Source organism: Hyla sarda, chromosome 4 (genome assembly GCF_029499605.1).
Source record: "Hyla sarda isolate aHylSar1 chromosome 4, aHylSar1.hap1, whole genome shotgun sequence".
Lineage (NCBI taxonomy): Eukaryota > Metazoa > Chordata > Amphibia > Anura > Hylidae > Hyla > Hyla sarda.
Window position 1 is genome coordinate 25,462,128 of NC_079192.1, and position 72,089 is coordinate 25,534,216.

Sequence of the window (72,089 nt, forward strand, 5' to 3'; positions counted from 1 at the left end):
CTGTTTGTTGTCTGGGCATGCTGGGAGTTGTAGTTTTGCAACATCTGGAGGTCCACAGTTTGGAGATCACTGTGCAGTGGTCAAAAAACTGTAGCTCTCCAGATGTTGCAAAACTGCAATCCCCAGCATGCCCAGAAAGCAAACAGCTGTCTCGGCATGCTGGGAAATGTAGATGGATACCTCGTGCTGTTGCATAACTACATCTCCCAGCATGCCCTTCGGTGATTAGTACATTCTGGGAATTGTAGTTTTGCAACAGCTGGAGGCACACTGGTTGGAAAATACTGAGTTAGGTAACAGAACCTAACTGAAGGTTTTCCAACCAGTGTGCCTCCAGCTGTTGCAAAAGTACAACTATCAGCATGCACGGTCTGTCAGTACATGCTGGGAGTTGTAGTTTTGAAACAGCTGGAGGTTTGCCCCCCCATGTGAATGTACAGGGTACATTCACACAGACAGGTTTACAGTAAATTTCCTGCTTCAAGTTTGGGGTGCGGCAAATTTTTTGCCGCAGCGCAAGCTCCTAGCGGGAAATTCACCGTAACCCGCCAGTGTGTATGTACCCTAAAAACACTACACTACACTAACACATAATAAAGGGTAAAACACTACATGTACACCCCCTTACACTGTCCCCCCCCCCCCCCCCAATAAAAAATTAAAAACGTCTTGTACGGCAGGGTTTCCAAAACGGAGCCTCCAGCTGTTGCAAAACAACAACTCCCAGCATTTCTGGACAGCCACTAACTGTCCAGGCATGCTGAGAGTTTAGCAACAGCTGGAGGCACCCTGTTTGGTAATCACTGGCGTAGAATACCCCTATGTCCACCCCTGTGCAATCCCTAATTTAGTCCTCAAATGCGCATGGCGCTCTCTCACTTTGGAGCCCTGTAGTATTTCAAGGAAACAGTTTAGGGCCACAAATGGGATATCTCCGTATTCGGGAGAAATTGCACTAAAAATTTTGGGGGTCTTTCTTTCCTTTTACCGCTTGTGAAAAGGAAAAGTTGGGGGCTACACCAGCCTGTTAGTGTAAAAAAATAAAAATAAAAATTACACTAACATGCTGGTGTTGCCCCATACTTTTTATTTCCACAAGCGGTAAAAGGAAAAAAACACCCCCAAAATTTGTAACGCAATTTCTCCTGTGTACAGAAATACCCCAGATGTGAGCAAAAATGCTCTTCGGGCTCACAACAAGGCTCAGGAATGAGAGCGCACCATGTACATTTGAGGCCTAAATTGGTGATTTGCACAGGGGTGGCTGATTGTACAGCGGTTCTGACAAACGCAAAAAAGTAAATACCCACATGTGACCCTTTTTTTGGAAACTACACCCCTCACCGAACATGACAAGGGGTATAATGAGCCTGAACACCCCACAGGTGTTTGACAAATTTTCTTTAAAGTTGGATGGGAAAATGAAAAAATATATATTTTTTCACTAAAATGCTGGTGTTACCCTAAAATTTTCATTTTCACAAGGGAAAATAGGAAAAAAGCCCCCCCAAATTTGTAACCCCATCTCTTCTGAGTAAGAACATACCCTATGTTAATTTAAAGTGCTCTGCGGGTGAACTACAATGCTCAGAAGAGAAGGAGCGCCATTGGGATTTTGTAGAGAAAATTTGTCCGGAATTGAAGGCCACATGTGTTTACAAAGCCCCCCGTGGTGCCAGAACAATTGACCCCCGACACATGTGACCCCATTTTGGAAACTACACCCCTCACGTAATGTAATAAGGGGTACAGTGAGCATTTACGCCCCACAGGTGTCTGACTTTTGGAACAGTGGTCCGTAAAAATGAAAAATTAAATTTTTCATTTGCACAGCCCACTGTTCCAAAGAGCTGTGGGGTGTAAATACTCACTGCACCCCTTATAAAATTCTGTGAGGGGTGTAGTTTCCAAAATGGGGTCACATGTGGGGGGGTCCACTGTTCTGGCACCACGGGGGGGCTTTGTAAACGCACATGGCCCTGACCATTCCAAACTAATTCTCTTTCCAAAAGCTCAATGGCGCTCCTCCTCTTCTGAGCATTGTAGTTCGCCAGAACTTTCACAGAAAGAAAGCCGTTCACTGCGGCATCTTGGTCATTAGATCGGTCAGCCTGGTCCCAACCGGAGTGGTTGTGGTGCAAAACTGTGCAGCTAGGAAAAAAACGCCAGTAAGTGCCGGCTGCATTCACCAGCACAGAAAGCCATATATGCCAGCGGAAAGCCGCCACATAAATGCTGCACGTGCTGTATGCCGCAACTATGCAAATATGTCTAGCACAGCCTGCAGCCTGTTCACACCTATTGTGAAAACATTCATTTCAGCTGGGATTACACTTGGCGTGTTTGTCATAAAAAACACCATGCTCGCTGCGGGCACATGTTAGGTTGGAATCAATAGGGTAATATGAAACACCAGACACTAATGGGGGTTTCTTCATCCTTTTATGGTGTTTTTAGGCTATCAAATCTGTGGGATGCCGAGAGCATGTTTATTTTTTTTTGGGGGGGGGGGTATTTTCTCACTATTTTTTTTTATAGAAATCCTTCAGTCAAATGATGAAAGAAACACATGACTTGTAATGAGAAAAGCCAGAGGGAAAAAAAACACCAAAGAAAAAACACTTCCCATAATAATAATAATAATGATGATGATGATGATGATGATGATGATGATGATGATGATGATAATAATAATACACATTGGGACAGATGTATGAAAATCTGTGCAGAGGTCAAGTGGACCAGTTGCCCATAGTAACCAATCAGATCGCTTCTTTCACTTTTCAGAGGCCTTTTTAAAAATGAAAGAAACTACCTGATTGGTTTCTATGGGCAACTGGTCCACTTTCCCTCTTCCCTGGTTTTGATAAATCTCTAAGACCCCCCCCCCCCCCCCCCCAGTGCTTTTAGCAAAAATAACACAAAGATAGCTGAGAAAAGAAATGAGGGGGAAGATTTTGATGTTTGTTTTTTTTTGCAAAAAAAACCCAAAACATCAAACAAGAATTGTGTTTGTTCCTAGGCTTAGGCTGTGATTAAAAACAACATATAAATGGTGTTTTTCAAAGCCCACATTGCTTTATTTTTGGTGCTTTTCCCCCCCTTTCGACAGACGTCTGTCCAGCTATTGCAAAGCTACAACTCCCAGCATGCCCTGACAGCCAAAGGCTGAGAGTTGTAGTTTTGCAACAGGTGGGCAGCCACAGGGGATCGGTGTTGCAGTATGTCAATCTAGGGCCATGGTGTCTGATCTTGAACTGGCAGCAGGAGCCACGACCACTTTAAATCAATGGCTGCTGGGACGTCTGACTAGTGACATCCTTCGCTCCAGACCGCAACGTCAGGGACGTCACTCGTCAGACGTCCCGGCGGCCAGCGCTGCTCATTGAGCCTACCGGAGTAGCATTGATCTATGTAAGAAACCTATGGGCCCAGGCTGTTGGGGCCACCAAATGATATTACATATACAGAATGTCTGGTTAGGAGAAACAAATATAACGCACCCACAGGGAGTGGCGCCATTTTAATAAAAATTGTCAAAAATCTTAGATAACAGTCATACAGAATATATTAGAAAGCTTTTTTTTATTTTCAGCCAATCAGAGAGCAGCACTACTGAAATAGAACTCCCAGGAGGTAACAGCGTGTCACACATGTGATGTCATAACCATTGTCCACCAAAGAGCAGCACTGAGCAGAAATAACACGGCTCCTGTTCATTCTCCATCAGTGAGGGGCCGGTGCTGGACACTGTGTAGGGACGCGGGAATGCAAAGTCATACACATGACTGTGACTGGTAAGTGTTACATTGTTGTGTCCAAAAGATCTTTAGTGCAGTTCCATGTGCATTTCTATGATAAACATGTAAATAATCTATCTTTTTTTTCTTATCTTAGATGCAGTATCTCCAGGACATGGAGTAGCATTTCCGGACCTACAGCAAGACGTTGGATGAAGGCATAGCCCCAGAAATAACACTGGTCCTGTTCATCAGTGAGGGGCCGGTGCTGGACACTGTGTAGGGACGCGGGAATGCAAAGTCATGCACATGACTGTGACTGGTAAGTGTTACATTGTTGTGTCCAAAAGGTCTTTAGTGCAGTTCCATGTGCATTTCTATGATAAACATGTAAATAATCTATCTTTTTTTTCTTATCTTAGATGCAGTATCTCCAGGACATGGAGTAGCATTTCCGGACCTACAGCAAGACGTTGGATGAAGGCACAGGCCTAGGAATCATGCACATACACAGAAACATTTGCCCAAATTCTAGAGGTAACCTCCTTTAGTATGCCCAGAGGAAGGGCCATACAGTAGCCATGGATTCCCTACAGGTTTCCTCCCCTCTGGAGGTTTTTCCTGTCCTGAGTATTAGTTACTGTACGCTCTTTGTGAGTGATGGGAGGTTACAAAAGATCCCCTACACAAACATTTTAATAAATAATAAATAAAGTTCCCCCTTTTTTTAAACTGTTCTTTGACTTGTTCGACTCATTTATTTATTTCTGTGTGTGAAAATAGAGTTAGCAAAACATGGATGACCAAAGCTGCTCTCCTGCACGATCTGCATAATGCGGTGCGGAGAGAGGTAACTGGTGCTGGGTGGTGCAGTTTATGAGGCAAGCGTACAACACCCAGCAAGTTCCATGCACAAGCCTTTTTCTGATGAATGGGACTCATGCAGGGAACTTGCTAGGGGTCATACGGTTGCAAAGGATCAACTTTTGGGTACATGAACTGTCCCTTAAAGGGGTACTCCGCCTCTAGATATCTTATCCCCTATGTAAAGGATAGGGGATAAGATGTCTGATCAAGGGGATCCTGCTGCTGGGACCCCAGCAATCTCCATGCAGCAACCAAAATTCTAAATAGTATGTTTAGATCACTGGTTCCTGTGGTGGGATTCGTGACATCATGCCACACCTTCTTGTGACATCACACCACCTCCCATAGACATAAATGGAAAGGGCGTGGCGTGAGGTCACGACCCGCACCACGAGAACCCAGAGTTCTAAATATATTATTTGGAACGCCGGGTGCTGCATGAAGATCGCGGGGGTCCCAGTGATCAGTCATCTTTTGTCCTATCCTTAAGGTAGGGCATAAGATATCTAGGGGCGGAGTACCACTTTAAGGAATTAGAGAGTGTAGGCATGCCTTACAAGCAGGTAGAAAAAGAACAGCTGGGAGAAATGACAGGACACGAAGCAATGTTTGGCTGGGACCGATTTTGGGTGTTTTCTGGCCAATTAAAGGAGAACTATGGCAAAAATTAACTTATCCCCTATCCATGGGTTATGGGATAAGTAGCTGATCGTGGGGGGTCCCCCTGCAATACCTGGGATGAGACCCGTCGCTCAGTGAGAAGCGCTCGCTGCAGACGTCAAAACTCAATTTCCCTGGACCCCCCCCCTTACTTCATGTCCACCACAGACGCCCCCAGACTGCTGTCTCTTACAGAGTTTTATGCCCAGAAATGGTTGGCTACTCACTTTGTCAGTAGATTCTCATCCTAAATATGAAGACAATCGGGGAAATGTACCTGTGGAGAGGAAATGTTGTCCAGTTGCTCTTAGCAACCAATCAGATTACTTCTTTTATTTTTCAGAGGTCTTCTCAAGAATGAAAGAAGCAATCTGATTGGTTGCTATGGGCAACCTGATGAAAACATTTTTTCAACTACAGTACTACAACTCCCATTGTAGTGTGTCTGTTCAACCTGTGCCTCCTCCAACCCTGACCCTTAGAGGGGCATAGACGGACCACACTGGGGGTTGTAGTACTTTCATTTTTACAGTTCCCCTATAACTCTGCAGCTTCGGTAGAAGTATGAGGCTCAGCCTTAGAGTCAGTGTATCTGGCTGCTCCGGTGTTCTTCTCTTTTACAGCCTGGACCCTGTTCTCCTCCACACTGGTCCCTGTGGTCCGGTCAGATGGTTCTGGACTGGGGCTGAACGGTTGCTTGAGGGATTTAGTGGCAGATATTTTTGGGACTTCAGTTGTTGGATGACCTCTCTCTTCAGTGGCTGCTGATATTCGTAGTACAGAATTTACAGGTGTTACATAAAAGGGGTACTCCGGGGGAAAACATTATTTTTTTTTTTTTTTAATCAACTGGTGCCAGAAAGTTAAACAGATTTGTAAATTACTTCTTAAAAATTTTAATCCTTACAGTACTTATCAGCTGCCGTATGCTACAGAGGAAGTTGTATAGTTCTTTTCGGTCTGACTACAGTGCTCTCTGTGAGTAGTAGCAAATCTCCATAGTAAACTTCTCCTACTCCGGACAGTTCCTGACATGGACAGAGGTGTCAGCAGAGAGCACTTCCTGTGGAACACAGCAGCTGTTGAGTGTGTCTGACTTCTAGAGTTTTCCAGAGAGAGAGGATTGAAGCAGTGTTTCCTACAGCCTTTTCCCCAGGAGGGTGGCAGCTTCCTTGGGAGAGCCTCCTGCTATGGAGCCCCAGACTTCCACCCCTCGAACTAGGCCGGAGGGGGGTGGGAGTGAGAGAGCTACGGCCGATTCCCAGGACAGGGTGAGAAGATCCAGCAGGCTCCGCAGTAATGTGGAGCCCACTCCCATGTCCTTCGCTGGAAAACGCAAGGCGTCCGGTAAGAAGCTTATGGTTATGTCTTCAGGGACTGTGTCTGATACTATGGAACCCCAGCAATGGGGGGTGAAGGGTCCCATGCAGGCAAATCTAGTAGAATATGAGTAGCTGGGAAAAAAGCTGAAAATCATAAGGGAAGACCTGAAGTTTGCTCGCTACCAAACAGATAACTCTGCCAAGGCCATGAAGGCAAGGTTCGCTGCCAGGGTGTGTCAGCTGAAGGCAGAGGAGCAGGAGGTGGTGAGAGCCCGAATGCTGATTGTAGAGGGTGCAGGCATGTTTAAAGAAAAATTAAAGAATGAAGACCGCTATAAAACCATGCGTACCCCTGTGAAGGAGGAAGAGGATAGTCATGGGGAGGAAGAGTGCTTGTGTGTCACGGAGGAGAAGATGGAGGAAGGTGGTGAGGGAGATGGCGGCAGTGAGGGAGATGAGAGTGAGGGGAATGTGTGTGATACCCCGTATACCCCTAAGACCTCTGTCACCCCGAGTGCAGATTACATCAACCCTGCCCAAGTCGCCTTACCAGCCACCTCTGAGGAAAGTGAAAGTAGTGATGGCGGTGACAGTGAACTGGTCTGTGGGGGGCTCCTGCGGGCCATAGTGATGCAGGAGACACCCACCCGTCAGGAAAATTGCAGTTTTGGCCAGGACCTGGGCCCTGAGGGGAGGAAGAGGAAAAAAAAGAAGAAGAAGAAAAAGGCTGAGGAGCAGATAAAGTTTGTTTTCTCTCCAATCCAGCAGTCTGGGCCACCTGAAAAGTTGATTCAGGCTGCTGGGCCTCCCACCCTGCCAGATCCCGCTTCTGCTGTGGAACGGGACCAGCACGGGGGTACAGTGCTGCATCCAACATGGCCGCAGGTGCTACAGTCACGCGTCCTGCTGGTAGGGAAGAGCAGGACGGGCTAATGGTGGGCAATAGTTATGCTGCAGTTTGCAAGGGGAGCGGTTCCCCGAGTATTGTGGGCATTGTTACTATCCCTGCGGGGCACTTCCGTGAGAGGGGGGGGAGTGTCCAGGCGCCTGAGGTGTGTGGTGAGATCTTTTGCTCGGGGGGCGGTCCCCTGGGCGCTGCTAGTAGTGTCGGTGCTGCGGGGCACTCCCCTGAGAGGGGGGGAGCGTCCAGGTGTCAGAACCTGCTGCTGAGCCCGTGCGGTTGGGCACAGTGTGTGGCGCGGACACTGCAGGGATCTCCCCTGTGAGAGAGGGGAGTCCCTGCACATCAGTGGCACGAGGAGGGGTGAAGTTGCGCCCGGAGGGGCGGCCTCAGCTTCGGGAGGTGATATCGGCGGTAACATCTCGAATGGAGGAGGAGTCAGCGTCGCCGACAATGGCAGCCGCCGGTGACCTGAGAATGTACAAAAAGGCCAAGCTAAAGTGGTAGTGGTGTAGATGGGAGCAGTGGCAGTGGTGTAGATGGGAGGAGTGGTAGTGTTGTGGATGGGAGGAGGGGTAGTGGTGTGAATGAGAGTGGTGATAGTGGAGTGAATGAGAGGAGTGGTAGTGGTGCAGATGGAAGGAGTGGTAGTGGAGTGATTGGGAGGAGTGGCAGTGAAGTGAATAAGAGTGGTGATAGTGGAGTGAAGAGGAAGGGTGGTAGTAGTGTAAATGAGAGGAGTGGTAGTGGTGCAGATGGGAGGAGTAGTGGTGTGAATGAGAGTAGTAGTAGTGGTGTGGATGGTAGGAATAAGAGTGGCTTTTGTGGCAGTACAGGTGGCCTAGGCGGGGATGTAGGGACGGTGTCTGGTCCGGCTGCCCCCCCGGTCGTCAGGAGTTATGCAAGTGTGGCGGCTGGGGGTTCAGTAGGATCTTTACCTCCTGCATCTGGTGAAGGTCAGTTGCAACGGCGCCTCCTGGAGGCACTAAAGAGAGTAGAAAGTACGCTCCAGGTAGAGGGAAAGGAGATGGACCTGTCTTTTTGGGTGGAGAGACATGGTCTGGGAGCGTTCCGAGAGACGAATGGGTAGGCCGTATGGTCCCTCCAGACACCCGGGCAGGAGGTAGGTCGCAGGAATGTGGCCCGTTTGGTCTGGAAAGGCGAAGATGCGTGGTGGTGGTGGAGCTTCTTTTCCAGATGGGTTTCAGGGCTGGGGACATCTTTAACCTGATTCACCCCTTCGGCTCCTCCGAGTTTGACGTCATTTTTGTTAGGCCGGAAGGACTAGATCTCTTTTGGTCTAATTATGAGCTGATGAAAAACGAGCCCGGATGGCGAGATTTCGCTGTAAAAGCGGTATCTCGTCAGAGTATGGTAAATAAAGTGACCGTTTTGACCCGTAACGAGTCACTTTCTTGTTATGACATTATGACCTTGCTGGGCAGGTACGGGGAGGTGACGGACATCCCCCGGAAGAACTTTGACGAGCACAATATATGGTCTGGGGCCTGGACGTTTTCCGTTCGTCTCAGGCATTCAGGGAACACGGTCACCCACATCCCTTCGGCCGCCTTTCTGGGACGCGACAGGATTCAGATCTTCTACCAGGGGCAGCCGAGGCTGTGTCACAGATGTGGTGACCTAAATCACTTTAGTGCCAACTGCACTCAGCAGATATGCCCCCTCTGCTGTGGGGTGGGTCCTCTGGCGGCCACCTGTGGGCAGATTCAGTGTAACTTGTGTGGTGACCTAGGTCACCCGTTCAGCCGGTGTCCACGCTCGTTCTCTAACACTGTGACCGCCCCGGCTGGGGAGAGCCTATCGGTTGCCCCAGCGGGGGAGGGGACTAGTGGAGGAGAGGGGGCACCAAAGCCAGTGAAGGAAAAACATAAGACCCCCTCTATGCGGAGGCGAGAGGAGAAGCGCAGGTTGGAGAGGGCCCTTGAGAATGCCCAGGTGCCAGGGGTGGCTCGGGGTCCCACTCCAGACACTGGCTCAGAAGGAGGTCAGAATAACTCTGAGGCTTTGGGTGGGGCCGAACTGGATGAGGAGATAGGGAGACTGCGTAGGGAAGAAGGTCAAGATGCTCCTTCCTCCAGTCATGCCTCTGAATCCGAAACTGTGGATGAGCAGGAGAAGGAGGGGCAGACAGTAAATGGTGGCCAGGAAAAGAAGAAGAGGAGGAAGAAGAAGGATAAGAGTAAGGCAGCACCGTCCTCCTCTTCAGTTGTAGCCTCAGACCATAGAAGGAACAACTCAGTCTCTGACCCTCTGATCGTCCTTTCAAATCGATATGAGGCCCTTGGGGATACCATCTCCCCTCCTCTTCTCGAGGGTCCAGAGGCAGTGCGGCCTCCAGGAGGTGCCGAGCCTCCTTCCTCTGGGGCAGTTTCCTCAGGGGCTGAGGTAACACCAGATGCTGGAGGTAAAGATCCTGGGATGGATATATCCCTGAGTTTAAAAAGAGGCAGAGGGTCTTCCTCCGATTCAGATGGGGGTGGAGGGAAGGAGAGGAAGAAGGTTTAAGGGGTGAGGCCATCTAACTCAATCACCCAGGATGGCGGCACTCACCCCACTGACGTTGGCATCCATTAACTGTGCCAGCATAAAATCAGATACGGCTAGATTCGCAGCCTTTGATTTTCTCGGCCGTGTTGAAGCTGACACTTTCTTTTTGCAAGAGACCAGGTTGTCAGATATAGCCTCCCTGGTAAAAGCCAGAAGAGAGTGGAGGCGCGGTCCCTCCCACTGGTCTCTTGCGGCTGAGCCATATAGTGGGGTGGCGGTCCTTTTTACTGCTCCTGTTGAATGCAGACGGGTTATTGAGTTAGAAATGGGGAGGTGCCTGATCTTAGATGTCTTCATGAAGGGACAAGAGCTCCGGCTCATTAACATCTACGCCCCGCAAACTAAGCGGGGCCGTAAAGATCTCTTTATGAGGATTAAGCCCTTTCTTTTTACGAGTCGGCAAGTGATCTTTGGAGGGGACTTCAATAATGTCACGAGGTCCCAAGATAGGAGAGGCTCCAATGGTCCGCTGACTTGCGATAGTGTGGCACTGATTAGCATAGCTAGAGAAGCTCGCCTAGAGGACGCCCACATCCGGAGCCCCTCAGGCCACACGGGTTTCACCTATCATCAAGGTAGTCGCAGGTCTAGGATAGATAGGTTTTATTTAAAGGAGGAAGCCGTAGCTTCCGCAGTGTCCGTGGTTGAGGTGGAGTTCTCCGACCACTGTATGATTTTGTTTTCCCTGAATGTTTCAGAGACCCCCCGGATGGGAAAAGGTTATTGGAAGCTGAATTCGTCCCTCCTGGAGGAAGCGGAGATAAGACAGTCCTTTGAGGATTTTCTTCAGAGTCAGGTACCTTTACTGGGCCTATGTAGTAGTAAGTCAGAGTGGTGGGAGATATTCAAGAAGCGGGTTGCGGGGTTCTTCCGCCAGCTCTCGAGCCTCAGGTCCCTGAACAGGTATCGCCTGTATCAGGGTCTGAGGAGGAAACTCGAGCTTCTTGTCTCGACTGGAGGTAGCCGTGAGGATATCTCCAGAGTGAAATCCTTGCTGATGGGGTGTCAGTACGATAGGCACGCATCTTTGGTTTTTGAGAGGGATTTCGGGAAGTACCGCTCGCCCGACCCTTACACAAACTGTAAGATGTCAGTGAGTAGTAAAGTCATTTCAGGACTGATTGATAGTACAGGATCTCTGAATCGGTCCAGATCAGGGATCTTGGAGGTCGTCAGATCCTTCTACTCGCACCTCTTGGGAAGGAAGGATCTAGATCAAGACAAGATGTCGGCTTTCCTGCCTGAAACCATTCCTGAGCCAGGGGTAGACCCCTCTCTTGATGTTTTGGCAGAAGAAATCAGGGAAGAGGAAGTGAGACTGGCGATCGAGGGGCTCGCCCCTAAGAAGTCGCCAGGTCCGGATGGCTTAACATCCGAGTGGTACAGGAACTTTAAGGAGTCTTTAGCTCCCCTCTTGACTGAGGTATTCAATGAGTGTCTCTCCTCGGGCACTCTGCCGAATTCAATGAGGAGGTCAGCCCTGATTCTTCTGTCAAAGGGTAAAGATCCCAGCCGTATTGAGAATTGGAGGCCCATAGCTCTTCTCAATACGGACTGGAAGCTTCTGGCTAAGATACTGTTTAATCGGCTGGTGAAGTTTGCACCCTGGCTCCTTTCGGGGGCTCAGCACTGCTCTGTTCCAGGCCGAAGCACCTTAAGTGCGGTCCTTAGTGTCAGGGAGGCAGTGGAGTGGAGTAGTGCGGGTTTCTGGAAGGGGTACTTGCTGTCCTTGGATCAGGCCAAAGCGTTTGATCGGGTGAACCACGAGTACCTCTGGTCCGTCCTCCTGAGATATGGCTTACCGAGTACTTTTGTTAATTGGCTTAAGATCTTGTATGCAGGGGCAGAGAGTTTCCCACTGGTGAACGGTTGGTCTGGCCGCTGTTTTGAGGTGGGGTCCGGAGTCCGTCAGGGTTGTCCTTTGAGCCTGCTTTTATACGTGTTTGCGATCGATTCCTTCGTCCGGAGGGTAGATTATGGGCCGTTGGCGGGAGTCAGGATGAGTGTGGCGGAGCTGGATGTCGCCCAGAGAGTGGTGGCGTACGCTGACGATGTCACTATTTTTGTCTCCTCGCGAGAGGAGGTCGATGTGGTGATGTCGGAAGTGGACCGCTACTCGGAGGCATCTGGGTCTAAGATCAACCGGGATAAGTGTGAGAGTCTCTGGCTGGGAGGGGGAGATCCCACATTTGATCTCCCGGACACTCTTCCTGGGCCCCAAGAGTCAGCAAAAGTTTTGGGCATCATATTCGGCCAGGATGTTTATCCAACCAAAAACTGGGATGGTAAGCTCCAGGATGCCGCTCAGAAGGTGGACCAATGGAAGGGTTGGTCTATGACCCTCAGGGAAAGGGTACACCTGATCAAATCGTACCTGCTCCCCTTGTTTATCTATCTGCAGCGTAGGTATCTTGCCAGAAGCTTACTACATTAGAATCTACAGCCTGTTTTTCCAACTGTTATGGGGAAACAGGATGAACCTAGTCAAGAGGGAGGTTACGTACCGCACGAGGAGACTAGGGGGTTTATCTATGGTAAACCCTGTAGTGTTCTTAACCAACACCTTCTTGAAAGCTAACATCTCAAACCTCTGGTCAGAGAGGGCTTCTCCGTGGGTACTCTCCTGCAGGGAATGGTTTCGGCCTTTCTTCCAGGAATGGGAGACAGGAGGGCAAGTGAAGGACCTCCGTACGCCCCATGGATATCTTCCGGCTTACGCTACCCCGACTCTGAAGGCGATATGTCGGTGGAGTGTGGGCGATCAGGACCCAGTCAAGGCAGTTCCTTGACAAACGGGTTCTGTTGACCCACTTTCAGAAGCCTCTGGCGCTCAGGGACTGCCCAGGTCGGGATCTGAGGGTGGGGTTGTACCTTTTAAACATGAAAAGGATCCCCCAGAAGTTTTGGGACTTGGCCTGGCGCTGCTTTCAGGGGAAGCTATATGTGAGGGACAATTTGAAGTGTAGGAACTCTGATGACCAGGGTGTGGGTGAGGGTACAGTTTTAGTGTAGGGTTTTTCCTCGGGTTTTCTATTGATTTTGTAGGTGTTTTCTGTAGTGCATATATTTTGTTTATATTATATTTTATTTATATAGTAAATTTAGTAATTTTGTACCTATATTGTGTTATATCTATATTGTTTCATATTGTTTCATGTTATAGCGTTATGGTAGCCGGACCAGTTGTTGTGTTGATATGTGGTTTATTTTGTTTATTTCAGTTATTTGGTCTGTTTTATGTTTTCTTTGGTATTTTCATTAGTCCCGGATAGAGGATCCAGTTAATTTGGACGTTTTGTAAGTGAATGTATGTGTGATATGATTATTTTGATTATTTTTATTATTATTATTACAATAAAAAAAAAAAATTGTAATATTTTTTTTAAATTATTTATTTATTTTTTATTTTAATATATGAGAAAAAATAATATATATATATATATATATATATATATATATATATAGATTAAAAAAATATAAAAAATGTAAAAAATAAATAAAAAAATATATAAAAAAAAATAAAATGTGGGGCGTGGCCTGGACGCGCTGGAGATGAGTCGCACCTAATGTGAGCTCCGTACAGGACAGGGATTTAAGGGCTTTATTCACCTGCTATGGGAGGCAATAAGCGGGGAAAGAAGAAGAGAATGACTCCTAACAACTCTGAGACCCTCCAGACGGACATTGCGAATTACTTTCAGCGCCCGTTTGCTCAGGCGGTTCAGCTACGGACTCCGGCCTTGCTCCCGCCAGCGCTGCAAGACGCCGCTCTCACAGTACAGCCGACTCCTCCTCCTCCTGCCTCGCAAGGGATAATGGCTGCTGCTCTGAGCTCCCGGGCTGACGGAGCTGCGCACGACTACACTCAGCCACCCATCCAGTCTAAGACTACTGGAGATATCTCTGAAGGAGATTGCATGCTGCAACCTCGATCACACCATGTCTCGGAAGTAACCGCGACCATGAGCACCGCGGGTATCCAGGGGCGCGTGACCTCCTCTCCGTCGCCGACACCTGTGGCGGGGAGTAGAGGCCCCCCTGATCCTGCTCCTCCATCCTCCACACCGCTGGACCCAGTGTCAGCATATGAAGATTTAGGCCGAGGGAGATCGTCCTCCTCCCTGCATGTTCCACCCATGGTAGGGAGTGGAGGCCCCCCTGACCCTTCATGCAAGCTCCATCTGCAGACAGCGACCGGGACACCACGGTATGTCACAGCACAAGGGACTACAACCCCCTCCCCCCTACCTATCTCACCTATGACAGTGACTGGGAGCCCCTCTGCTACATCTAACTCTATCTCTGCTGTACCTAACTCCCGGATCACGGCCGACCCTTGTGCTCACCCTCCCTCCTCTTCAGGGCCCTGCGCCTATAACACTACCATGCAGGTGGAGCGCCCACCATCCCATCTCATCCATATTGATCAAGGGAACGCCCTGCCTTCTCCTCCTGCCTGTCCAAATCACATAGGCCTCCACCCTGTGTCTGATGAGACCTCCTGTGCACAGGCTGCTATGATGCCTCCCCTGGAGAAAAGACAGAGAGACACTATATGCCGCATTTCTCCCAAAACTACTGCTAAGTTACAGTGCTCTCCTGCTCCCCTGAACCCTCCATCACTTGTCTCTCCGCAGCCGGTCCCAGGTCCACCTCCTCAGGACGTCACAGATTGGTCTGTTGCCATGGACTCGGGTTCTGAAGGCGACCCTGAAAACTCTAATGTGGACAGCGACTCACCGGAATATTGGAGTTCCAGCCCACCGGCGAAAAAGACTCTTTTTCAGAACACCACTTAAACAATCGGCTAGTGCTTCATTTAGGTCTGATCACTCCTCCTCTGATGACACCCTGACAGACTCTAAACGCCCCGTACGGCGTTCTCAAACGGCAGCCTTTGCTTCCTCCCTTACCCCGCCTCAGCCAACGTCTAATCTACCTACACCCGAAGCTGCGGCAACTACATTGCAGAAGTTCCCAGAACTTCAGGCTTTACTCGCCCTGCTACCTACTAAACTGGACTTGCAATCGCTATCCTCTGACCTCAAAGCTGCCTGGAGACAGGACCTTAAACCTGTAAAAGCGGAGGTCGCACAGCTAAATGATCGTGTATAGAACCTTGAAGAATTCCGCACGTCAATTACCTCACAGGTTCACGCCTTGAGAGACTCGATGACTGCCCTACAATCACAACAACTGTGGGATATGGAGCATTTGGATGATTTGGACAACAGGAATCGGAGGAACAATATACGGGTCAAAGGCCTTCCAGAATCAGTCCTGCCTACAGACATCCCTGCTACCTTACAAAGACTTTTTAATGAGATACTCCAGAAACCCCAGGACACCCCGCTAGAACTGGATAGAGCCCATCGTGCATTAAAAGCTAGACATCCTGACCCTAAAAAGCCACGTGATATCATCTGCAGAGTCCACCACTACCTAGGGAAAGATGAAATTATGAGAAAAGCAAGGGATCTCAAAAATATATCCTACAATGGCTCTCCAGTGTTTCTGTACCCAGATCTGTCGTTACGCACACTCAGATTGAGAACTGCCCTGAAGCCTCTTCTTCATCTGTTGCAAAATGCCCGAATTGTCTATAGATGGAGCTTCCCTTTCTGCCTTCACGCCAAGCATGGTGCCACCTCAGCTTCGCTCAGACGTCCTGAGGACCTACAACCCTTTCTTCAGACTTTCAAATTACCCCGGGTGCCGCTCCCTGACTGGGAACAATTGTTTCATCCTCCACGCCCGACTCCCATGATGACACCTGCTCAGCGTCCTCGATCTGGAGATACCGGACTCACCCAGGAACCTGTACCATGTCCTCCTGCTGGCCGCCGCAAGACCTGAGATGACTTAATGTGATCTGTCCTCCCTACCCAGAGAAGCTATCCTGCTCCTTGATCTCCTATCTCATCTTCTGACCTGATACCGCAGTGTTTTGCTGGATCTGGGATTACATCCCACATTGCTAATTACCGGTTGTATGCCTTTTCATAATTTTGCTGTTTGCCATTTACTGTTTATTTCTCTTCTGTGCTTCCGATATCTTCTCCCCATTGTACTTAGTCTACTCAGCTACATTTGCCTCCCTCATTTTTATTATTGGCCAGTCTCTCGACTGCCTCTGACTTGTTTTTGCCCTCACGTATTAATGCTGGGTCCCGATGCCCCATGATTGGGCCTCGGCTTCACATAGCTTTCCATCCCTGCCCTGTACCTACCCTCTCACAAGACTTCTGATCCTTTATTCATGTCTGGCACTCCTACCACGTTTTCCCCCACTAGCTTGATGATTAGGCTGGTCCTAATCCTGATACTGACCCTTATGGTCGACTCTTCTAGTCCCCTTGCAGCCACTCACTTGTGGCGGCTACTCTCTCTTTTCTTCCATCTACTTTACCTATTCTCACTTCCTCCCCTCTTGCTTTTCTTTTACAGGTTTGTCGGCCTCTCCATTCACGCATCGCACGACCTGGGATTCCTTCTCCTCCGTGGCTCCGCTGGTAAGTGGACCATAACACATTCCTTCACTCATGGCGACTACCATTGAACTAGCCTCCCTTAATGTCAAGGGATTTAATACCCCAGAAAAACTAGCTAAAATTCTCTACTCTTTTCACAAACAGAGAGTACAGATCTTGTCCCTTCAGGAGACCCACTTTAAAGCGGGTCATCTACCCTCCATTTCCTTAAAATATTACTCGCACTGGATACATAGTGTCAACCAGGACTCCAGAACCAAAGGTGTCTCTTTAGCTTTCCATAGATCGCTGCCGATCACGGTTACAGCAACACAAATAGATCCTCAGGCCCGCTATGTATTTGCTAATTGTACTGTGGCTGGCCAACCGCTCACAATTGCGTCGCTTTATGCTCCTAACCATAATCAGATTTCTTTCCTTCTCGGGGTCTTAGACGCCTTAGCATCCTTTTCCACTGGCCCGATACTCCTTGGTGGGGACTTTAATCTCACCCTATTCCCAAGGGTAGATACATCCACTGGCTCCTCCCTCCTCTCACATAGCGGGCTCAGGGCCTTGAGAAGGAAACTTCACTCTATGCAACTCAGCGACACGTGGCGTTCTCTACACCCACAGGGCAGAGACTATACGTTTTACTACCACCCACGTCAGATGTACAGTAGACTAGATTACATTTTCTGTCCACACCATCTCCTCCCGTCCATTTCCAATGCTCAGATAGGTACAATTACCCTCTCCGACCATGCACCGGTGTTCTGCTCGCTGACCCTTCCTGCTTTCTCCAAGCCTCATTCTACTTGGAGGTTGAATGATTCTCTCCTCCGTGACTCTCTATGTTTGCAAGATCTTAAATCTGCTATATCTCTTTTTCAACAAGACCATATCTCTGACCCCTCCTCCCCCATGATCAAATGGGAAGCATTAAAATGTGTACTTAGAGGTGTTCTGATGCAGCATGGGGCCCGGTTGAAGAGGGAACGGTCAGCCAAGTTTCAGACCATGCATTCTAGACTTTCCGCGCTTGAATCCCTACATAAACAGTCTCAATTAGACAGCACATTCCGGGAACTAGTCCGCACTCGTGGGGAACTTCTGGAACTTCTCTCTTCTCTCTCCGCTCTGTTTATCCCGACTATCAAGAACCGCGCGGGCTCACTCTGCTCCCTCACCCCTGAAATTTTGGAGGTTTTTAGGCAATACTACCATGACCTTTATAATCTTCCGAAACCTGATAGCGCCCCTCCCCAGACTTCTGAGACTATCTCCTTATCCCAATATCTAAACTCCACAGCTCTACCTCGCTTACCTGACTCAGTAGTTCAAGATCTGGAGGGACTGTTTACAGCGGATGAGCTAGATTCTGTTATCTCCTCTATGTCTTCGGGGAAGAGTCCGGGGCCGGATGGCTACACGGCTACCTTTTATAACGCTCTCCGCTCTGAACTGTCCACTCCCTTGCTTGAAGCTTTCAATAATATCTCCCAAGACTCTCCCCCTCCTCCTGATTTCCTACAGGCCTTTATCACCGTGATACCAAAGGAAAATAAGGATCCCCTCCTCTGTCCCAGTTACCGCCCAATTTCCCTCATCAACACTGACGCCAAACTCTTTACTAAACTGATAGCCAATAGACTGGCGGTGCACATGCCCCTCCTGGTTCACCCGGACCAAGTTGGCTTCATACCTGGTCGCGAGGCCAGAGATAATACTCTTAAGACCTTCTCGGCTATCCACTTTGCCAAGAAACATAACTATCCTCTTATCCTCTTATCACTAGATGCCGAGAAGGCTTTTGACCGGGTGGACTGGGGGTTCATGTTCGCCTCCCTTTCTCAAATTGGGCTAGGGAACAAAATGCTTGCACGTATAATGGCCATGTATGGGAATCCGCGAGCGCGGATCCGCATAAATGGTAACCTTTCTACACCGTTTATCATTAACAATGGCACAAGACAGGGCTGCCCCCTGTCCCCCTTACTGTATGCCCTATGTATGGAACACTTACTAGTAGCAATCCGCAACAACCTGGACATCAAGGGCCTAACTACTTCCACTGCACATTACAAGTGCTCAGCCTATGCAGACGACTTACTGCTCTATATCTCCTCCCCATTCCTTTCCCTCCCCTCACTGATGTCCACTATACGCCAATACTCCTCTTTCAGTAACTATAAACTTAACCTAACTAAGTGCGAGGCTCTAAACATCTCCCTTCCCAAGCTATCTCTTCACCCCCTCCTTGACTCTTACCCATTCAAATGGCAAACACAAGCACTCAAATATCTAGGCATTCAGGTCCCCGTAAACCTTGCAGACACCTTCAAACTCAACTTCCCTCCAATACTCCACTCTCTGAAGGCAGACTTGGATAGATGGGTGACCAAAGACTTTTCCTGGTTAGGGAGGGTTAACATAATGAAAATGAACGCCCTACCAAAACTCTTATACCTATTCTCCAGCATCCCACTGCACCTCCCCCGTACCTTTTTGCAGAGACTCTCCAGACTTCAGTCTGGGTTTGTTTGGCAGCACAAACATCCTAGGTTGGCTAAGCACGTCTTAACCAGACGAAAACTAGAGGGCGGCCTTGCCCTACCAGATTATATGTCTTACTATATAGCGGCTGTTCTTAACAGGGTCTGTGATTGCTGTAACCGTGATACGACTAAACAATGGGTGCTCTTGGAGGAGCATACTATTGGTACACGCCTGGCGGCCTTCCTTTGGACACCCCAAACTTCTCCGCCTGCAATCCCCCCCTCCCAACTTCCACCAGTGCTCCAATCGATATACTTGGCAAGGCGGAGATACATGTCGAACCTACAATTGTTCCCTCCCGGTGGCCCACTGACGCCTCTTTTTGATAATCCGCTCTTCCCCCCGACCTCCTCCGGAGGTCCCTTCCTCTCACACACTAGAGACAGTCATGTGGTTATTGGAGAGCTCTTGTCCCCCACATCACTCAAACCGTTATCTGAAATTGTAACGGGATCTCCTGTAGCACCTATCCATCTCTTTCAATACCATCAGCTAACACATTTTTACAACATCTCTAGGATAGACTTGAACTTACACCGCCAACTCACTGAGTTTGAGCGAATATGCATACTTGACCGACCTCCACCCCGCACGATTAGTCTATTATACTCTCTTCTTTTAGGTAACGTGACCTCCATTCCGTTGCCCTTCCGGAAGGGTTGGGAATTGGACCTTGGCCACCAGATCTCTGACGACGACTGGCGGGCAGCCCTGCGCAATTGCCACAGATCCACTATATCCTGCAAAGCTCAGGAAACTAATTATAAAATCCTTACCAGATGGTATAGAGTGCCGACTCTATTAGCCACCTTTTATCCGGGGCTAGATGACTCGTGCTGGCGTTGCCATGCTTCTGAGGGCTCTATGTTACATATCTGGCTGACCTGCCCGTTGTTGTCGGACTTCTGGTCTAATGTTTTCACCATATCCTCCCACATCTCCTCGACCCCCTTACCTATGTCACCGGAGATAGCGCTATTGTCTATATTCCCACCAGGCTTGTTAAAATCCTGCACCCGATTGGTCTCCTACCTGCTCATTGCGGCTAGGACGGTGATACCTAGACTATGGAAGTGTTCTCAACCGCCCACTATCTCCTCATGGCTCATGGAAGTGACTCGTATTCACAGGATGGAGGAACTCCTGGCAGACTCCCCCTCCACGCTAGCGAAATACAGCTCTACCTGGTCCCCTTGGCTGTCTTTCCTCTCTTCAAAGCAATTTGAAACCATGGGATTATCTCAAACCCTCAATATCTCCTCTACATCCACCATCCAACCCATCCCTCCCCTGCCAGATAATACTATATGAGCCACACTCGCCATGCCTCCTATCACTTGTTCTTTTACTCACAATGGTCCAGCTGGAGTCTACGGGGGTCTGGATCCCAGAGTCGGTTGCGATGTGTGTGCTGAGCGGAGACCAACCTGTACTATACATTTTTTCCTCCTTGTCTTCCCCTCTTTGCCTCCTCCTTACCCTTCCTTTCTTTCTTCCTCTCTTTATACTTTGTACTTTCACTTCCTATATTCACAGTATTGCCCAGCAGACAACTTTCTGTTGTTCTTCTTGTTGTTACTATGTCTCTTTGCATAATACAGGTACCTCGCTCATTGTTTTTTTCCTTTTGCGGAACTAACCTCACTGTTTTGTCCATCAGCAACCTTCCTCTCGTATAAGTAGCAATTATACTCATATCAATAAACTGTTCTATGTATGTTCCCTAACCTACTGAGAAATGCAAAGAATGATATAGCTGTTATTTGAAACTCCCTATGTGGAGCCCATTTTTATGCTCTACCTGTTTTGGGCCCTCCGGGCTTTGTTTGTTTTCTTGTGTTAAAACCTTAATAAAATTTACTTTAAAAAAATAAATAAATAAATAAAATAAAATGTAAAAAAACATACAATAATTATTTTTTATTTTTTTTAATTAATAAATTTTTTTTTTTTTAGGTGTGCTTGCTACTTTTCTGTTTAGTTTTCTTGTTGCGTGTTCCCAAGTATGGATGGTTTTGAGTTATAGACGGGTAATGATAACTTTTATGTTTATATTTTGACAAGCTAAGTTGTGCTATTTTATTTATTTATTTATTTATTTTTCTTATGTTCATTTTCGGTAAGCGTGTGCGTGTGATTTTCCAATTTTTCCCAAAATTTTCAAACTCACTATTTTTCAGGGACCAGTTCAGGTTTGAAGTGGATTTGAAGGGTCTTCATATTAGAAATACCCCACAAAAGACCCCATTATAAAAACTGCACCCCCCAAAGTATTCAAAATGACATTCAGTCATCATTTTAACCCTTTAGGTGTTTCACAGGAATAGAAGCAAAGTGAAGGAGAAAATTCACAATCTTCATTTTTTACACTCGCATGTTCTTGTAGACCCAATTTTTGCATTTTTACAAGGGGTAAAAGGAGAAAATGTATACTTATCTTTGTAGCCCAATTTCTCTTGAGTAAGCACATACCTCATATGTGTATGTAAAGTGTTGGGCGGGCGCAGTAGAGGGCTCAGAAGGGAAAGAGCGACAAGGGGATTTTGGAGAGTATGTTTTTCTGAAATGGTTTTTGGGGGGCATGTTGCATTTAGGAAGCCCCTATGGTGCCAGAACAGCAAAAAACCCTCACATGGCATACCATTTTGGAAACTAGACCCCTTGAGGAACATAACAAGGAATAAAGTGAGCCTTAATACCCCACAGGTGTTTCATGACTTTTGCATATGTAAAAAAAATATATATTTTTTTTCACTAAAATGTGTGTTTCCCCCCAAATTTCACATTTTCCCAAGGGTTAATAGCAGGAAATACTCCCCAATATTTGTAACCCCTTCTCTTCTGAGTATGGAGGTACCACATAAGTTGACCTGAAGTATACTACGGGCGAACTACAATGCTCAGAAGAGAAGGAGTCATATTTGGCTTTTTGAGAGCAAATTTTGCTCGGGGGGCATGTCGCATTTAGGAAGCCCCTATAGTGCCAGAACAGCAAAAAAAAAAAAACACATGGCATACCATTTTGGAAACTAGACCCCTTGAGGAACATAATAAGGAAAAAAGTGAGCCTTAATACCCCACAGGTGTTTCACGACTTTTGCATATGTAAAAAAAAAAAAAAAAATTCCACTAAAATGTGTGTTTCCCCCCAAAATTTCACATTTTTGCAAGGGTTAATATGTGAAAATACCCCCCAAAATTTGTAACCCCATCTATTTTGAGTATGGAGGTACCCCATAAGTTGACCTGAAGTGCACTATGGGCGAACTACAATGCTCAGAAGAGAAGGAGTCATATTTGGCTTTTTGAGAGCAAATTTTGCTCGGGGAGCATGTCGCATTTAGGAAGCCCCTATGGTGCCAGGACAGCAAAAAAAAACACATGTCATACCATTTTGGAAACTAGACCCCTTGAGGAACGTAACAAGGGGTACAGTGAGCATTTGCCCCCCACTGGTGTCTGACAGATCTTTGGAACAGTGGGCTGTACAAGTTTTCATTTTCACGGACCACTGTTCCAAAGATCCGTCAGACACCTGTGGGGGGTAAATTCTCACTGCACCCCTCATTACATTCCCTGAGGGGTGTCGTTTCCGAAATGGGGTCACATGTGGGGTTTTGTTTTTTTTGCGTTTGTCAAAACCGCTGTAACAATCAGCCACCCCTGTGCAAATCACCTCAAATGTACATGGTGCGCTCTCCCTTCTGGGCCTTGTTGTGCGCCCCCAGAGTACTTTGCGCCCACATATGGAGTATCTCCGTAGTCAGGAAAAATTGCGTTACAAATTTTGGGGGCTTTTCTCCCTTTTACCTCTTGTGAAAATGTAAAGTATAGGGCAACATCAGCATGTTAGTGTAAAAAATTTAAATTTTTTACACTAACATTCTGGTGTAGACCCCAACATTTCCTTTTCATGAAGGGTTAAAGAAGAAAATACCCCCAAACCTTGTAACACAATTTCTCCCGAGTACAGCGATACCCCATATGTGACCCTAAACTGTTGCCTTGAAATATGACAGGGCTCCAAAGTGAGAGCGCCATGTGCATTTGAGGCCTAAATTAGGGATTTGCATAGGGGTGGACATAGGGGTATTCTACGCCAGTGATTCCCAAACAGGGTGCCTCCAGCTGTTGCAAAACTCCCAGCATGCGTGGACAGTCAACGACTGTCCGGCAATACTGGGAGTTGTTGTTTTTCAACAGCTGGAGGCTCTGCTTTGGAAACAGTGGTGTACCGGACGTTCTTATTGGGGGAGGGGGGCTGTGTAGGGGTATGTGTATATGTAGTGTTTTTAACTTTTTATTTTATTTTGTGTTGTGTAGTGTAGTGTTTTCAGGGTACAGTCACATGGGCGGGGGATTACAGCGAGTTTCCCAGCGCAAAATTTGCTGCATCTCAAACTTGCAGCGAGAAACCCACTGTAAAAGCCTCGCCCATGTGAAACTACCCTGTACATTCACGGGGGGGGGGTGCACCAGCTGTTGCAAAACCACAACTCCCAGCATGCATGGTCTGTTGCATACTGCATGCTGGGAGTTATAGTTTTGCAACAGCTGGAGGCACACAGGTTAGGAAACACTGAGTTAGAAACAGACAATGTTTCCCAACCAGTGTGTCTCCAGTTGTTGCAAAACTACAACTCCCAGCATGCCCAGACAGCTGAAGGGCATGCTGGGAGTTGTAGTTCGGCAACATCTGAAGGGCCAGATGTTGCTGAACTAAAACTCCCAGCATGCCTGGACAGTCAGTTCATGCTGGGAGTTGTAGTTTTGCAACAGCTGGAAGAGCACAGATTGGAGACCATTATACAATGGTCTCCAAACTGGGGCCCTCCAGATGTTGCAAAACTACAACTCCCAGCATGCCCAGACAGCCAAAGGCTGTCTAGGCATGCTGGGAGTTGTAGTTTTCAGACTCCTAGAAGCAGCAGTGAAGATCTTCACTGCTGCTTCTGAGGACCATGTACTTACCTGCCGGTCCCGTCGCTGCTCGTCCACGTGGCCGGTCCTGCTGCTGCTCCTCGGTCCCACCGCTGGTTCAGGTAAGGCCGCCGGTCCCCGCGTGTTCCCCCACCTATGCCGCGAGCCCCCGCAGCCATCGTCCCCCGTTCTGCCTGACTTCCAGGGGCGGGCAGTGCGGGGGATCTGAACTTTCACCCTAGATCACTGTGATTGGTCCACAGGGACCAATCACAGTGATCGCTGACCAGGACCATCAATGGATGGTCCTGGGGGTGAAGCAGAAGTTGTCCCCTGCTGGAAACAGCGGGACTTCTGCCTGCCAGTTAACCCGTGCGATGCTGCGCATCGCCGGGTTAACTGAATGTCATTTATAAATGTCGGGATGCGCGAACGCACTGCACAACCCGGCGTTTATATATGACATTCTGCGGGAAGGGGTTAATATCTTAGTATTTTAGTATCTTAGTAAAGCTGGGCTGGCCGGTTAGGCAGGGTTTTGTTTATGAGGTTTTGTTTTTGTTCTAGAGTATTTCTTATTTATGTTATAGCTGGTTAAGCTTGCTTTGTGTTTTGTATTTGATAAGTTTTGTATTTTTCTAATAAAAAGAGTGTCAGCAGAGAGCACTGTGGTCAGACTGGAAAGAAATCCAAAAAGAAAATAACTTCCTCTGTAGAATACAGCAGCTGATAAGTATTGGAAGGATTAAGATTTTTAAATAGAAATAATTTACAAATCTGGCAAATTTCCCCAACCTCAAGGTTAGTGTTTAACTACTTAAGGACCTAGGGCGTATGGATACGCTTTGACGTCCTGGTACTTAAGGACCCAGGGCGTATCCATACGGGGACCGGGCCGGGGTGACTGCTGATATCAATCAGCAGGCACCCCGCGCAAATGCCCAGGGGGGTCATCAGACACCCCCCCCCCCATCGGTGATCGGCGCAAATCGCAAGTGAATTCACACTTGCGATTTGCGCCGATTCCGGGTCATACGGGTCTATTGTGATCCGGTGACCCGGAATAGAAGGGGGATTGCGGTTGTTTAAGACACCCACGATCCCCCTGTAGGCATAGGAGTGAGGTGGCAGAGGTGCCACCCCTCCTATCCCTGCTATTGGTCTGCTATTGATCGTCAGAGGCGACGACCAATAGCAGACCGGGGGCGGGGGGGGGTTAACTTTCGTTTTCCCCGTCCTGCCCACCCACAATAGGCGGGGCAGAACGGGGAACCGAAGGGGACCGGGCGCCGACGTCCACTTACCCGTCCGGAGGCTGCGGCGACGTTGATCGGCGGGCGGCGTCATGTGCTTCTGAAGAGGACGGCTCCCGGGATCCTATAGAAGCCGATAAGTTGATCTGGAGGGCTACAGTCTGAGACTGTGGTCTCTAACTGTAGCCCTCCAGATGCTGCAAAACTGCAACTCCCAGCATGCCCAGACAGCTGTTTGGGCATGCTGGAATATGTAGTTTTGCAACAGCTGGAGGGCTGCAGTTTGAGACCACTATACAGTGGTCTCTGACCTATATCCCTCCAGATCTTGCAAAACTACAACTCCTAGCATGCCCACATAGCTGTTTGTTGTCTGGGCATGCTGGGAGTTGTAGTTTTGCAACATCTGGAGGTCCACAGTTTGGAGATCACTGTGCAGTGGTCAAAAAACTGTAGCTCTCCAGATGTTGCAAAACTGCAATCCCCAGCATGCCCAGAAAGCAAACAGCTGTCTCTGCATGCTGGGAATTGTAGTTGGGTACCTCCAGCTGTTGCATAACTACATCTCCCAGCATGCCCTTCGGTGATTAGTACATGCTGGGAATTGTAGTTTTGCAACAGCTGGAGGCACACTGGTTGGAAAATACTGAGTTAGGTAACAGAACCTAACTGAAGGTTTTCCAACCAGTGTGCCTCCAGCTGTTGCAAAAGTACAACTACCAGCATGCACGGTCTGTCAGTACATGCTGGGAGTTGTAGTTTTGAAACAGCTGGAGGTTTGCCCCCCCATGTGAATGTACAGGGTACATTGACACAGACAGGTTTACAGTAAATTTCCTGCTTCAAGTTTGGGTTGCGGCAAATTTTTTGCCGCAGCGCAAACTCCTAGCGGGAAATTCTCCGTAACCCGCCAGTGTGAATGTACCCTAAAAACACTACACTACACTAACACATAATAAAGGGTAAAACACTACATGTACACCCCCTTACACTGCCCCCCCCCCCAATAAAAAATTAAAAACGTCTTGTACGGCAGGGTTTCCAAAACGGAGCCTCCAGCTGTTGCAAAACAACAACTCCCAGCATTTCTGGACAGCCACTAACTGTCCAGGCATGCTGGGAGATTAGCAACAGCTGGAGGCACCCTGTTTGGGAATCACTGGCGTAGAATACCCCTATGTCCACCCCTGTGCAATCCCTAATTTAGTCCTCAAATGCGCATGGCGCTCTCTCACTTTGGAGCCCTGTCGTATTTCAAGGAAACAGTTTAGGGCCACATATGGGGTATCTCCGTACTCGGGAGAAATTGCACTACAAATTTTGGGGGTCTTTCTTTCCTTTTACCGCTTGTGAAAAGGAAAAGTTGGGGGCTACACCAGCCTGTTATTGTAAAAAAAAAAAAAAAAAAAAAATTACACTAACATGCTGGTGTTGACCCATACTTTTTATTTCCACAAGCGGTAAAAGGAAAAAAAAAAACACCCCCAAAATTTGTAACGCAATTTCTCCTGAGTACGGAAATACCCCAGATGTGAGCAAAAAATGCTCTGCGGGCTCACAACAAGGCTCAGGAATGAGAGCGCACCATGTACATTTGAGGCCTAAATTGGTGATTTGCACAGGGGTGGCTGATTGTACAGCGGTTCTGACAAACGCAAAAAAATAAATACCCACATGTGACCATATTTTGGAAACTACACCCCTCACCGAACGTGACAAGGGGTATAATGAGCCTGAACACCCCACAGGTGTTTGACGAATTTTCTTTAAAGTTGGATGGGAAAATGAAAAAATATATTTTTTTTCACTAAAATGCTGGTGTTACCCTAAAATTTTCATTTTCACAAGGGAAAATAGGAAAAAAGCCCCCCCAATTTGTAACCCCATCTCTTCTGAGTAAGAACATACCCCATATGTGAATTTAAAGTGCTCTGCGGGTGAACTACAATGCTCAGAAGAGAAGGAGCGCCATTGGGATTTTTGTAGAGAAAATTTGTCCGGAATTGAAGGCCACATGTGTTTACAAAGCCCCCATAGTGCTAGAACAATGGACCCCCGACACATGTGACCCCATTTTGGAAACTACACCCCTCACGTAATGTAATAAGGGGTACATTGAGAATTTACGCCCCACAGGTGTCTGACAGATTTTTGGAACAGTGGTCCGTAAAAATGAAAAATTAAATTTTTCATTTGCACAGCCCACTGTTCCAAAGAGCTGTGGGGTGTAAATACTCACTGCACCCCTTATTAAATTCTGTGAGGGGTGTAGTTTCCAAAATGGGGTCACATGTGGGGGGGTCCACTGTTCTGGCACCACGGGGGGCTTTGTAAACGCACATGGCCCTGACCATTCCAAACTAATTCTCTTTCCAAAAGCTCAATGGCGCTCCTCCTCTTCTGAGCATTGTAGTTCGCCAGAACTTTCACAGAAAGAAAGCCGTTCACTGCGGCATCTTGGTCATTAGATCGGTCAGCCTGGTCCCAGCCGGAGTGGTTGTGGTGCAAAACTGTGCAGCTAGGAAAAAAACGCCAGTAAGTGCCGGCTGCATTCACCAGCACAGAAAGCCATATATGCCAGCGGAAAGCCGCCACATAAATGCTGCACGTGCTGTATGCCGCAACTATGCAAATATATCTAGCACAGCCTGCAGCCTGTTCACACCTATTGTGAAAACATTCATTTCAGCTGGGATAACACTTGGCGTGTTTGTCATAAAAAACACCATGCTCGCTGCGGGCACATGTTAGGTTGGAATCAATAGGGTAATATGAAACACCAGACACTAATGGGGGTTTCTTCATCCTTTTATGGTGTTTTTAGGCTATCAAATCTGTGGGATGCCGAGAGCAAGTTTATTTTTTATTTTTTGGGGGGGTATTTTCTCACTATTTTTTTTTTTTATAGAAATCCTTCAGTCAAATGATGAAAGAATCACATGACTTGTAATGAGAAAAGCCAGAGGGAAAAAAAACACCAAAGAAAAAACATTTCCTATAATAATAATAATAATGATGATGATGATAATGATGATGATGATGATGATGATGATGATGATGATGATGATAATTATAATACACATTGGGACAGATGTATGAAAACCTGTGCAGAGGTCAAGTGGACCAGTTGCCCATAGCAACCAATCAGATCGCTTCTTTCACTTTTCAGAGGCCTTTTTAAAAATGAAAGAAACTACCTGATTGGTTGCTATGGGCAACTGGTCCACTTTCCCTCTTCCCTGGTTTTGATAAATCTCTAAGACCCCCCCCCCCCCCCCCAGTGCTTTTAGCAAAAATAACACAAAGATAGCTGAGAAAAGAAATGAGGGGGAAGATTTTGATTTTTGCAAAAAAAAACCAAAACATCAAACAAGAATTGTGTTTGTTCCTAGGCTTAGGCTGTGATTAAAAACAACATATAAATGGTGTTTTTCAAAGCCCACATTGCTTTATTTTTGGTGCTTTTTCCCCCCTTTCGACAGACGTCTGTCCAGCTATTGCAAAGCTACAACTCCCAGCATGCCCTGACAGCCGAAGGCTGAGAGTTGTAGTTTTGCAACAGGTGGGCAGCCACAGGAGATCGGTGTTGCAGTATGTCAATCTAGGGCCATGGTGTCTGATCTTGAACTGGCAGCAGGAGCCACGACCACTTTAAATCAATGGCTGCTGGGACGTCTGACTAGTGACATCCTTCGCTCCAGACCACAACGTCAGGGACGTCACTCATCAGACGACCCGGCGGCCAGCGCTGCTCATTGAGCCTACCGGAGTAGCATTGATCTATGTAAGAAACCTATGGGCCCAGGCTGTTGGGGCCACCAAATGATATTACTTATACAGAATGTCTGGTTAGGAGAAACAAATATAACGCACCCACAGGGAGTGGCGCCATTTTAATAAAACAAAAACCTTAGATAACAGTCATACAGAATATATTAGAGAGCTTTTTTTTATTTTCAGCCAATCAGAGAGCAGCACTCCTGAAATAGAACTCCTAGGAGGTAACAGCGTGTCACACATGTGATGTCATAACCATTGTCCACCAAAGAGCAGCACTGAGCAGAAATAACACGGCTCCTGTCCATTCTCCATCAGTGAGGGGCCGGTGCTGGACACTGTGTAGGGACGCGGGAATGCAAAGTCATACACATGACTGTGACTGGTAAGTGTTACATTGTTGTGTCCAAAAGATCTTTAGTGCAGTTCCATGTGTATTTCTATGATAAACATGTAAATAATCTATCTTTTTTTTCTTATCTTAGATGCACTATCTCCAGGACATGGAGTAGCATTTCCGGACCTACAGCAAGACGTTGGATGAAGGCACAGGCCTAGGAATCATGCACATACACAGAAACATTTGGCCAAATTCTAGAGGTAACCTCCTTTAGTATGCCCAGAGGAAGGGCCATACAGTAGCGACGGATTCCCTACAGGTTTCCTCCCCTCTGGAGGTTTTTCCTGTCCTGAGTATTAGTTACTGTCCGCTCTTTGTGAGTGATGGGAGGTTACAAAAAATCCCCTACACAAACATTTTAATAAATTATAAATAAAGTTCCCCTTTTTTTAAACTGTTCTTTGACTTGTTCGACTCATTTATTTATTTCTGTGTGTGAAAATAGAGTTAGCAAAACATGGATGACCAAAGCTGCTCTCCTGCACGATCTGCATAATGCGGTGCGGAGAGAGGTAACTGGTGCTGGGTGGTGCAGTTTATGAGGCAAACGTACAACACCCAGCAAGTTCCATGCACAAGCCTTTTTCTGATGAATGGGACTCATGCAGGGAACTTGCTAGGGGTCATACGGTTGCAAAGGATCAACTTTTGGGTACATGAACTGTCCCTTAAAGGGGTACTCCGCCTCTAGATATCTTATCCCCTATGTAAAGGATAGGGGATAAGATGTCTGATCAATGGGATCCTGCTGCTGGGACCCCAGCAATCTCCATGCAGCAACCAAAATTCTAAATAGTATGTTTAGATCACTGGTTCCTGTGCTGGGATTCGTGACATCATGCCACACCTTCTTGTGACATCACACCACCTCCCACAGACATAAATAGAAAGGGCGTGGCGTGAGGTCACGACCCGCACGGGGAGAACCCAGAGTTCTAAATATATTATTTGGAACGCCGGGTGCTGCATGAAGATCGCGGGGGTCCCAGTGATCAGTCATCTTTTGTCCTATCCTTAAGGTAGGGGATAAGATATCTAGGGGCGGAGTACCACTTTAAGGAATTAGAGAGTGTAGGCATGCCTTACAAGCAGGTAGAAAAAGAACAGCTGGGAGAAATGACAGGACACGAAGTAATATTTGGCTGGGACCGATTTTGGGTGTGTTCTGGCCAATTAAAGGAGAACTATGGCAAAAATTAACTTATCCCCTATCCATGGGCTTTGGGATAAGTAGCTGATAGTGGGGGGTCCCCCTGCAATACCTGGGATGAGACCCATCGCTTAGTGAGAAGCGCTCGATGCAGACGTCAAATCTCAATTTCCCTGGACCCCCCCCCCTTCCTTCATGTCCACCACAGACGCCCCCAGACTGCTGTCTCTTACAGAGTTTTATGCCCAGAAATGGTTGGCTACTCACTTTGTCAGTAGATTCTCATCCTAAATATGAAGACAATCGGGGAAATGTACCTGTGGAGAGGAAATGTTGTCCAGTTGCTCTTAGCAACCAATCAGATTACTTCTTTTATTTTTCAGAGGTCTTCTCAAGAATGAAAGAAGCAATCTGATTGGTTGTATGGGCAACCTGATGAAAAAATTTTTTTTTCTTTAACAACTACAGTACTACAACTCCCATTGTAGTGTGTCTGTTCAACCTGTGCCTCCTCCAACCCTGACCCTTAGGGGGGCATAGACGGACCACACTGGGGGTAGTAGTACTTTCATTTATACAGTTCCCCTATAACTCTGCAGCTTCGGTAGAAGTATGAGGCTCAGCCTTAGAGTCAGTGTATCTGGCTGCTCCGGTGTTCTTCTATTTTACATCCTGGACCCTTGACTAGGGGATATTATAGCTGCTAAAGCCTACCATCCACCAACCCCCAAAAGCCCCCTTTGTAACGAGGAATCCCTTACCTTAAATATGACAGACACAGTGTTGGTGGTAACAAGGCCACAGCAGCCCCTTTATTAAATATCAAACAATAAATAACAATAAAACATTGTAAGGCAACCTTGTATGAACATCATACATAACATTGAATAAAACATTCTTTTTTTTTTTTTTCAAAGTAAAGTTTTATTAAGGTTTTCAACATACAAGGTAAAATGAAAATTACAACATGAGAAGTGTCAACACTGGTCAGGCAACAAAGCCCACATGGCTCAAGTAAACAAGGAGTTTGGGTCACTCAGCGAAGTTAAACATTACAGCAGTCCGATCCTCACATCATAAATGAACTCCAGAGAACAGAGGTTGTGAGTAGCTAACAGGATTCAGAACTACGTATAAATTCGATAACTTTAGCGAAAATTCAAACATCGCCAGTAGTGAAGCAGAGAACCAGGGCAGACAAAGGAAACACAATAGCGGTAGAGGGAACTGGAAGATAGGAGAGGAGGGAGAGAGAGGAAAAGATACAGGGGGGGATAGAGGAAGGAGGGGGGGTGTAGAAGAATCGAAGAGGGGGAGATAGGATGCAGCAGACTTAGTGTAATATGGCAGAGAGTCTTACCTGTTCGGACTGAACCTCTCCACCTGTCTAAGCAGTAAACAGCAATTGTGGGTGAGCTATTGCGGAGTTGGACAGAGGGGGATGAGCGTGCGTGGTGACAGATCCAGGTTATCATCAGTGAACTCCTGAGAGGCAACATAGGATAGCCAAGGCGACCAAACAGCATGGTATTTATCGAACTGTTGGGTAGAGTCTGCCCGGAGTTCTTCCATCCTACAAGTATAGGTAACTTCCCTCAGCCATGAGGAGTAGGTCGGGGGTAGTGGAGATTTCCAAAGGCGAGTGTCACGATGCCGGCTGGCAGGTAGTGGATCCTCTGTGCCAGAGAGGGATTGGCGTGGACCGCGCTAGAGGACCGGTTCTAAGCCACTACTGGTTTTCACCAGAGCCCGCCGCAAAGCGGGATGGTCTTGCTGCGGCGGTAGTGACCAGGTCGTATCCCCTAGCAACGGCTCAACCTCTCTGGCTGCTGAAGATACTGAAGATAGGCGAGGTACAAGGGAGTAGGCAGAAGCAAAGTCGGACGTAGCAGAAGGTCGGGGGCAGGCGGCAAGATTCGTAGTCAGGGGAGATAGCAGGAGATCTGGTACACTGGCTATAAACACACAAAACGCTTTCACTAGGCACAAGGGCAACAAGATCCGGCAAGGGAGTGCAAGGGAGGAGACTAGATATAGCCAGGGAACAGGTGGGAGCCAATTAAGCTAATTGGGCCAGGCACCAATCATTGGTGCACTGGCCCTTTAAATCTCAGGGAGCTGGCGCGCGCGCGCCCTAGAGAGCGGAGCCGCGCGCGCCAGCACATGACAGCAGGAGACGGGAACGGGTAAGTGACCTGGGATGCGATTCGCGAGCGGGCGCGTCCCGCTGTGCGAATCGCATCCCCAACGGCCAGGACAGGGCAGCGCTCCCGGTCAGCGGGACCGACCGGGGCGCTGCGGAGAGAGAGACGCCGTACGCGCTCCGGGGAGGAGCGGGGACCCGGAGCGCTAGGCGTAACAGTACCCCCCCCCTTAGGTCTCCCCTTCCCTTTGTCTGGTAACTGCCTCCCCTGGGATGAGGACACCGGGAAAGGATGGAGGGATTCCTCAACAGCAGGCGGAACAGCAGGAGTAGGGATGGGGAGGGAGGGCAGAGGGCGAGACTTGGCACGGGGCAGTGTGACACCAGGACGAGGGCCAAGAGGGGACCCAGAGGTTTGCCTGATGGGACTGGGAGGGGGGGAGAGGTATTTCTTGTGGCAGGCAGAGTCCTTAATGACCTTAGGGGGACCGGATACAGGAGGAACCACAGGGTCACGGCAGGGAGTACTGGGGACCGGTTGAAGGCAGTCCTTGGAACAAGAGGGGCCCCAACTCTTGATCTCCCCAGTGGACCAATCCAGGGTTGGGGAATGGTGTTGAAGCCAGGGTAGTCCAAGGAGAACTTCAGAAGTGCAATTAGGAAGGACAAAAAATACAATTTCCTCGCGATGAGGTCCGATGCACATTAGGAGGGGCTCCGTGCGATAACGCACGGTGCAGTCCAATCTGGCTCCGTTGACCGCGGAAATGTGGAGTGGTTTGACAAGACGGGTCACCGGAATGCGGAATTTATTCACTAAGGACTCCCGAATAAAATTCCCAGAAGCTCCAGAGTCCAGGCAGGCCACGGCTGAGAGGGGAGAGCTGGCTGACGTAGAAATCCGAACAGGCACCGTGAGACGTGGAGAAGTCGACTTAGCATCAAGAGACGCCACACCCACGAGAACTGGGTGCGAGCGTGCGTTTCCCAGACGTGGAGGACGGATTGGGCACTCCACCAAAAAATGTTCAGTACTGGCACAGTACAGACAAAGATTCTCTTCCTTACGGCGATTCCTCTCTTCCAGGGTCAGGCGAGACCGATCCACTTGCATGGCCTCCTCGGCGGGAGGCCTAGGCGCAGATTGCAGTGGAGACTGTGGGAGAGGTGTCCAGAGATCTAAGTCTTTTTCCTGGCGGAGCTCTTGATGCCTCTCAGAAAAACGCATGTCAATGCGAGTGGCTAGATGAATGAGTTCATGCAGGTTAGCAGGAGTCTCTCGTGCGGCCAGAACATCTTTAATGTTGCTGGATAGGCCTTTTTTAAAGGTCGCGCAGAGAGCCTCATTATTCCAGGAAAGTTCAGAAGCAAGGGTACGGAATTGTATGGCGTACTCGCCAACGGAAGAATTACCCTGGACGAGGTTCAGCAGGGCAGTCTCAGCAGAAGAGGCTCGGGCAGGTTCCTCAAAGACACTTCGAATTTCCGAGAAGAAGGAGTGTACCGAGGCGGTGACGGGGTCATTGCGGTCCCAGAGCGGTGTGGCCCATGACAGGGCTTTTCCAGACAGAAGGCTGACTACGAAAGCCACCTTAGACCTTTCAGTGGGAAACTGGTCCGACATCATCTCCAAGTGTAATGAACATTGCGAAAGAAAGCCACGGCAAAACTTAGAGTCCCCATTAAATTTGTCCGGCAAGGACAGGCGGAGGCTAGGAGTGGCCACTCGCTGCGGAGGAGGTGCAGGAGCTGGCGGAGGAGATGATTGCTGAAGAAGTTGCGAATGTTGGTGCACAATGGTGGACACTTCCGACAGCTGGTGGGTTAGATGGGCGATCTGTCGGGCTTGCTGGGCGACCACCGTGGAGATATCAGAGGCAACTGGCAGGGGAACCTCAGCGGGATCCATGGCCGGATCTACTGTCACGATGCCGGCTGGCAGGTAGTGGATCCTCTGTGCCAGAGAGGGATTGGCGTGGACCGCGCTAGAGGACCGGTTCTAAGCCACTACTGGTTTTCACCAGAGCCCGCCGCAAAGCGGGATGGTCTTGCTGCGGCGGTAGTGACCAGGTCGTATCCCCTAGCAACGGCTCAACCTCTCTGGCTGCTGAAGATACTGAAGATAGGCGAGGTACAAGGGAGTAGGCAGAAGCAAAGTCGGACGTAGCAGAAGGTCGGGGGCAGGCGGCAAGATTCGTAGTCAGGGGAGATAGCAGGAGATCTGGTACACTGGCTATAAACACACAAAACGCTTTCACTAGGCACAAGGGCAACAAGATCCGGCAAGGGAGTGCAAGGGAGGAGACTAGATATAGCCAGGGAACAGGTGGGAGCCAATTAAGCTAATTGGGCCAGGCACCAATCATTGGTGCACTGGCCCTTTAAATCTCAGGGAGCTGGCGCGCGCGCGCCCTAGAGAGCGGAGCCGCGCGCGCCAGCACATGACAGCAGGAGACGGGAACGGGTAAGTGACCTGGGATGCGATTCGCGAGCGGGCGCGTCCCGCTGTGCGAATCGCATCCCCAACGGCCAGGACAGGGCAGCGCTCCCGGTCAGCGGGACCGACCGGGGCGCTGCGGAGAGAGAGACGCCGTACGCGCTCCGGGGAGGAGCGGGGACCCGGAGCGCTAGGCGTAACAGCGAGGGATAACAGCTCTAGCCGAGATAAGTAAATAGTGTGCTAAAATGTCTGACAGACGGGGACATGTGTTAGGGAATATGGACAGGAGGATAGGTCGTGGGTCCTTATCGATGGAAAGGGTCGTCAGCCTATTTAAGGTAGATAAAACTTGTGTCCAAAACTAATTCAATGTCGGGCATGTCACCCAGATATGGGACATTGTCCCTTTTGAGCGTCCGCACCTCCAACATGCATCAGAAGCCTGTGGGAACATCTGCGCCAAAAGAGACGGCACTCTGTACCATCTCGTGATGATTTTATTGTTAGTTTCTTGTGCCTTGCATGAGATACTAGATTTGTGACAATGTAGCAGGGCACGAAACCAGTCATTGTCAGGAATAGAACATTGTAGTTCCCTTTCCCATGCCACTCGATAGGGCAGGGGAATTTCAGAGCGTTCCCCTATGATCAGGGCATAGAGAGTTCCGATTGCATGGGGGACAGGAGCGGAGGCCGCACAAAGGGTTTCAAAGGGGGTCAGTTGTCTATGAAGACGGAGTGCGGCTTTGTTGGTGTTATAGAAGTGTAGAAGTTGTGTTACGCCGAGCGCTCCGGTTCCCCGCTCCTCCCCGGAGCGCTCGCTACACTCTCGTCACTGCAGCGCTCCGGTCAGATCCACTGACCCGGGGCGCTGCGATACCGCCTCCAGCCGGGATGCGATTCGCGATGCGGGTGGCGCCCGCTCGCGATGCGCACCCCGGCTCCCGTACCTGACTCGCTCTCCGTCGGTCCTGTCCCGGCGCGCGCGGCCCCGCTCCCTAGGGCGCGCGCGCGCCGGGTCTTTGCGATTTAAAGGGCCACTGCGCCGCTGATTGGCGCAGTGGTTCTAATTAGTGTGTTCACCTGTGCACTCCTTATTTATACCTCACTTCCCCTGCACTCCCTCGCCGGATCTTGTTGCCATTGTGCCAGTGAAAGCGTTTCCTTGTGTGTTCCTAGCCTGTGTTCCAGACCTCCTGCCGTTGCCCCTGACTACGATCCTTGCTGCCTGCCCCGACCTTCTGCTACGTCCGACCTTGCTTCTGTCTACTCCCTTGTACCGCGCCTATCTTCAGCAGTCAGAGAGGTTGAGCCGTTGCTAGTGGATACGACCTGGTCACTACCGCCGCAGCAAGACCATCCCGCTTTGCGGCGGGCTCTGGTGAAAACCAGTAGTGACTTAGAACCGATCCACTAGCACGGTCCACGCCAATCCCTCTCTGGCACAGAGGATCCACTACCTGCCAGCCGGCATCGTGACAGTAGATCCGGCCATGGATCCCGCTGAAGTTCCTCTGCCAGTTGTCGCCGACCTCACCACGGTGGTCGCCCAGCAGTCACAACAGATAGCGCAACAAGGCCAACAGCTGTCTCAACTGACCGTGATGCTACAGCAGCTACTACCACAGCTTCAGCAATCATCTCCTCCGCCAGCTCCTGCACCTCCTCCGCAGCGAGTGGCCGCTTCTGGTCTACGACTATCCTTGCCGGATAAATTTGATGGGGACTCTAAATTCTGCCGTGGCTTTCTTTCCCAATGTTCCCTGCACTTGGAGATGATGTCGGACCAGTTTCCTACTGAAAGGTCTAAGGTGGCTTTCGTAGTCAGCCTTCTGTCTGGAAAAGCTCTGTCATGGGCCACACCGCTCTGGGACCGCAATGACCCCGTCACTGCCTCTGTACACTCCTTCTTCTCGGAAATTCGAAGTGTCTTTGAGGAACCTGCCCGAGCCTCTTCTGCTGAGACTGCCCTGTTGAACCTGGTCCAGGGTAATTCTTCCGTTGGCGAGTACGCCGTACAATTCCGTACTCTTGCTTCAGAACTATCCTGGAATAATGAGGCCCTCTGCGCGACCTTTAAAAAAGGCCTATCCAGCAACATTAAAGATGTTCTGGCCGCACGAGAAATCCCTGCTAACCTACATGAACTCATTCATCTAGCCACTCGCATTGACATGCGTTTTTCCGAAAGGCGTCAGGAGCTCCGCCAGGATATGGACTTTGTTCGCACGAGGCGTTTTTTCTCCCCGGCTCCTCTCTCCTCTGGTCCCCTGCAATCCGTTCCTGTGCCTCCCGCCGTGGAGGCTATGCAGGTCGACCGGTCTCGCCTGACACCTCAAGAGAGGACACGACGCCGCATGGAGAATCTCTGCCTGTACTGTGCCAGTACCGAACACTTCCTGAAGGATTGTCCTATCCGTCCTCCCCGCCTGGAAAGACGTACGCTGACTCCGCACAAAGGTGAGACAGTCCTTGATGTCTACTCTGCTTCTCCACGTCTTACTGTGCCTGTGCGGATATCTGCCTCTGCCTTCTCCTTCTCTACTATGGCCTTCTTGGATTCCGGATCTGCAGGAAATTTTATTTTGGCCTCTCTCGTCAACAGGTTCAACATCCCGGTGACCAGTCTCGCCAGACCCCTCTACATCAATTGTGTAAACAATGAAAGATTGGACTGTACCATACGTTTCCGCACGGAGCCCCTTCTAATGTGCATCGGACCTCATCACGAGAAGATTGAATTTTTGGTCCTCCCCAATTGCACTTCCGAAATTCTCCTTGGACTACCCTGGCTTCAACTCCATTCCCCAACCCTGGATTGGTCCACTGGGGAGATCAAGAGTTGGGGGCCCTCTTGTTTCAAGGACTGCCTAAAACCGGTTCCCAGTACCCCTTGCCGTGACTCTGTGGTTCCCCCTGTAACCGGTCTCCCTAAGGCCTATATGGACTTTGCGGATGTTTTTTGCAAAAAACAAGCTGAGACTCTACCTCCTCACAGGCCTTATGATTGTCCTATTGACCTCCTCCCGGGCACTACTCCACCCCGGGGCAGAATTTATCCTCTGTCCGCCCCAGAGACTCTTGCTATGTCTGAGTACATCCAGGAAAATTTAAAAAAGGGCTTTATCCGTAAATCCTCCTCTCCTGCCGGAGCCGGATTTTTCTTTGTGTCCAAAAAAGATGGCTCTCTACGTCCTTGCATTGACTACCGCGGTCTTAATAAAATCACGGTAAAGAACCGCTACCCCCTACCTCTCATCTCTGAACTCTTTGATCGCCTCCAAGGTGCCCACATCTTTACCAAACTGGACTTAAGAGGTGCTTATAATCTCATCCGCATCAGAGAGGGGGATGAATGGAAAACGGCATTTAACACTAGAGATGGACACTTTGAGTATCTGGTCATGCCCTTTGGCCTGTGCAACGCCCCTGCCGTCTTCCAAGACTTTGTTAATGAAATTTTTCGTGATCTCTTATACTCCTGTGTTGTTGTATATCTGGACGATATCCTGATTTTTTCTGCCAATCTAGAAGAACACCGCCAGCATGTCCGTATGGTTCTTCAGAGACTTCGTGACAATGAACTTTATGCCAAGATAGAGAAATGTCTGTTTGAATGCCAATCTCTTCCTTTCCTAGGATACTTGGTCTCTGGCCAGGGACTACAAATGGATCCAGACAAACTCTCTGCCGTCTTAGATTGGCCACGCCCCTCCGGACTCCGTGCTATCCAACGTTTTTTGGGGTTCGCCAATTATTACAGGCAATTTATTCCACATTTTTCTACCGTTGTGGCTCCTATCGTGGCTTTAACCAAAAAAAATGCCAATCCCAAGTCTTGGCCTCCTCAAGCGGAAGACACCTTTAAACGGCTCAAGTCTGCCTTTTCTTCGGCTCCCGTGCTCTCCAGACCTGACCCATCTAAACCCTTCCTATTGGAGGTTGATGCCTCCTCTGTAGGAGCTGGAGCGGTCCTTCTACAAAAAAATTCTTCCGGGCATGCTGTTACTTGTGGTTTTTTTTCTAGGACCTTCTCTCCGGCGGAGAGGAACTACTCCATCGGGGATCGAGAGCTTCTAGCCATTAAATTAGCACTTGAGGAATGGAGGCATCTGCTGGAGGGATCAAAATTTCCAGTTATTATTTACACCGATCACAAGAACCTCTCCTATCTTCAGTCTGCCCAACGGCTGAATCCTCGCCAGGCCAGGTGGTCTCTGTTCTTTGCCCGATTTAATTTTGAAATTCACTTTCGGCCTGCCGATAAGAACATTAGGGCCGATGCTCTCTCTCGTTCCTCGGATGCCTCGGAAGTTGAACTCTCTCCGCAACACATCATTCCTCCTGACTGCCTGATTTCCACTTCTCCAGCCTCCATCAGGCAAACTCCTCCAGGAAAGACCTTCGTCTCTCCACGCCAACGCCTCGGAATCCTCAAATGGGGTCACTCCTCCCATCTCGCAAGTCATGCAGGCATCACGAAATCTGTGCAACTCATCTCTCGCTTCTATTGGTGGCCGACTCTGGAGACGGATGTCGTGGACTTTGTGCGAGCCTGCACTGTCTGTGCCCGGGATAAGACTCGTCGCCAGAAGCCCGCTGGTTTTCTTCATCCTCTGCCTGTCCCCGAACAGCCTTGGTCTCTGGTATGGATTTTATTACAGACTTACCCCCATCCCGTGGCAACACTGTTGTTTGGGTGGTCGTTGATCGATTCTCCAAAATGGCACATTTCATCCCTCTTCCTGGTCTTCCTTCAGCGCCTCAGTTGGCTAAACAATTTTTTGTACACATTTTTCGTCTTCACGGGTTGCCCACTCAGATCGTCTCGGATAGAGGCGTCCAATTCGTGTCAAAATTCTGGAGGGCTCTCTGTAAACAACTCAAGATTAAATTAAACTTTTCTTCTGCATATCATCCTCAATCCAATGGACAAGTAGAAAGAATTAACCAGGTCTTGGGTGATTATTTACGACATTTTGTTTCCTCCCGCCAGGATGATTGGGCAGATCTTCTACCATGGGCCGAATTCTCGTATAACTTCAGAGTCTCTGAATCTTCCTCCAAATCCCCATTTTTCGTGGTGTACGGCCGTCACCCTCTTCCTCCCCTCCCTACCCCCTTGCCCTCTGGTCTGCCCGCTGTGGATGAAATTTCTCGTGATCTTTCCACCATATGGAGAGAGACCCAAAATTCTCTCTTACAGGCTTCATCACGCATGAAGAAGTTTGCTGATAAGAAAAGAAGAGCTCCTCCCATTTTTTCTCCTGGAGACAAGGTATGGCTCTCCGCTAAATATGTCCGCTTCCGTGTCCCTAGCTACAAGTTGGGACCACGCTATCTTGGTCCTTTCAAAATTTTGTGCCAGATTAATCCTGTCTCTTACAAACTTCTTCTTCCTCCTTCTCTTCGTATTCCTAATGCCTTTCACGTTTCTCTTCTTAAACCACTTATCATCAACCGTTTCTCTCCCAAACTTGTTTCCCCCACTCCTGTTTCCGGCTCCTCGGACATCTTCTCCGTCAAAGAGATTCTGGCATCCAAGAAGGTCAGAGGGAAAACTTTTTTTTTAGTTGATTGGGAGGGTTGTGGTCCAGAAGAGAGATCCTGGGAACCTGAGGACAATATTCTAGACAAAAGTCTGCTCCTCAGGTTCTCAGGCTCTAAGAAGAGGGGGAGACCCAAGGGGGGGGGTACTGTTACGCCGAGCGCTCCGGGTCCCCGCTCCTCCCCGGAGCGCTCGCTACACTCTCGTCACTGCAGCGCTCCGGTCAGATCCACTGACCCGGGGCGCTGCGATACCGCCTCCAGCCGGGATGCGATTCGCGATGCGGGTGGCGCCCGCTCGCGATGCGCACCCCGGCTCCCGTACCTGACTCGCTCTCCGTCGGTCCTGTCCCGGCGAGCGTGGCCCCGCTCCCTAGGGCGCGCGCGTGCCGGGTCTTTGCGATTTAAAGGGCCACTGCGCCGCTGATTGGCGCAGTGGTTCTAATTAGTGTGTTCACCTGTGCACTCCTTATTTATACCTCACTTCCCCTGCACTCCCTCGCCGGATCTTGTTGCCATTGTGCCAGTGAAAGCGTTTCCTTGTGTGTTCCTAGCCTGTGTTCCAGACCTCCTGCCGTTGCCCCTGACTACGATCCTTGCTGCCTGCCCCGACCTTCTGCTACGTCCGACCTTGCTTCTGTCTACTCCCTTGTACCGCGCCTATCTTCAGCAGTCAGAGAGGTTGAGCCGTTGCTAGTGGATACCACCTGGTCACTACCGCCGGAGCAAGACCATCCCGCTTTGCGGCGGGCTCTGGTGAAAACCAGTAGTGACTTAGAACCGATCCACTAGCACGGTCCACGCCAATCCCTCTCTGGCACAGAGGATCCACTACCTGCCAGCCGGCATCGTGACAAGTTGACTATATTGGAACCTATGTATAGTTGAAGGCTGAGTTCCACCCAAAAGGTCGGAGAGGGATTTCAAGCCTGTGGGTTGCAGTAAGGAAGAGAATAGGACATAATCAGACTTTTTACGCGTTAAGAAAGTGGCAGAAGTCTGCGCTGGAGGGAAGAGCACATTGCCAAACAGGGGCATAAGGGGGCCATCCGGGAAATAGTGAGATGTATTTTTCAGGTAGGACTGATGTGCTCGCAGTATTGAATGTGTTACCGGGGGTAAATGGTCAGGTGGGTGCAAGGGGGCGGGCAGTCTTTTGGTCCACAAGGTGGACCTAGCATCCACACCACAGAGATTTCTTTCAAAAACAACCCATTGCTTAGCAGTCTGACTGTGGTAGCAGTCTAGTATTCTGGCTAATATGATCGCCTTGTAATACGATAGGCAGTCTGGCAGTGCGAGGCCACCTTCCCTCTTGCGTCTATAAAGCACCTTCCCTGCCAAGCGGGGATGTTTCTTACTCCAAACAAAGTGAGACTGCATTGCAGAGAGGTCCTTAAAGAAAGAACGGGGGATATGACAGGGGATACAGGCAAAGAGATAGAGTAAGCGGGGTAGGATGTTCATTTTAAAAATATTTACCCTGCCAATCCATGAGAAGTTTTTATTGTCCCATTTCGACAAGTCAGTTCTCAGGGTGTGGAACAATGGGGGAAAATTTAATTGAAAAGTCCTAGCCAGATCACTAGGGACTAGGATCCCAAGATATTTCAGTGATGACCTCTGCCATTTAAAAGGGTAAGTGGAAGAAATGTGAGTGATCATTTGGGAGGGCAGTGTGATATTCAAAGCTTCGCTTTTGGATGGGTTCAGTTTATAGTTACTATAAGCCGAATATTGTGCTATGGTGGAGAGGAGGGAAGGGAGGGTAGTGAGCGGGGAGGAGAGAAATAGAAGGACATCGTCAGCGAACGCTGAGCATTTGCAACTGAACGAGGGAGAGGAGAGGCCTCTTATATCTAGATTCGAGCGTATTGCATTGAGCAAGTGCTCCATGCATAGGACATAAAGGATAGGTGATAATGGGCATCCTTGCCTCGTACCGTTGCGAATGCTAAAGGGAGCCGACAGCTGTCCATTGATTCTGATTCTAGCCTGGGGTGAGGAATACAGCGCCATGATTCTGGCAAACATATGGGGGCCCAAACCTATTTGTCTCAGAGTCTATCCCAAAAATTCCCAGTCCACCCGGTCAAAGGCCTTCTCCGCGTCCAGAGAGAGCAAGAATAGGGGAGAAGCGTGTAATCGAGCACAATGCACTGCAGAGAATGCTCATAGAGTATTATCTCTTGCCTCCCTTCCGCGGACGAAGCCCACCTGATCCGGGTGGATGAGGGAGCTCATGTAGGGTGCCAATCTATTTGCTATTAATTTCGCGAATAATTTTGTGTCAGTGTTAAGGAGAGATATTGGTCGGTAGTTAGAGCACTGCAGGGGGTCCCTCCAATCTTTTGGAATGACTGTGATATATGCGTCAAGGAAGGCCTGGGGGATTGAGGAAGAAGATGAGATAGCATTAAAAGTCAGCAGGAGTGTGGAGGACAGGTCATCCCTGAGGGTCTTATTGAACTTGGCAGTATAGCCATCTGGTCCCGGACTTTTACCAACAGGTAGGGCCGATATCGCCAGGTGGAGTTCCTCAGGGGTGAACTGAGCCTCCAAGTCCGAGATAGATTCAGCAGTTAGGATGGGCAATGCCGTTTCATGTAAGTAATTCTGTAAGGAGGATTGAGTGTCAGTGTGAGAGGAGAGAGCGGTAGGTTTAGGGAGGTTATATAGGTCTGTATAATATTTCTGAAAAGTTTCCAGTATTTCCGGCGTGAGGGAAGAAGGGGTGCCTGATCGAGTGCGAATGGAGGGGACATAGAGGGTCGAGCGTGTCGCCCTAAGGGCCCTCGCCAGAATCTTCCCCGATTTATTACTCCACTCATAGAACAGTCTACCCGTTATTTGTCTATAGTGGCAGTGTTTTTTGTTGAGCGTCTCTAACAGATCACTCCTGACTCTGATGAGTTCATGGTAAGTTGAGTCCTGTTGGTGTTGTTTGTGCCGTGTCTCTAGGATGTGCAGCTCTCGGTATAATGTCATCAGCTTAGCTGAGGCTTCCCTTTTCAGCCGAGCCCCATGCCTCATCAAAACTCCCCTCAAGACACATTTCAATGTTTCCCACTTGATTAGCGGTGACGACGGATCTGACGAGTGGTCTTGAATAAAATGGGGAATCGTCGATTTCAGTTCCTGAATGCAAAGAGCATCAGAAAGCAACGACTCATTAAGCTTCCAAGAGGCATGTGGCTTGGCCAAGGTCGGAAGCGTAAATGTACCCTGAACTGGGGCATGATCAGACATAGAGACAACACCAATCGTAACAGAAGTAAAAGAGGGGAGGAGGGAGTGTGAACAGAGAATGTAGTCTATTCTACTGTATGTTTGTCTAGGGTGTGAGAAGAAGGTATAATCTCGTCCTTCTGGATGGAAGGCTCTTCAGGTATCAATTAATTGTAGTAGATGTAGCTTATGCCTAAGGGCCCTGAGTTTACTATGAGAGATGTATGAGTGTCCTGATGAGGTGTCCACCTGAGGGAATAGAGGTGTGTTAAAGTCTCCACACAGAGAATCTGACCCGTGGCAAAGGAGGAGAGTCTCTCCAAAGTCGGTTATGGTTCGGAGCGTCTATAGAGGCCACCGTCAGATTACGTCCCGCAAGGAGGCAATTGGCAAAGACAAATCGAGCGTCTGTGTCAACTAGGGAGGTCTGGATCGTAATGGGAAGCGTCCTGTGAAAAACTATGGATACACCCTCAGTCCTGGAATCAGGGTTAACACTATGTATCCATTTATCGTAGTGCCTGGTTGGTATGGTAGGGAGGTGACCTTTTTTAAAATGTGTTTCCTGTAGAGCTATGATATGGGATCTTTGCTTATGAATGGAGAACAACGTCTGGGCACGCTTTTCGGGGGTGTTGAAACCCTTGACATTAAGGGTAGTAATGTGAAGGTCAACCGCCATCAGATGTAATGTGTAAATGCCAATATTCACCACACCGTTGGTAGACAGGTGGAGGGTCCAGCCCATCAGTCAGGCAAGTGTCCGAGTATTCAAGTATGCTTATAGAAGAGAGCACAAGTAAGTGGGGAGGAAGGGAAAAGGGAGGAAAGCAAGGGAAGAGAAGCTTCTGCACAGACACAGAAGCAAAGGGACTAAAGGAGTAGACCATAAGGGTCAGAGGTACCAACGCAACCAGTCCGATGTACATACTAGTGGGGTAACGTGATAGACAAGCCAGAAAGGACAGCATTTAGTGGTCCTGGGTTGGACTTATGAGTAACAGGTCAAAGCTTCATCCCCGCTTAAGGGGATGAGGCGAGTATGAAACGGGCTAAGTGTGACAACAGTAGCAACTAAATTAGGGGAACAATGGTAGTTGGTAGGTTATGGGCATTATGTGTGCAGGTAGTAAATTATATTTAGGAAGAGTGGGTACCATGGGAGCAAAGGAGACATAAAATAAACAAGTAAAGAATATAAGACTAACAGGCCAGGAAACAGTGACCATATGAGGATAAGCTATAAAAGACAAGAAATATCAGTAATCTATCTGCGGTGACATAATGCAACCACATTTGACAGTGTTAAACTACATATGAGGTAATACACTAATATCTCAGATAGGCAGTTCAGGTTTTACGTTTCGATCTTTACTGCAGCTGGACACTTGTGGTGACCTCGGATGGACGGTCTCTCGGAGATCGATCAGGACGGTTTTGCGGTGCAGCAGGAAGGGGAGATAAGAACAAGGCTTCCCACTCAGGCAGACTGACATGGGGGAGACGGAAGGCTTCAAGGAAGGCAGGCAAATCTTCCGGTCTCTTGAGCGTAGAGATATTGGATCCATACTTTGCAATCAGAGAGAAGGGGAAGCCCCATCTGTAAACAATTTTAGCATTTTGTAGCAGAGTCAGCAACGGTTTCAAGGAGGCTCTCAAACGGAGGGTCCGTAGAGAAAGATCTGGGTATATCTGTATAGGGGAACCATTATAGGAAAGGTTTTTAACCTGTCTAGCACCTCTCAGGATTGCCTCTTTCTGGAGAAAATGATGCACTCTGCAGACAACATCACGGGGCTTTTTCGGATCAGGATGTTTCGCTTTGAGAGCCCTGTGAGCACGATACAGTTCTATGTTCGAATACGGCGGTTTCTTTAGTAGTTCATTAAAGAGACGTTGCAATGTTTCTGGCAAGTTCTGAGGTAGAACTCCCCGGAGCGCTCGCAACATCCTCGCAACTGCAGCGCCCCGGTCAGATCTGCTGACCGGGTGCGCTGCGATACCTCTCCCAGCCGGGATGCGATTCGCGATGCGGGTGGCGCCCGCTCGCGATGCGCACCCCGGCTCCCGTACCTGACTCGCTCTCCGTCGGTCCTGTCCCGGCGCGCGCGGCCCCGCTCCTTAGGGCGCGCGCGTGCCGGGTCTCTGCGATTTAAAGGGCCACTGCGCCGTTGATTGGCGCTGTTGGCTTAATCAGTGTGTTCACCTGTGCACTCCCTATTTATACCTCACTTCCCCTGCACTCCCTCGCCGGATCTTGTTGCCATTGTGCCAGTGAAAGCGTTTCCTTGTGTGTTCCTAGCCTGTGTTCCAGACCTCCTGCCGTTGCCCCTGACTATGATCCTTGCTGCCTGCCCCGACCTTCTGCTACGTCCGACCTTGCTCTTGTCTACTCCCTTGTACCGCGCCTATCTTCAGCAGTCAGAGAGGTTGAGCCGTTGCTAGTGGATACGACCTGGTTACTACCGCCGCTGCAAGACCATCCCGCGTTGCGGCGGGCTCTGGTGAATACCAGTAGTAACTTAGAACCGGTCCACTAGCACGGTCCACGCCAATCCCTCTCTGGCACAGAGAATCCACCTCCTGCCAGCCGATTCGTGACAGTAGATCCGGCCCGCCCCTCCGGACTCCGTGCTATCCAACGTTTTTTGGGGTTCGCCAATTATTACAGACAATTTATTCCACATTTTTCCACTATTGTGGCTCCTATCGTGGCTTTAACCAAGAAGAATGCCAATCCTAAGTCCTGGTCTCCCCAAGCGGAAGACGCATTTAAACGGCTCAAGTCTGCCTTTTCTTCTGCTCCCGTGCTCTCCAGACCTGACCCATCTAAACCCTTCCTATTGGAGGTTGATGCCTCCTCAGTGGGAGCTGGAGCGGTCCTTCTACAAAAAAATTCTTCCGGGCATGCTGTTACTTGTGGGTTTTTTTTCTAGGACCTTCTCTCCGGCGGAGAGGAACTACTTCATCGGGGATCGAGAACTACTGGCCATTAAATTGGCACTTGAGGAATGGAGGCATCTGCTGGAGGGATCAAAATTTCCAGTTATCATTTACACCGATCACAAGAATCTCTCCTATATCCAGTCTGCCCAAAGGCTGAATCCTCGCCAGGCCAGGTGGTCGTTGTTCTTTGCCCGTTTTAACTTTGAAATTCATTTTCGCCCTGCCGACAAGAACATTAGGGCCGATGCTCTCTCTCGTTCCTCGGATGCCTCGGAAGTAGAGGTCTCTCCGCAACACATCATTCCTCCTGACTGTCTGGTCTCCACTTCTCCAGCCTCCATCAGGCAAACTCCTCCAGGGAAGACCTTCGTTTCTCCATGCCAACGTCTCGGGATTCTCAAATGGGGTCACTCCTCCCACCTCGCAGGCCATGCGGGCATCAAAAAGTCATTGCAACTCATCTCTCGTTTCTATTGGTGGCCGACTCTGGAGACGGATGTTGTTGATTTTGTGCGGGCCTGTACTGTCTGTGCCCGGGATAAGACTCCTCGCCAGAAGCCTGCTGGTCTCCTTCATCCTCTGCCTGTCCCCGAACAGCCTTGGTCTCTGATTGGTATGGACTTTATTACAGACCTACCCCCATCCCGTGGCAACACTGTTGTTTGGGTGGTCGTTGATCGATTTTCCAAGATGGCACATTTTATTCCTCTTCCTGGTCTTCCTTCAGCGCCTCAGTTGGCAAAACAATTTTTTGTACACATTTTTCGTCTTCACGGTTTGCCCACGCAGATCGTCTCGGATAGAGGCGTCCAATTCGTGTCAAAATTCTGGAGGGCTCTCTGTAAACAACTCAAGATTAAATTAAACTTCTCTTCTGCTTATCACCCTCAATCCAATGGGCAAGTAGAAAGAATTAACCAGGTTCTGGGTGACTATTTACGGCATTTTGTTTCCTCCCGCCAGGATGACTGGGCAGATCTTCTACCATGGGCCGAATTCTCATACAACTTCAGAGTCTCTGAATCTTCTGCTAAATCCCCATTTTTCGTGGTGTACGGCCGTCACCCTCTTCCCCCCCTCCCTACTCCCTTGCCCTCTGGTTTGCCCGCTGTGGATGAAGTGACTCGTGATCTTTCCACCATATGGAAAGAGACCCAAAATTCTCTGTTACAGGCTTCATCTCGCATGAAAAGGTTTGCCGATAAGAAAAGGAGAACTCCCCCCATCTTTGCTCCCAGAGACAAGGTATCGCTCTCCGCTAAATATGTCCGCTTTCGTGTCCCCAGTTACAAACTGGGACCACGCTATCTTGGTCCTTTCAAAGTCTTGTGCCAGATTAATCCTGTCTCTTACAAACTCCTTCTTCCTCCTTCTCTTTGTATTCCCAATGCCTTCCATGTCTCTCTCCTTAAACCTCTCATCATCAACCGTTTCTCTCCCAAACTTGTTTCTCCCACTCCTGTTTCTGGCTCTTCTGACATCTTCTCCGTTAAGGAGATACTGGCCTCCAAGACGGTCAGAGGAAAAAAAAATTTTTGGGTTGATTGGGAGGGCTGTGGTCCAGAAGAGAGATCCTGGGAACCTGAGGACAACATCCTAGACAAAAGTCTGGTCCTCAGGTTCTCAGGCTCCAAGAAGAGGGGGAGACCCAAGGGGGGGGGGGGTACTGTTACGCCGAGCGCTCCGGGTCCCCGCTCCTCCCCGGAGCGCTCGCAACATCCTCGCAACTGCAGCGCCCCGGTCAGATCTGCTGACCGGGTGCGCTGCGATACCTCTCCCAGCCGGGATGCGATTCGCGATGCGGGTGGCGCCCGCTCGCGATGCGCACCCCGGCTCCCGTACCTGACTCGCTCTCCGTCGGTCCTGTCCCGGCGCGCGCGGCCCCGCTCCTTAGGGCGCGCGCGCGCCGGGTCTCTGCGATTTAAAGGGCCACTGCGCCGTTGATTGGCGCAGTTGGCTTAATCAGTGTGTTCACCTGTGCACTCCCTATTTATACCTCACTTCCCCTGCACTCCCTCGCCGGATCTTGTTGCCATTGTGCCAGTGAAAGCTTTTCCTTGTGTGTTCCTAGCCTGTGTTCCAGACCTCCTGCCGTTGCCCCTAACTACGATCCTTGCTGCCTGCCCCGACCTTCTGCTACGTCCGACCTTGCTCTTGTCTACTCCCTTGTACCGCGCCTATCTTCAGCAGTCAGAGAGGTTGAGCCGTTGCTAGTGGATACGACCTGGTTACTACCGCCGCTGCAAGACCATCCCGCTTTGCGGCGGGCTCTGGTGAATACCAGTAGTAACTTAGAACCGGTCCACTAGCACGGTCCACGCCAATCCCTCTCTGGCACCGAGGATCCACCTCCTGCCAGCCGATTCGTGACAGTCCAAGTGATCAATTGTGTGGATTTGCTGTAATGTCAATTTCTCTGTGGCTTCCTGTAGTTTCTGGAGGTGGGTTGTAGTAGTAGAGCAAAAATCCTCCAGTCTCTGGACCTTCTTATGTAAGTTAGACACCTCAGCCTTAACGGGTTCCAGGTCACGGTTCCAAGCAAGTTTGAGATCGGTCGCCAGCGTTGCCAAGTCAGCTTTAGTGGGGATCAGGGTCAAGAGTGCTTGCAATTCAGGGTGTCCCTGCAATGTCGAGAGCGCCATCTCAGGAGTAAGTGGAAAGGTAGGAGGCGGCACATGTGACTGAAGCGTGGCAGCTATGGCTGGCATCTGCTGTCTAGAGGGTGCAGACCTATGAGGGGCATCCTCCGTTGGAGTATGAGAGTCCTCAGAGGATGAATGGTCACGGGAGCGGCGTTTATTATGTTTCACTTTCATCGGGGTCTTGAATAATTTTTTCTTTGCAGGGGGACTTTTACCCCAGTACTCAGGGGCGTCACTATCCACAGATGAGTCTTGAGAGTCTCTATCAGAGTTGGAGCCATCAGAGTACATTTCATTGGCCCAGTCAGTTATGTCGCATGCCGGAGGGCCAGGAACCTTTTCTGGGAGCACAGGTAGCTGGGGTGGCGCAGCCGCTCCGCGTACAGGTGGTGTACGTAAAGTCCCTTGCGATTTATGTCGTTTCTCAACCAGCCTCCAATCGCCATCTTGTGACTGCTGGGCATTCCCCGAGTCCTGGCAGGTAGGTAATAAAGGTGTCATAGATGCAGGATTCGTATACTGGATCTCACGTGAAACGTGTTGGCCAATGGCAGGAGACGGCAAGGATGGCGAGGGGCCAGCAGCCTGTGGATTCATTGCGGCAGGACCGGCAGCCATGGAGGAGGCTATTGTGTCGGGTGATGTATTATTGGGAGTTGGGGACTCAGGCTGCAAGCCCTGGCGAAATTCAGGTGCAGGAAGTACCTGATGTTCAGGTTGTGGCATCAAGCTGTGGTCAGGAGCCGGGGAGGCAGGTATTGCAGACTGCCCTACTGGTTTGTGATCAGTAGACTGTGAGGATCCCATCCCTATCTGTGTCACATAGAGGTTGGTGGATATAGGGTGTATGGCAGGGCCTAGCTTCTTAGTGGGTTGATGCCCGGGCATTGGTGGTCTGACAGAGGCAGATAAGCACTCAGGTAGGGATGTGGAGGTAAGTGGGGAAGGAGTCTCTAAGTTAAGTGCAGTTCCGCACCAGTAGGTGACCGGGTGCTGGACGGCACAGGTCTGTGCCGGACGCTGTGGCGCAGCAGGAGATGGCAGCAGTGGAGGCCGTGAGATAGCCGAGCACTGGTGCTGGAGGGAGGCGGCGGCACTTACTTCCAGTATCGCGCACGGCACGTTGTCAAAGCCCGGAGCAGAGTCCTGTGTATTGTCGCCGGTCTCTCTCTGTCTGCAGGCCGTGTGAGCTGCACTGCCAGCGGGGTCACTTGATGCAGACGCCGCGTGGAGCGCCTGCTCATTCCTTCTCCCCGCCTCGCACTGCTGTTGTTGGGGAATGGCGTCTGAAGGCCGCACCACAGGCTGGTCGGTCCGATCGGATGGCTGAGATGCGAAATAGCGGGCGATACCGCTCAGAGGAGGCACAGTGGGTGCAGGTTTCTTCTTATTCCATTTGGCATGAGATCTACCACCCATAACCTTCAGATTAGCCCGTTTTCAGTCCAGTCCGGCGGGAGCTCTCACACCATGCTTCCTCTCTCTAGCGTGTCCAGCCACGCCCTGAATAAAACATTCTTAACATAAGTTAACCAATTAACATGTCCCTAATACAGGAGGAGGACCTGAAGGCACTGTTACCGAGCCCAATCTAGAATGGGGCCTCACTTGCTCCTAGCCGTTAGCGCCTGCACAGGAGCACCATTTTGTGAGGCCCCCCAACCATCCTGGGAACCCATGTTCCCTTGCAGAATTTTCCATCGGGCTGGGACCGCTCCCAGCCCACCTCCACACTGTATCCCATCACCTCCATGCCATCCACTTGTACCTCCAGGTCTCTCTCCTGCCACTGCCACAATGGCGACAAGTGACTCCTCACTTGTCCCCGTTCCACCACAGACTAAGTGCTCGCTCCACCACCTCGCGAATCTCCAAGATCCACAGATCCATACCAAAAATATTCAGATGAACGCCATCATCATCCAAGAACTCCGAAGAGCTCCCCTCCAATTCTCTATGACGCACCACCAGGCCACCATTACGGGCCACGAATTTGCCCACCACCTATTTGAGTTTAATCCGTGCTCTATTAATGGCAACCACAGACCTGGCCTGCCTCCATTTCCTCCTGGCCACCATTTCAGACCACACGATGATCAGGCCTGGAAAGGACGACCACAATCGCATCAAGTCCAGCTTGATGTCCCGGGTCAGATCCCGGGATCTCCTCACACCCAAATCATTCCCTCCTAGGTGTATGACAAGGTCGTTGGGGGCTCTGTCCAAGTGTACAAAAAACTGAACCCTGGCCAACAATTCCGCATTCCGCTCTTCCCCAACCAGTGGACCTGACCTGCCGAACTCGTCAAGCCCAACTGCCGGCCCGCTGGACGAACACCAGCCCGCACCCCACCCCTCAGCACATAGGAGTGGCCGATAATTCACACAAGTCCCGGGCCGCCACCTGAAAGACAAAAAACAAAAACAAAATACAAACCGCACTCCCCCAACACACAACAATCACAGCAAATGAGGACGAACATACAACTGAAACCTCTCCGACTCCCACCTCCCAATCCGCCTAATGATCTCGGGTCCCAAGCCCCAACGAGACGCCTCGGTAGCCGCCCCAATGTGGAACGCATGCGAGCTATAATCCCGTGCCACACAACCCACCACCGCCAAACACTTCCGAAAACCCCCCACGAATTGAAAACGCAATAAAAAACTCCCGTCTGCGTGTACCAATAAAGGACCCACAACCCCCACCCTCACCTCCAAAAAAGCCGCATAGCAAAAAACCGGACACATAGCCGAGCCCCGTAAGGCCGCCAAACGCACAGTAACCCCACGACCCTCCTGATCCGTTTTGGAACGGCGCAGCAAAGAACGCAAAACCCCACCTTCCAAACTAACATCCGAAATGCCCCAAAAAACGCCAAAACAAACGCCAATCAAAACAAACAACGCTCGTAATCCGAAATACAAATCCCATCCAAGGCCGTCCCCAACCGACACAAAAGCGGAAAAGTCACCGGACGCCTCGAATCCCTGGACACCGCCCCCCTCCGAAACCCCCGCAGTGCCTAACGCACCAAAAACGACTTAGAGACGTCCGGCAAACCACGAACTTTGAACCAGAACGCAAAAGCCGACATCCGACGGCCAATCCCCGCCGGAGACACGTCCTCGCAAAACGGCCTACCAACATAATACAATAAACGACAACTGTCCCAGTAGCGTCTCCCAGTCCGACCACCAGCGTCGATAAGAAGCCCAAGTAGCCTGGCTTACTGACCGACAGACTAAAGCGAGCGCCACCTCTAAACCAGATGCCACAGCCATTCCGGACACGGAAGGCCGGTCACCTCGGCCTCCGGCGCCAGTTCCCGGAAACGGTCCCACTGTAAGCGAGAGAGAGCGTCAGCCACCGAATTATCCACCCCCAGCACATGCAACGCCATCACCTGAGAATTAAGCTCTAGCACCCTCAACACTAATCGCCTCAGCAATGTGACCACTGGCGGAGAACTTGCCGTCTGGTTGTTGATAACCAAAACCACCCCCAGGTTGTCACAATGGAAGCACACATTCCTATTGCGAAACAGCTCCCCCCATACAAACACCGCAACCACGATCGGGAACAATTCCAGGAATGCAAGGTTCCTAGTCAGCCCCGTCTCCCGTCATACCTCCACACACCACTGACCCTGAAGGTATGCCCCAAACCCGCAGGCCCCAGCCGCATCGGTATACAGATCCAGGTCAACGCTCGATACCGGCCTCCCCATCACCAAAGAGATCCCATTATACCGACCCAAAAAATCCTGCTACACCCTCAGGTCCTCACGCAACCCCACCGGCAACCGCACATAGTGATTAGGCCGAGAAACACCCACCGTGACCGCCGCGAGACGTCTGCAAAAAACCCTCCCCATAGGCATGATCCGGCACGCAAAATTGAGACGCCCCAGCAAAGACTGGACCTCCCGCAGCTGCAGCTTCCGAACCCGACACGCCCTCGCCACCGCCTCCCTCAGCTCGCCCAGCTTATCTTCTGGCAGCCGGCACTCCATGGCCACAGTGTCGATCACTATGCCCAAAAACTTCACCGACGTAGACGGGCCCTCAGTCTTGTCAGGCGCCAACAGAACGCCAAACCAGCCCGACACCCTCTCCATTTCCTGTAGTAAAATAGCACACACCCTAGACCCCGCCGGGCCCAAAAACAGGAAGTCATCAAGGTAGTGCAAAACCGAATCCAAACCCGACTCTACCCGCACCACCCACTCCAAAAAGGAGCTAAACTGCTCAAAAAACGCACATGAAACTGAGCAGCCCATGGGCAAACACATGTCTACAAAAAAAACCCTCCAAAACAGCACCCCAATAACGCAAAACTGTCCGGGTGTACCGGCAACAGACGAAAAGCGGCCTCAATGTCCGTCTTGGCCAACAAGGCCCCCTGGCCGTACCTCCGGACCCACGCCAATGCCGCATCAAAAGAAGTATAAGTCACAGCACAGATAGCTGGGTCAATGCCGTCATTCACCGACCCTCCAGAAGGATGTGAAAGGTGGTGAATCAGGCAGAACTTATTAGGCTCCTTTTTAGGAACCAAACCCAATGGGGAAACCCTCAAGCCCACCAACAGAGGCGAGTCAAAAGGACCAGCCATCCGACCCAAAGACACCTCTTTCATCAGTTTCTCCTCCACCAAATCTGGCCGGACAAGAGCCGAGACCAAATTCCTAACCTCCCCATTCCCATCCAGAACCCCCTCAAAGGGGATACGGAATCCGTCCGTAAACCCCGCCCTCAAAAATTCCGCCGCCGCCCTATTTGGGTACTTGGCGAGGAAAGGCTCCATCCTTGCCACCTGCACCGGGGTCGCCCCTCTTCGCATCAACCTCCCCCAATTTGGCTTTACCCCACCGGAAACAGCGCGACAGCCCGTGGCCACCCACTCCGCACCCGGAGCATTCGTGCTTAAAACGGCACTCTGCTCCGAACTTGCAATTCCCTTCATTGAATTGCCAGCAAACACCCTTACCAGCCCCCCAGGACCACCCTGACCCCGGCCCTGCACCTCCGGCGCTGTCCCGAAAGGACTGCAGGCCACCCCCACTGCGTGGAGCCGCCATAAGCCGCATCCACAGCCCTATGTCCTTATGGTCCCACCTCAAATCATGGCGCACCGCCATCCGCTGCCTAAACTGTTCGTCGTACCGAAGCCACGCCGAACCCCCATACACCCAATACGCCTCCCCAACAGCGTCCAAATAACAAAAGAGACCAGAGCAATGCTCCGGCAACTTTTCTCCCACAACGCTGCCCAAAATAGCGAACGCCTGAAGCCAGTTGGAGAAGGTCCGCGGTATCAGCCGATACCGCCGCGCTCCTCCTCCTCAACCTTCTCCATACGCTTCAACTCATCCGGCCTAACCCTGTCCAGATGAAATTTTTCAAGCAGGAGTAGCGAAAGAATATCCACATACTCCCGCTTCCAAATCCTTTCCCGCACCTCAGCCTTAAGGTGCGCGCCCAAGGGGCCCTCGAAACACACGTACACCTCCCCCCGAGCAGAAGCAGCCAAACGAACCCCCCCACCGGATCCCGACGCCCCCACCACCGGGGGTGAGCTCGCCCGAGCAACCCCAGGACCCCCGACTATATCCACCAGCCCCTTGGACAAAGACGCTGCGCCCCACACAGGTACCGGCGACCCACCCGCAGACAACCCGCTACTGCGCAGCAACTTTTGCAACCCATCTACGAAATATTGCAAACCCTCCAACCCCCCCCCACCCCCCTGAACCCGCAGCAGTGGAGACAGTGGTGTACTCACCCGACCTCACCGTCTCTGGACCAGCGGCCGTAACTCCAGCTGCGGGACGGCTCCGGACATCACGGACTCGGCTCACATCGACGACAGGAGGCTGGACCCGAAGAACCCCCTCCGTGCGGAATGCAGCAACACCAGTCAAATCACCTCCAACAGCGGCATCATAGTAACATAGTAACATAGTTAGTACGGTCGAAAAAAGACATATGTCCATCAAGTTCAACCAGGGAATTAAGGGGTAGGGGTGTGGCGCGATATTGGGGAAGGGATGGGATTTTATATTTCTTCATAAGCATTAATGTTATTTTGTTCCAGGAATGTATCTAATCCTGTTTTAAAGCTGTTAATTTTTCCTGCTGTGACCAGTTCCTGAGGTAGACTGTTCCATAAGTTCACAGTTCTCATGGTAAAGAAGGCGTGTCGCCCCTTGAGACTAAAGTTTTTCTTCTCCAGACGGAGGGAGTGCCCCCTCGTCCTTTGGGGGGGGTTTAACCTGGAACAGTTTTTCTCCATATTTTTTGTATGGGCCATTTATATACTTATATACGTTTATCATATCCCCCCTTAAACGTCTCTTCTCAAGACTAAACAATTGTAACTCCTTTAATCGCTCCTCATAGCTAAGATGTTCCATGCCCCATATTAGTTTATTTGTGCGTCTCTGCACCCTTTCCAGCTCCACAGTGTCCCTTTTATGTATAGGCGACCAAAACTGAACAGCATACTCCAGGTGAGGCCGTACCAATGCTTTATAAAGGGGGAGTATTATGTCCCTGTCCCTTGAGTCCATGCCTCTTTTGATACATGACAATATCCTGCCGGCTTTGGAAGCAGCAGCCTGACATTGCATGCTATTCTGTAGTCTGTGATCTACAAGTCACCCAGATCCTTCACTACCAGTGACTCTGCCAGTTTAATCCCCCCCTAAGACATACGACGCATGCAGGTTATTAGTACCCAGATGCATAACTTTACATTTATCCACATTGAACCTCATTTGCCAAGTGGATGCCCAGACACTTAGTCTATCCAAATCATCTTGTAACTTATACACATCCTCTATAGACTGTACCGTGCTAAAAAGCTTGGTGTCATCTGCAAAGATAGAAACAGAGCTGTTAATACCATCCTCTATATCATTGATAAATAAATTAAACAACAGCAGTCCCAGTACTGAACCTTGGGGTACACCACTAATAACCGTGAACCAATCAGAGTACGAATTATTGACCACCACTCTCTGGGTACGATCCATGAGCCAGTGTTCAATCCAGTTACAAACTAAAATTTCCAAACCCAAAGACCTTAACTTACCTGTCAGACGTCTATGAGGGACAGTATCAAATGCTTTAGCAAAATCCAGAAACACTATATCCACAGCCATTCCTCTATATACACAGCCCCCCCTCTATATACACAGCCCCCCTCTATATACACAGCCCCCCCTCTATATACACAGCCATTCCTCTGTCAAGGCTTCTACTCACCTCTTCATAAAAGCAAATTAGATTGGTTTGACAACTTCTATCCTTAGTAAACCCATGCTGGTTATCACTTATAATACAATTATCCCCTATGTATTCCTGTATGTAATCCCTTATAAGTCCTTCAAACAATTTACCCACAATGCACATTAGACTTACCGGTCTATAATTGCCTGGCGAAGACCTAGAGCCATTTTTGAAGATTGGCACCATATTCGCCTTGCGCCAGTCCCTTGGCACAATACCAGACACCAGAGATTCTCTAAATATCATGAACAAGGGTACAGATATTACTGAACTTACCTCTCTAAGAACTCTTGGGTGTAGCCCATCCGGCCCTGGAGATTTGCTTACATTTATATTACTTAACTTACCTTGTACCATCTCTACATTAAGCCAGTTCAGTACATTACATGATGTGTTACCAGCACTGACCTGGCCAATGTCAGCTCCTTTTTCCATAGTGTATACAGAACTAAAGAACCCATTCAGTAGCTCCGCCTTCTCTTTATCGCCCGTGACAACCTCCCCATTATCATTATTAAGGGGTCCTACATGCTCTGTCCTTGGTTTTTTTGTATTTATATATCTAAAAAAATATTTAGGATTATTTTTGCTTTCTTTGGCCACCTGTCTCTCATTTTGAATTTTTGCTGTTTTTATTACATTTTTACAGATTTTATTAAGCTTCTTGTACTGTTTAAATGTTATCGCTGACCCATCAGATTTGAATTTTTTGAAGGCAATTTTTTTGTTGTTTATTGCTCTTTTAACATAATTTGTCAGCCATGTAGGATTTAGTTTTAATGGTTTATATTTGTTCCCCTTTCTTATATATTTAGATGTATAGTTATTTAGAGTTGATTTAAAGATGTCCCATTTACCTTCTGTATCAGTATTTGACAACACCTCCCCCCAGTCTATGTCCTGTAGTGCAGCCCTCAGCCCAGGGAAGTTTGCCTTTTTAAAGTTATATGTTTTTGCCTTCCCCGTCTGTCTTTGTTTTCTGCATTTTAAGTCAAAAGTAACTATATTGTGGTCGCTATTACCAAGGTTTTCCTGCACAGTTACATTACCAATCAGCTCTGTGTTGTTGGAAATGATCAGATCCAACAAGGCATCACTTCTTGTTGGGTCCTCCACAAACTGGCCCATAAAATTATCCTGCAATAAATTTAGGAATTGTCGCCCCTTTGTAGTTTTAGCCAACCCCGGACCCCAATCTATATCTGGATAGTTAAAATCTCCCATTATTACCACTGTACCTGCCCGGGCGGCCCTCTCTATTTGTTTATACAGCCGACCTTCTATCTCTTCAGTGATATTAGGGGGTCTGTAGATTATCCCAAATATTATTTTTTCAGTATTTCCCTCCTTTTGTAATTCTACCCACAGTGATTCCACCTCCTCAAAATCATCACACACTATGGCATCGTTCACACTGACTTTCATACCACTTCTAACATACAGACAGACTCCACCACCTTTTCTGTTCATTCTATCCTTGCGAAACAATGTAAACCCCTGCAGATTAACAGCCCAGTCATGCGAGGAGTCCAGCCATGTCTCAGTGACCCCAACTATATCACCAGCCATGTCTCAGTGACCCCAACTATATCAATATGTTCCTCCAGTATCAAGGCCTCAAGCTCCCCCATTTTATTTGCTAGGCTTCTGGCATTTGTGAACATACACTTTACATTTCCATCCTTTATGTTATTGTGGTTAATGGGATTCAAGAGTGTAAGTTTTATTTTCCTATGAAGCCTATTCCTATTAACTATTCTAACCCCTCCCTCCGCTCCACCCCCAGGTACATTTATAATTCCCACCTCTCTATCTATACTATCTTCCCCCTCTTTGCTGTAGGTTCCCTCCCCCCAAGTTTAAACACTCCTCCACCCTTCTAGCCATCTTCTCCCCAAGCAAAGCTGCACCCTCCCCATTGAGGTGCAGCCCGTCCCTACGGTAGAGCCGGCAACCGACAGCGAAGTCAGCCCAGTTCTACATGAACCCAAACCCTTCCTTCCTACACCAGCTTCAGAGCCACTTGTTTACCTCCCTAATCTCCCGCTGCCTCTCTGGTGTGGCTCGTGGTACTGGTAATATTTCAGAAAATACTACCTTGGAGGTCCTTGCCTTAAGCTTGCCGCCTAAGTCCCTGGAATAATTTTTTAGGACACTCCACCTACCTCTTACTTTGTCATTGGTGCCAATATGTACCATGACTGCTGGGTCCTCTCCAGCCCCGCCCAGCAACCTGTCAACCCGATCCGCGATGTGCCGAACTCGTGCGCCAGGCAGACAACACACTGTTCGGCGATCCCGGTCTTTGTGACAGATTTCCCTGTCTGTTCCCCTAATAATTGAGTCCCCCACCACTAGTACCTGTCTGGCCTGCCCTGTACTCCTCCCTCCCTCCTTACTGGAGCAGACACCCCCCTGGCGGTCAGAGGCGGTATCCTGCTGCAGTTCTGCTAGCTCTGTAATGGCATCCCCCTCATCTGCCAAGCGGGCAAACTTGTTGGGGTGTGCCAGTTCAGGACTAGCCTCCCTGACACTTTTTCCCCTACCCCTCTTTCTAACTGTAACCCAGCTAACTGCCTGACTGTCCTGCAACTCCGTCCCACTGTCCTCCCCCACCTCTATTCCCGAGAGTGCCTGCTCAGTGAGCACGAGACTCCTCTCCATGTTGTTAATGCTTCTCATTGTTGCCAGTCGCCCCTCTAGATGCAGGATCTGGGCTTCCAAACGGACAACTAGCACACATCTCGCACAACAATATGCACCCTCAAACTGTTGTTCAAGGATTGCATACATTGAACAGGATGTACATTGGACTGCATTTTCCAACATGGAGGCCATCTAGTTATGGGGATCTAGTTATGGGGATTTCACATAAACACACACACTATATAATAAATACCCCCCCACACACACACACACATTATATATACTCACATATTCGGCGGTGGGTCCCCTGCTGTGGCCTGGATCCTGGAAGCGGCCGTGTGGGTACTGAGAGGAGGAGCGGGAGACTCTCTTTGCTCCACTCCTCTCTATGATGCAGCCCGTGACATCGCACGTCACGTGACCATCTCCCAGACAGCCATTGCGGTACTGGCTGCCTGGGGATGAGTGACGGCGGCGAACATAAAAAGGTAGCAAAAGGGGCAAAAGGGGCGAGCTGCTTTTGGGCCCCCAGGAATTACAGGGACCGGGGCAGCTGCCCCTTTGCCCCGCGTTAAAGACGGGCCTGGGCACACAATTCTTTCATGGGGCTGGGCAGGGGCGTACCTAGAGCATTTGGCACCTGGGGCGGACCCTTTGATTGGCACCCCCCCCCCCCACACACACACACACACCCCCCTTAATTACACACCCCTCCCTCCCCCCCTTTATTTACCCCTTCCTCCCCCCCCCTTAATTACACCTCCCCCCAGGAGCGGACTGACAACACTCAGGGCCCATGGACCAAAAAAAAGCAAAGGCCCCTACTAGGCTCTGCAGCTCATCAATCTTCTGCCACACTCCTTTTCCACCTAAATCCCACACACAATAAACTAAAATGTATATATATAAGAATCACTTTAACATAGGTAAATTTCCATGACCAATAATATTGGTATACAAGGAGTAAATATATACCACCACACAATAACTGGATAATGCCGCCATACTGTACTGAATAAAACCACTATACACAGACCAGTGTGCTATAAAGGATCTGTATAAGTGATTATATACAGGACCATATGGCGGTAGATATCAGCTGTATACAGGATGTGTATACCATATAAGTGATTACAGTTACATTTTGGGACTCACAATTACGTCTTTACTGATCAGCGGCGTCCTCTTTCCTTTTCTTCTCCGTCCGGATAAGACCACCATGTGGATCTCTTAACATCTGCAGGAAAAACATGTCAGACTCTGCATATATTCAGTGCCCTCCCCTCCTCTACACAATCTTTCCATCTATATGCCCACAAACTGTAATAATGCCCTCCTTGGTGTCCTGCACAGTAAACGGGCAGGTAGGTAGGTAGGTAGCCAGGTAAATAGGTAACTAGGTAGGTAGATCAGGAAGCCAGAAATGTAGGTAGGTAGGGGGTTAGCTAGGTAGTTTGGCAGCCATGGATGAAGGCCAGGTATGCACATAGTTAGGTTGCTGGGTATGTAGGTAAGAAGTTAGGCATCCAGGTATAAAGTTAGGTAGCCCCCCTTCCCTGTAGGTATAGGCAGCAGAGTTAAACCCCCTTCCCAATAGGTATAGGAACAGAGTTAACCCCCCTTTCCCCGTAGGTATATGCAGAGTAAAAAAAAAAAACCTCCCCCTGTTTCCCATAGGCAGAGGCAGAGTTAAACCCCTTTTTTCCCATAGGTATAGGCAGATCCCCCCCCCTCTTCCCAATTGGTATAGGCAGAGTTACCCCCCTCTTCCCCATTGGTATAGGCAGAGTTACCCCCCTCTTCCCCATTGGTATAGATAGTTACCCCCCCCCCCCCTTTCCCCATAGGTATAGGCAGAGTTACCTCCCCCCCCCCTCTTTCCCATTGGTATAAGCAGCAGTTACACCCGTCCCTCTTTCCCATAGGTATATGCAGTTACATCCCCACCTTTCCCATATGTATATGCAGTTACACCCCCCCCCCCTATTTCCCATATTTATATGCAGCTACAACCCCCCCTCTTCCCCATAGGTATATGCAGTTACACCCCCCCTTTCCCATAGGTATATGCAGTTACACCCCCCTCTTTCCCATATGTATATGTAGAGTAACCCTCCCCCTTCCCTTCCCCATAGGAATATGTAGAGTAACCCCCCTCCCCTTCCCCATAGGTATATGTAGAGTAACCCCCCCTCCCCTTCCCCATAGGTATATGTAGAGTAACCCCCCCTCCTCATAGGTATATGTAGAGTAACCCCCATCCCCCATAGATATATGTAGTGAGTAACCCCCCTCCCCTATAGGTATATGTAGAGTAACCCCCTCCCCTTCCCCATATGTATATGTAGAGCAACCCCCCCTTCTCTTCCCCATAGGTATATGTAGACTAACCACCCCTCCCCTCCTTCCCCATAGGTATATGTAGAGTAACCTCCCTCCTCCCCTATAGGTATATGTAGAGTAACCCCCCCTCTCCCATAGGTATATGTAGAGTAACCCCCCTCCCCCATAGATATGTGTAGAGAGTAACCCCCCTCCCCTATAGGTATATGTAGAGTAACCCCCTCCCCTTTCCCATAGTTATATGTAGAGTAACCCCCCCTCCCCTTCCCCATAGGTATATGTAGAGTAACCCCCCCTCCCCTCCTCCCCCATAGGTATATGTAGAGTAACCCCCCTCCTCCCCTATAGGTATATGTAGAGTAACCCCCCCCTCCCCCATAGGTATATGTAGAGTAACCCCCCCCTCCCCTCCTCCCCCATAGGTATATGTAGAGTAACCCCCCCTCCCCTTCCCCATAGGTATATGTAGAGTAACCCCCCCTCCTCCCCCATAGGTATATGTAGAGTAACCCCCCCTCCTCCCCTATAGGTATATGTAGAGTAACCCCCCCCCCTCCCCCATAGGTATATGTAGAGTAACCCCCCCCTCCCCTCCTCCCCCATAGGTATATGTAGAGTAACCCCCCCTCCCCTTCCCCATAGGTGTATGCAGAGTTGAGAAAAAATAAATAAAAAAATGATGCTCACCTGATGTCCCACGCAGCGATCTCCTCAGCTGCAGGGCCCGCGTCTTCTCCCCTCCACAGTACAGGCGCCGATGAGTGACGTCATCGGCTCCTGTACTGCGTGCTGCGTGGGGGCGGAGGTCAAGTCTCCTCTGTGTAGCTGCAGATGCAGATGCGTGTATCGCGCATACAGGAGAAGGCACCGCTGTCTGCTGGGGAGCTGGGACAAGTGTCCTGGATCCTCAGTAGTGGTGGCAGCAGCGGCAGGTCAGTCCGCCCCTGGCACCCCCCTTGTGAGCGGCACACCCCCCCCCCCCCCCCGTTAGTACGCCACTGGGGCCGGGGCTGCTGGGGCCCCCGCTACGCCACTGGATATGCGCTTGTGCTTACACAAAGTTGTAAATTTAAAAAAAAAAATTATACAATTTTGTTGATTTTGGGTCGGATTGTGAACCCCTGTGTGTACTGGTGCATCAGCCAACTCCAGGCTGTGTCCTTCAGGCAATAAATGGGTTCCTGATGCCGCAGAGGTGGGGCCTGGGTCTGGGAATTTAAAATTTTTGGATTGCGGGTGCTACAAAAAAAGATGGATACACCCCAATCCGTTCAGTGGAGCGTGCCTGTGGCCCCGGACATCTGAGGGCATAACACACCTGTTATTGCTCGATCTCAGGAGAAGGGGGTTCATCATCGGGAGAAGAGAGTTGCAGGTTGCCCTTGAGTGAGCAAGGCGGTAGCACGGTTGGCAGTCAGCGTGGTGTGGCAGTAGTGGAAATTTTGGAGCCAAATGTGCCCGGGGGAGACCACCTGCTTCGCGGCAGCTTACCTTTCCGGGAGTTAGCGGGTTATCAGCACCGGTCGATGAAAGATAGAGACACGCTAATCCATTCAGTGGAGCGCGCCTGCAGCCCCGGAAATCAGAGGGCATAACACACCTGGTATTGCTCGATCTCGCAATTGATCGTGCAAAGGTAGGGGGTTATTAAAGCCTCTTGGGTACTGCTGAGGCCTACTCCTGACTGCTCCTGCTGTAATGTATTAATTAAACACTCTTGGGTAGTGTTTTTTTTTATTTACTGATAATTTTATCAGTAATAATATTGAATTTTCCAGAATGCTAATCGTTACACAACGGAACGCTTGTTGCGTGTGATTTTTTAATGAAAATTTAAAAAATATACGGACAGGGATTAACTCTGCTTCATCATTTTGGGTGAAAAAAGTCCTTTTGTGATCTGATCTTTTGGAGACAGATGCGCTTACACACATATTGAATTCGCTTTTGTAAAAAAATTTCAAACATTGTGTGGTTTATTATTTTTGAGAAGAATGCTTTTGGGTCGTTCACCGTCCTGCATTATAGAGTCTTGTGAACTGTTGGATATGCGCTTGTTTTTACACAAAGGTATTTCTTTAAAAAATTTCTAAAACGTTGTTGTTTTTTGGAGGGGATTGTGAAGCCCGGGTGTGAACTGGTGCATCAGCCAACTCCAGGCTGTGTCCTTCAGGCAATATATGGGTTCCTGATGCCGCAGGGGTGGGGCTTGGGTCTGGAACTTTCAAATTTTTGGATAGCGGGTGCTACCAATGAGAAATCATTGACAAAAATTTCATATATTGTGTTGATTTTTGGGGGGGGATTGTGAAGCCCTGGTGTGTACTCTTGCATCAGCCAACTCCAGGCTGTGTCATGCAGGCAATATATGGGTTACTGATGCCACAGGGGTGGGGCCTGGTTCTGGAAATTTCACATTTTTGGATAGCGGGTGCTACCAGTGAGAAATCTTTGACAAAAATTTCTCATTGTGTTGATTTTGGAGGGGGGATTGTGAAGCCCTGGTGTGTACTGGTGCATCAGCCAACTCCAGGCTGTGTCCTTCTGGCAATATATGGGTTACTGATGCCGCAGAGGTGGGGCCTGGGTCTGGAAATTTCTAATTTTTTGAATAGCAGGTGCTACCAATGAAAAATCTTTGTCAAAAAATTCATATATTGTGTTGTTTTTTTGTGGGGGATTGTGAAGCCCTGGTGTGTAGTGTACTAGTGCATCAGCCAACTCCACGCTGTGCCATTCAGCCACTAAATGGTCTCCTCTTGCTGCCAACATGTCCACGCTATGTCATTCAGTCACTATATGGTGCCACCACCAGGCTCTGTCATTGTGCTGCTGTGCGGCAGTGATTCTAAGAGCGATGCCGGTAATCTGAATGTTATTCTGAATAACAGTATTATTTCACTACCCCAGCGCACTCCATATGCGTTTTAGGACACAGCAAAGTGTTCTATACTGGAGGCTGTATGTAGGCTAGAAATAGACTTTTTTAACATGGATTTGCCGCGAATAAATTCGTATCGAAACAAACTTTTCGGGAAAATTCGGCGAATCGGCCGATTTCGAATTTTTGAAAAGTTCGCTCATCTCTAATATATATATTTATTTATATATATATATAATTTTTGTTTGATTATTTATTTAATCTGGGAGCTATATTTATTGAGATCCTCTCGTATATTTAGGTATATTTAGCGTGGTCACACATTATCAAATAAGTTTCTCTATGGTGCATGTATGGATGTATAATGGTGTATCATAATGCGCATTGTGTGTATGAGGTAGAATGTTTGATTGCTCTCGGGTGCGGTTGTGGAGATAGTGTCTTATGATAAGGAAGGGTTGATATGTAGGGAGCGCATGCGCCGGATTAGCTTATGTGGCAACAGAAACTGTATTGACAGCCAAGTATTGTGAGACGCGGGAGGTAGATCACGTGGGCGGAGCTTACATCTGCTCACCTGATACCTTCTGTGTTCACTCACGGTCTCGCGAGAATTTACCACTATGGACCATGTGAGTAGAGCTCTGACTCCACTCGCTTTATGATCCTTATGCGCACTCATGCACATGCGCTCCCCCTTTCTCCATGACGGCCCACAGTGAGTGACAATATGTGTGATCTTAATGCGCATGCGCCACATATAGCGATCTCTCGCGAGATTGCGCTCACATACTTGGGATCATGTGACCGGTGTCACGTGATACGCACAACCCGGAAGAGACACTGAGGCACTGGTTTGGCGCGGAGTGAGTCTCACCTGGCAGGTATCTACTAATCTATTTGTGTATATATATTCAAGGTAGACACATCTAGGGCACAACACCACTGAGGAAGTCGCTCAGCGACGGAACGCGTGGGGTTCTGGCGTGACCCCGTCCTGATCTGTTGGACATCCACCTCTGTCCTTGCCTAAGTATCTATTATATTATATTATATTATTCCCGGGTACGAGTGGGGCCCAGGAGGAGCCTGTAAGTAAGTGATGCTGTATACTCACCCTATACTGTATACATAACCCTGTCAGTAAGTGATGCTGTATGCTCACATTATGCTGTATACTTATATACAATCCTGTCAGTAAGTGATGCTGTATGCTCACATTATGCTGTATATTGATATATAATCCTGTCAGTAAGTGATGCTGTATGCTCACATTATGCTGTATACTGATATACAATCCTGTCAGTAAGTGATGCTGTATGATCACATTATGCTGTGTACTGATATATAATGCTGTCAGTAAGTGATGCTGTATGATCACCTTTTACTGTGTACTGATATATAATCCTGTCAGTAAGTGATGCTGTATACTCACATTATACTGTATACTGATATATAATCCTGTCAGTAAGTGATGCTGTATGATCACCTTTTACTGTATACTGATATATAATCCTGCCAGTAAGTGATGCTGTATGATCACATTATACTGTATACTGATATATAATCCTGTCAGTAAGTGATGCTGTATACTCACATTATACTGTATACTGATATACATTCCTGTCAGTAAGTGATGCTGGATGATCACGTTATACTGTATACTGATATACAATCCTGTCAGTAAGTGATGCTGGATGATCACGTTATACTGTATACTGTTTTATAATCCTGTCAGTAAGTGATGCTGGATGATCACGTTATACTGTATACTGTTTTATAATCCTGTCAGTAAGTGATGTTGTATACTGATATATATATATATAATCCTGTCAGTAAGTGATGCTGTATACTGATGTATACTGATGTTTTCTATATATTCCTGTCAGTAGTGAGGCCCTGCTCACTATATACTGATGTCTTATATACATTTCTATATATTCCTGTCAGTAGTGAGGCTCTGCTCACTATATACTGATGTTTTCTATATATTCCTGTCAGTAGTGAGGCCCTGCTCACTATATACTGATGTCTTATATACATTTCTATATATTCCTGTCAGTAGTGAGGCTCTGCTCACTATATACTGATGTTTTCTATATATTCCTGTCAGTAGTGAGGCCCTGCTCACTATATACTGATGTCTTATATACATTTCTATATATTCCTGTCAGTAGTGAGGCCCTGCTCACTATATACTGATGTCTTATATACATTTCTATATATTCCTGTCAGTAGTGAGGCTCTGCTCACTATATACTGATGTTTTCTATATATTCCTGTCAGTAGTGAGGCCCTGCTCACTATATACTGATGTCTTATATACATTTCTATATATTCCTGTCAGTAGTGAGGCTCTGCTCACTGTATACTGATGTTTTCTATATAGTCCTGTCAGTAGTGAGGCCCTGCTCACTATATACTGATGTCTTATATACATTTCTATATATTCCTGTCAGTAGTGAGGCTCTGCTCACTATATACTGATGTTTTCTATATATTACTGTCAGTAGTGAGGCTCTGCTCACTATATACTGATGTCTTATATACATTACTATATATTCCTGTCAGTAGTGAGGCCCTACTCACTATATACTGATGTTTTCTATATATTCCTGTCAGTAGTGAGGCTCTGCTCACTATATACTGATGTCTTATATACATTTCTATATATTCCTGTCAGTAGTGAGGCCCTGCTCCCTGTATACTGATGTCTTATATACATTTCTATATCGGCCTGTCAGTAGTGAGGCTCTGCTCACTATATACTGATGTTTTCTATATATTCCTGTCAGTAGTGGGGCTCTGCTCACTGTATACTGATGTCTTATATACATTTCTATATATTCCTGTCAGTAGTGAGGCTCTGCTCACTATATACTGATGTTTTCTATATGTTCCTGGCAGTAGTCAGGCTCTGCTCACTATATACTGATGTCTTATATACATTTCTATATATTCCTGTCAGTAGTGAGGCCCTGCTCACTGTATACTGATGTCTTATATAAATTTCTATATATTCCTGTCAGTAGTGAGGCCCTGCTCACTGTATACTGATGTCTTATATAAATTTCTATATCGGCCTGTCAGTAGTGAGGTCCTGCTCACTGTATACTGATGTCTTATATACATTTCTATATATTCCTGTCAGTAGTGAGGCCCTGCTCCCTGTATACTGATGTGTTCTATCCATTTCTATATATTCCTGTCAGTAGTGAGGTCCTGCTCACTGTATACTAATGTCTTATATACATTTCTATATATTCCTGTCAGTAGTGAGGCTCTGCTCACTATATACTGATGTCTTCTATATATTCCTGTCAGTAGTGAGGTCCTGCTCACTGTATACTGATGTTTTCTATATAGTCCTGTCAGTAGTGAGGCTCTGCTCACTATATACTGATGTTTTCTATATATTCCTGTCAGTAGTGAGGCCCTGCTCACTATATACTGATGTTTTCTATATATTCCTGTCAGTAGTGAGGCCCTGCTCCCTGTATACTGATGTGTTCTATACATTTCTATATATTCCTGTCAGTAGTGAGGCTCTGCTCACTATATACTGATGTCTTCTATATATTCCTGTCAGTAGTGAGGTCCTGCTCACTGTATACTGATGTTTTCTATATAGTCCTGTCAGTAGTGAGGCTCTGCTCACTATATACTGATGTTTTCTATATATTCCTGTCAGTAGTGAGGCCCTGCTCACTATATACTGATGTCTTCTATATATTCCTGTCAGTAGTGAGGCTCTGCTCACTATATACTGATGTTTTCTATATATTCCTGTCAGTAGTGAGGCCCTGCTCACTATATACTGATGTGTTCTATATATTCCTGTCAGTAGTGAGGCTCTGCTCACTATATACTGATGTTTTCTATATAGTCCTGTCAGTAGTGAGGCCCTGCTCACTATATACTGATGTTTTCTATACATTTCTATATATTCCTGTCAGTAGTGGGGCTCTGCTCTCTGTATACTGATGTGTTCTATACATTTCTATATATTCCTGTCAGTAGTGAGGCTCTGCTCACTATATACTGATGTTTTCTATATATTCCTGTCAGTAGTGAGGCTCTGCTCACTATATACTGATGTTTTTCATGTACAAGGCTTTACTGACATTTTTTCACTTGAGTGGACAAAGCCAGACAGGTACATGAGATGGACTTCCGGCTCAAGTCAAAGTCCAAACATTGGGAGAATCCAGGTAAGACAGACTCTGCGGTTACTTAACTATGTAAAGTCACTGGTGTCCTCAAATATCCAACTCTGCCACCGTGAGTAGTCCGGCTGAGCAGAGACATTGAGGACAAGGTACCTGGAGAAGAATTGTCTCCCAAGTGTCATCACTCAGGTCTGTATCGGACGTCCAATGTGATTTCCCTTAGATGTGTTTAGAATCTCATCTGAGAATCAGCCCGGTTATCTGATAGGTCGGCAGTATATGAGGATCCTAGAGTTCCTCCAAGGAAAGGAAGAGCTTGGCCTTTCCACAAGCTGCCAAATGGAAACCATCTTAGTCCTGCTGCTCTAAAGGGCGAAACTTCTTCTCCAAGAGCCAATGTTCTGCAAAAGGGCTCAGGCTCATAAAGGAACCAGGGAGAAGACTACTAAACCAAATCAGTTTGATGTCAGAAGGACAACCATGGTTGGTGCAAAACTTTCTGGATTCCTGTCTGCCTGGGGAAGGGTGGCATGTGTTATGGACACCTATCTACATGTGCCCATACATCCATCCTAAGCGGAATATCAGAGTGGTCAACTAGTCAGGAAAGGGAATGCTTCACTATTCTGGACCCTGCCATTAGTATATACTCCCAGGGTGGTAGAGCCATTGTGGTAGTGGCTGTTCTTCATCTTCAGGGGATCCATGTGGTGCCGTACCTGGGCACCTGACTCCGGCTGTTTTTTTCACTGAAGAAGTCACATTCTACAAACAGTCTGAGAGATTTCCAGGAGAAAGTTCACTCTGGACAGGAATCTCCATTATTTTTCCTCCCCGCTTGGGCTGTCAGTCGCACATGCAGGAGTCTCAGATTGTGGCTTTCCAAAAGAAAATCTCCCAATAGGTTGCAGCTTTTGACCTACGGATGTGGTCCTGCTCACAACAGATGCCTCTGAATCAGATTAAGGAGCTTACAGGTTGGATCTTTGAGTCCAGAGGAGCTGGACACATGAATAATATCAGATGTCAGCCAACCTGAGGAAGATGGGGCCAGTGAACTTGGTGTATTTTGGCTACTCTTTAACCCAGTGCCCAGTATCCCAGCGGTCCCAGCAGGCACTCTGAATATCCAGGCGGATCAGCCGAGCAGAACTATTCTATGTTCAAGCAGAGGTCCCTCACTGAAGTATACCTCTGCCAAATAGTCAGCAGGAGAGGTCTACCTGATTAAGACATGAGGGCTACCATAGAAAACTGAAAGGTTTCTAAATATGCTTCTCTGAATTGCAGAAACCAACCAGACATCTTGGATGCACTGAGAGTATCATAGAGAGGCCTCTACATCTATCTATTTCAGCCTCCAGTCATAAGGAAGATCCTGATGGACAAGCCAGACGTGATCATGAAAGCCCCGTACTGGCCAAGATGGGGTTTGTTTTCCCTCCTGTTACAGTTAAAGGAAATTTACTCCCCACAGGGACCTGCTGACACAGAATGGGTCCTTCATCCACAGCAGGAGCGGTTGCCTTTCACGGTGTGGAGTTTGAGAAGGATAGATTCCATATGATGGGCTCATTGGAGGAGGTGATATCTACTCGTCTTTTCAGCCAAAAGAGAATCCTTAAAGGCACTCTACTCGACACTCTAGAGAAAGTTCAATTTCTGGAGGAGGATGGAAAAGAGGTTCCATTTGCAGTCGTTTTGCATTTCCTCCAAAATGGATTCGAAAAAAGCCTGTGAGCGAATACATTGAGGCTCCATGTCTCAATAAATTCCTTCACAGATAGCAGATTGGCGGTCATCCAGTCATCACTTGATTCTTCACAGCACTAAGGCAGGTCAGACCAGTCATGGGTCTTCCTCAGACCAGTCATGGGTCTTCCTCAGACCAGTCATGGGTCTTCCTCAGACCAGTCATGGGTCTTCCTCAGACCAGTCATGGGCCTTCCTCAGACCAGTCATGGGCCTTCCTCAGACCAGTCATGGGCCTTCCTCAGACCAGTCATGGGCCTTCCTCAGACCAGTCATGGGCCTTCCTCAGACCAGTCATGGGCCTTCCTCAGACCAGTCATGGGCCTTCCTCAGACCAGTCATGGGCCTTCCTCAGACCAGTCATGGGCCTTCCTCAGACCAGTCATGGGCCTTCCTCAGACCAGTCATGGGCCTTCCTCAGACCAGTCATAGGCCTTCCTCAGACCAGTCATAGGCCTTCCTCAGACCAGTCATAGGCCTTCCTCAGACCAGTCATAGGCCTTCCTCAGACCAGTCGTGTGTCTTCTTCCGGTGGTGATGTCTAAGCCTCTCCCGAGTAAGTCGACCTGAAGTGATTGTCCTACAAGTTCTTTCCTGATTGCGATAACATTCTCACACAGGTTGGGATAAAATACAAGCGCTCTCCTCATGAGATCCCTTTATAAGATTTGTACCAGGGGGAGTACTGCTGAAGGTGTCATCTGAGATGACATCATCAGGGAATTCTCTTGCTGAAGTTCTTACTGGATCCACTGTTGAGGAGGAAGAGTTATTAACCATCTGGATGGGTCTACAGCACTGATCTGCTACCACAATAGAATCAAGACATTCAGGGTGGAAGAGAATCTGTTCGTACAGTTGCCGGTGTGGTAAAGGGAAGAAAGGTGTCTAAAGCTACCTTGGTGGAATGGCTTAAGTCTACGATTATGAACGCCAGTGAGATCACAGGAGTTGAGCCACCAGATTCCATCATACCTCAATCTACACTCTAAACAACCAAAGCTGGGGTCCAGCCTCTGGCATGTCGGTGCTCTATGCCGTGTTCAATTAAGTATCCCCCCTTATGTTGCCATACAGCTTTCTTCTGTGCTGCCGAAAGACGAAATGGAAAGGTAAAATTTGTACTTACCGTAATTTTGCTTTCCATGAGTATGAAGGCAGCACATACAAACCCTCCCTACTATAGGTCATCTTTTTGCATCAGAACTGAGTCTATTCAATAACACAAGTGGATGAGGTTCTGATGGATGGTTATAGCCAGGCTTGGCCTGAGGCTTGTTAATTCTCTTAATTGTTTGCTAGGTGGGCGGTCCTAGGATGAACTGAAAGGAGCTATTAACCCTTCTGTGCTGCCTTCAGACTCATGGAAAGCAAAATTACGGTAAGTACAAATTTTCCCTATAATACTGCTCCTATATACAAGAATATAACTACTATAATACTGCTCCTATATAAAAGAATATAACTAC

At 48.8% G+C, this 72,089-nt stretch overlaps 1 long non-coding RNA gene across 3 annotated transcripts; it reads left to right on the forward strand.

Annotated features, from left to right (window-relative positions):
- The first annotated feature begins 3,659 nt into the window (after positions 1-3,659).
- Positions 3,660-29,820, forward strand: LOC130367644 (uncharacterized). 3 transcript variants are annotated; one of them, XR_008892126.1, is made up of 4 exons: positions 3,660-3,797; positions 3,898-4,062; positions 4,163-4,336; positions 29,697-29,820. It is a non-coding gene; the product is annotated as an uncharacterized LOC130367644 (long non-coding RNA). The 3 variants fall into 3 exon arrangements; XR_008892127.1 differs by lacking the exons at positions 4,163-4,336; positions 29,697-29,820 and adding an exon at positions 29,523-29,673; XR_008892125.1 differs by lacking the exon at positions 29,697-29,820 and having other exon boundaries at positions 4,163-4,472.
- The last annotated feature ends 42,269 nt before the right edge of the window (positions 29,821-72,089 follow it).